The sequence below is a fragment of the Antechinus flavipes genome, chromosome 3, assembly GCF_016432865.1.
Source record: "Antechinus flavipes isolate AdamAnt ecotype Samford, QLD, Australia chromosome 3, AdamAnt_v2, whole genome shotgun sequence".
Lineage (NCBI taxonomy): Eukaryota > Metazoa > Chordata > Mammalia > Dasyuromorphia > Dasyuridae > Antechinus > Antechinus flavipes.
The window spans coordinates 269,791,055-269,863,143 of NC_067400.1; positions in this window are offsets into that span (position 1 = coordinate 269,791,055).

Genomic DNA, 72,089 nt, shown 5'->3' on the forward strand with positions numbered 1-72,089 from the left:
AAATGATGAATTAATAGAAGCGTTAATCTTGTAATATAAGATTGAATTATAAAGCAGAAATCATCTGAGTGGTAAAAGTTGAATTTTGAGAATAAAGTCAGTGACCTATGGAATCAGGTTTTGGGTTTTTGTTGTTGATAGTGTTATTGTTGTCATATTGTTCTTTTTGAGGCAAGGGATTGGTTGCCTTTTGTTTGTGTATTCTGATCTCATCACAGTACCCAACCCTTCATACTAATAACAAATACCACTAATATAGAACTTTAAAATTTACAAAGTCCTACTACTATTACTATACCATACACACACACACACACACACACACACACACACACACACACAAATACACAGAGATTTTACATATATATGTTCATGTACATATGTATACACACACACACACATGCACGAGTTTGCTTTTCTCAATGACCCTGTGAGAGAGATACAACAGTTACTCACATTTCACACATGAGGAAATGAAAGCTGAAAGAAATTAAAGGATTTACTCAGGGTTACTGAGTGTCTGAGATAACATCTGGGCTCAGACTTTGATTCCAAGTCTAGCATTCTATTAACTATGGTACCTTACTACCTAACCAAAATAAATAAATAAATAAATAACAACATAAGTGCTTATTAATTGGTTGCATGAATTGAGACATTCAAATATAATAAACACATTTTCACAGATGGATATTATTTTGTTTATGTCTTAGATATTGGCTTAGTCTATGTACTGAAAGAGGATTTAAGATTTTTATTTCTTGTTTTTCCTTGTTCTATACTCAACCTGCTTGCATTGTTCATATAGGTTATGAAACAAAGTTTTGCTTTAAAGTTGGCGTGAATTTCTGTAACCTTTCCTTTCTTTTAAATAAAGTCACTTTTCTTTCACCACATTGTATTTGTTAATATTTTATATTTTTGTATCTTTACTATAGTGACAATTTTATAATGCATTTAGAAGAAGTCTGTGGTCATAAAAGTTGAATTTATATAGTCGTTTTGCAGTTTAACAAGTATTGAATTGCATCTTATGAATCAAATACTCAACCTTTTCCTTTATGAAGGTATTATACAAATTATACACTCAACTTAGTAGGCCATGAGTTATATTCCCAATAGTTACAATTTATGCATGTGACTATATTTCTTTTTCCAAGATTGTTATTTACTCCAAGGTTTGAAAGACAAGAAATTTCTATGTTGATTGTCTGAAGGTCTATGACTATAGAACAGAGAGGTCATTGTGGTACAGACTGTTGATTCCACAATTTGATTTCACTAATATAATTACTCTTAAATATGATATAAATTTTAAAATTATTTTTGGAGAGGAAAATTATGTAAGTAATTATACATAACAAAAGATTTTTAATGGATATATTGTGGTTTAGTTTTATTTTTGGTTCTTTTCATAAATTCAAAAATAGTGGAAACTAAGTTTGAAACAAATTTAATTGGGATAGCAAAAAAGATCAAGTCACTTCAGGGAATGGAAAAGGAGGAAGGAGAGTAGAGCTCTTACTTGTCATTTGTGCTCAACTTATCCAAAACTGTGATTATAAAGGAGAGAGAAAAGGGATATATTGAAATGAAGTGATCTTCCCTCACTTATAATGAATTTCATTGACTGGAACAGAATCCCATTGGATTTCTACAGAATGATTGATTCACTTTTGAGTTGCTATCTGCCAATTCTAGATCTACCACTAAAAGCAATTTTAACACAGGATATTTTGTAGCTCAACTACATTGATCCCTCTTTACTTAACAGTTTTGTTTTCCTTATGGCTATGATGTCAAAGACTTTATATTAATAAATGAATTAACCTTGCATAATTAAACTTTTTATTGAATAAGCAGAAGCTGTATCTCTATTAAATCAATATGATTTAATGTATATCCCTATGAATAACATGTGCACACATAGAATCTCATTATGGATCACAGAAATCCATATCCCAACTGAATTAGGAGAACTGATTTTGTGTTTTGAATTTACTGGTTTTTTTTTAAAATTAGTAACATCATATTAAGTGATAGTTTTATTAGCCTTTATTTTTAGAAATTATAAATATAGTTCATCTGCTGCATCACAGTGGCAGGGAGGAAAACACATAAAATCTTCTAACACTATTTTAGGCAGTTTAGGAAACTAAAGTTTCAGTGTTCTAGTTTTCTCTTTGACTCTTTTTTTCTTTCTTTCTTTTTTTTCTTTTTTCTTTCTTTTTTTTTTTTTTTTTTTGCCATAGACAAAAATATCATGACCAGTATGGCAACCTGATACTGAAAAGCCTATCTTAACTTATTTGGATTTTTTCCCAGGAAGTAGATTTAATTTGTTTCTAGTCACACACAAAACATCAAAACATACTCAAATAAGGAAATATAAATTTGGAGGAATAAGCAGGTGATGTATGAAACAGCCTAAGATGAGACTGAATGCTACTCATTAGGGAGAAATTAGAACAACAGTTGAATAGGTAAACTGAAAGATGATGAGAAAAGACCTCAAATAATTCTTGGATAAAATTTTCAATCAGTTGCAAGCTTTACCTTTGATATGAAGTAGGTTTATCCTATATAATCCTTTTTGTATGTTGTTGTTTTATGATCTATCCATCATTCTTGTTTATGATTAGCTGAAGTTATCTTACCATCCTGATTTTTACACACAAAATTCCATCTCCTTTATTTAAGTTCCCCCCCCCCTGAGGCAATTGAGGTTAAGTGACTTGCCCAGGGTCACACAGCTAGGAAGTGTTAAGTGTCTAAGGTCAGATTTGAACTCAGGTCCCCCGACTTCAGGGCTGGTATTCTATTCACTGTGCTCACTGTCTTTATACTTTTTTAATGTCTGGTTCCACACTTGAAATATAATCCCTTTGCCTTATCCCTCCTGGAATCCCAATTTCTTTCAAGGTATAGCTTAAGCACAAACTTTTATATATTTCCTTCCCTAAGAACCCTAACTTAGCATTTAAATGTTGTGCATCTGACTGGCTCGTTTTCATTCCATGTCTATCTATATAAAAACAAATTGTCTCCACTAAAAGAATTCATGAAGAGCAAGATTTGTTATTGCTATTATTATTAATTATTATTATTATGGTTTTATATCCCCAAAAGCAAAGCACAGTATTTACCATATCCCACACAATTTTGCTTCAATAATGCTTATTGACTAATTTAATTTATGTATATTTTTAATATTTTATTATTCTCAATCACATGTAAAACTTTTTTTTTAATTTGTTTTTAATAATTTGAGTTCCAGATTCTCTTCCTTCCTCCCTCCTACCCCCCTCCCCATCAAGAAGGCACATGTGAAGTTGTATAAAGCATTTCCACAAAGTTATCTTGGAAACAAACAAGAGGAATAGCAACAAACATACATCTCACTCACCCTCTGCCCCACAAAAAAACCTTTAAGAAAAATAAAGGGTTTTTTTGTTTTTGTTTTTGTTTTCTTACACATGCTTTAATCTCTTTAGACCCAATCAGTTCTTTCTTTAAATTAGATATAATTTTTCTTTTTTTAAAAATGTATTTTTGGGGGCAGCTAGTTGGTGTAATGGATAGAGCACCAGCCCTGAAGTCAGGAGGACCTGAGTTCAAATATGACCTCAGACATTTAACACTCACTGGCTGTTGACTTAGGCAAGTGACTTAACCCCAATTGCCTCAGCCAAATATATACATTTAATACACATTGCCTAACGAATCATGTTGGGAGAGAAAAATAAGAGCAAAAAATATGGGTGAGAAAAAAAAAAAAAAGAAAGAAATTGGCATAGCATGTGGTGATTTGCGCTCAGTCTCCATAGTTCTTTCTCTGGATGCAGATGACATTTTCTGTCCAAAGTCTATTGGAATTGCTTTGGATCACTGAACCACTGAGAAGAACAAAGTCTTTCATAATTCATCACATTCTTGCTATTGTTGTCTACAATGGTTCTGCTTGTTTTGCTCTCATCAGTCCATGTCAATCCAGGTCTTTCTAAAATCAGTTTGTTCATCATTTTTTACAGAACAATAATATTTAATTATCTTCATATACCACAACTTTTTCATCCAGTCCCCAATTGGTGAACATCTACTCTTTTCTGATTGCTACCACAAAAAGAGCTGCTACAAACATTTTTGTATATATGAATTCTTTTCCCTTCTTTATGATTTCCTTGAGATACAGTCTCAGTAATGACACTAGTGGGTCAAAGGGTATGCACACTTTGATGGATCTTTGGGAATAGTTCAGGAATGGCTGAGTCATTTCAAAATTCCACCAACAATGCATTAGTGTCTCAGTTTTCCCACATCCCCTCCAACATTTATCATTATCTTTTCCTGTCATCTTGGCTAATCTGAGAGGTGTGAAGTGGTACTTCAAAGTTGTTTCAATTTTCATTTCTCTAATAAGTAATGATTTAGAACATTTTTTCACATGACCAAAGATGGCTTTAATTTTGTCATCTAAAAACTGTCTATTCATATCCTTGACCATTTATCAATTGGGGAATGACTTATATTATCATAAATTTGACACAGATCTTTATATATTTTAGAAATGAGATCTTTAACAAAAACTAGCTGTAAATATTTTTTCTCAGTTTTGTACTTTCTTTTAATCTTGTATTGGTTTTGTTTGTGCAAAAACTTTTTAATTTAATGAACTCAAAATTGTCCATTTTGTCTTTCATAATATTCTTTAGTTCTTTGGTCATGAATTTCTCCCTTCTCCAAGGATCTGATAGATAAATTATCCCTTGTTCTCCTAATTGGTTTATGATATCATCCTTAATACCCCAATCATGTACCCATTTTGATCTTATTTTAGTATGGATTAAGAGATATAGTTCTGTGCTGAATTTCTGACATAGTATTATCCACTTTTCTTAGCAATTTTTGTCAAATGATGAATTCTTATTCCAGAAGTTGGAATATGGGGGTTTATCATATACTAGATTGTTATAGCCTTGAGTATTGTCATATGTATCTAATTTATTTTGCTGATCCATCATTCTATTTCTTAGCCAGTACCAAATGATTTTGATAACTGCTACTTTATAATATAGTTTTAGGTGTGTGGGACAGTGTCAACTACACAAATAATCAGAGACTTTCAGACTAAGAAAAAGCAAAAAAAGAGGTTTATTATGTTCTCACAAAAAAAGGGCAACTCTCAACTGACAGGGTGTTTGTCAGTAAAGAAGTTCATGCAAGGCATAAATTGCAACATTCCAAATTAAATAGAATAGAACCAAACACATCCCCTGACCTTTTCTCCCATTGTTTGGAGACATCCAGGCTTATACCCTAAATCCAGAAATTTATCATAGAAACAAATGAATACAAGTCAATAATAATAAACCCTTAATTTAAGTTTAGGAGAGAACTGCTATACAAGTACATATCCTAGAATAAGAGAATTCAAAGCCATTATCATCTTTAAAAGAAATACTTAAATGTTAATTAAGAGTTGGTGGAAACAGGCATGGATAAATACCTGCAATTTTTTAGCTATAGCTTTGATTGTTATTATAAAAATCTCAAATAATAATTAAGGTATACTTTAAGGCTATATTCCCATGAGAGTGTCTTCACTCAATTAATTTCACACATAAGTTTGATACTGCTAAACTAATGTCCTTTGTATTTTTTCCCCCATTATTTCCCTTGATATTCTTAACCTTTTGTTCTTACACATGAATTTTATTATTTTTTTTTCTACTTCTATAAAATAATTTTTGGCAGTTTGATTAATATGAGATGAATAAGTAGACAAATTTAGGCAGAATTGTCATTTTTCTTAAAATACCTTGGCCTAACCATGAGTGATATTTTTCCAGTTATTTAGATCTCACTTTTTTGTGTGAGAAGTGTTTTGTAATTGTGTTCATATAGTTCTTGAGTTTATCTTGGCAGGTAGATCCCAAAATATTTTGTTTTGTCTTCAGTGATTTTACATGAAATTTCTCATTCTACCTCTTGCTGATGGGCTTTGTCAGTACTATATAGGAATGCTAAAGATGTGAATTGTTTCAAGTAGGTTGTACAATTTCTTTTGCGTTGTGACTTTTACTGCGTTATACAACTCTGCTTCTTGCTATCTGTTTAGCCTTAAACAAGTCATTTTGCCATTCTGGCCTTTAGTTTTCTACTCTGTTGAATAAGAGATTTGATGTGGGTAGAATTCTCTTCAGGATTATTTTCTGTGATAGATCCCTATGAAATTAATCAAAAGTAAACATTGTCCCAAATCATGATCTGCCACTCTAAGTAATGTTTCAGATTTATTTCCTGCCTAATTAGGTGTCTGGCAAACAAAAATGGAATATAGTATAGAGAAAAGTGTATGGGGGCTTGATAAATGAGCAATATTCTTTAACTGCTGTTTTCTCTTGTTAGGTATTCTTGATTTCCAGGGAATTCTTTCTGCAAAGCTAATACATTTTATGTGGTAAAATAGGTCATTTTCATGCTCTTACTCATTAAAGCTCCTTAGAATATTGCAAAAAAAAAATGCCTGATGTGTTCTGAAGAGATAGTCTTATCCTGAATACAAAACAAGTATAAGAATTGATAATTTACTCACCATCCTACAGTATTTTAGAAACTAGCTTTGAGTGGATGCATTCAAATAAATTATAATCATTAAATACATGATTAACTTAATTAAACTCATCCAGGAACACAGTTCTGGATCATCAAACTCCATGTGATGAATTAAAGATAGGCTACTAAAGTTATTTCTACTATCACATCATCTCTTGGGTTAAGCCATTTGAATTTCTATCTATACTTTTTTCTTTGTTATTTAAAATAAGTTTTTTTTTTCTGAGTATATATGGCTGAAGAGTTAATCTGAGAATATAATTCCATTGAGAGAAAATATCAATCTTATTTTTTTCTATAGCAAAATATTTAAAAATGTTAGCCATTTAAAAGCTATTGCTAATTTTATTATCCAAATTTAATCTTTGGATTTATTCATGCAAATAATAAGTTTTAGCGTATTATTTTGGAATATGATTGGGCTAAAGAGTATACTGGAAGTCAAATAGGAGATTCTATCAAAAGACTTAGAACCTTATGAGGGCCAGTTAATATGAAATAGAATAATTTCAGAGTTGTGATAGTAGTATCACATATTAAGTAGAGAAGGGGTTAGTTTTCCTTTATTAGGGCAGAGAGGTTGTTCTCATATTTGATTGGCTCCCCACGGGACTAAGGATTGAATCATTCCTTTAGATCCCTTGATCTCAGATATAAACTAGCCTAAGGGCAATTGATGCTAAGGTAATTTTAGTGGAGTACTTAATTAATACCTTCTATGAATGTATTTCTCAACTTTTTACTCATGCTGAATAAAAAGGAAGAGGGGAGTAGTATTTTATTTGAAATAGTATCTTTCTTTAATAGTAGAAATTGTTTCTTTTTTATATTTTATTAGTAATTTTATGAATTTTGTTTACATTTCTGATTATACTGTAATCTAGAACCTAACACACTAAACTGGTTGAAATTAATCATGACCTATAAAAAGGAAGAGAAGGAGGAGAAGGAGAAGGAAAAAGGGGAGGAGGCAGGAAAAGAGGAGGAGGAAAGAAGGAAGAAGAGGATGAGGAGGAAAAAATGAAGAGGAAAGGGAGAAAGAGGAGGAGGAAGAGAAGACTGTTTCATTTCACTTTCAATTATAAGTATGTGTAGATTCTTTGATAAACAAGTCTGGAAATATTAAACATCTTGGAAAAATTTAGGATGAAGTAAAAGCTTCTGATATTCTTACTTCTTTATATGCTTAATAATGTAAGAGGTAATTTTAGGGTTATAGCTTAATTAGATTTTGGAAAAAGTTTAAAATAATTAAAACAATAATAAGTACATATTTTATTTTCTATTTTAAGGATTTTTATTTGCATATATCCACTATTAAATTAAACTATTAAAATAACTATGAGACATGAATGATGTGAATCCTCCCCACCTCTATTTTTTGAGATTAAATCCTACATCCAAATGATAAAAACAGGTATCTCTGAAGCCAAAAATCAGGAAGTTAGATTTTTAGGTTTTCTATTCTATTCTGTTTGATTATTTGCTTTATTCTGCCCCTCTGATTACATTGCTAAAGGGTGCTCCCAATGTGTAACTTTCCACAAAAGCAATTTGTGCTCTAAAAGAGTTGCCTAAGCGTATCTTTATGTATCAGTTGCTTGACTTGGACACAGGTTATTTTAATTCTGGAATCATCAATCATTCTACTATGCCATGCTGCTTCTTGTTCAATTGTTTTTTTTTTTTTTTTTTTGTTGTTGTTGTTGTTGTTGTTGTTGTTGTTGTTGTTTTTTTTTTAATTCCATGATAAGAAAAATAACTCACAATAAAATTAAAAACCCATTACTAATATTGAATCCTCTGAAAATATTTCAAATAAAGAAAATATACCCATAAAAATAAATGATCATTCTTGGCAGAGAAGTTAAAAGTTGGTTGGAGTTAGCCAAATAAAGTCAAATATATTTTTAGTCTGTGTATGAGTCACTAAAAATAAAAAAATTACAAAAATCAAATGGATTTTTGTAACTAGCTCTCATGGAGATTCAAGCTTGGAGTATAAACAATAAGTACTTTCCTCATATCTTGGTTACTGTTTTCCTAAGTGAGGTTTTAACTTTCCATTCCTCCGGAATCACTAATGGTTGAATGAGCCATTTCCCCCCTTGTCCTGATAGAGCAGATTAAGTACCTAGCTTTTTTAAGCTTTCTGTTCTGTCTGGTGAAATATTGGAATTGCTGGCAAAATGTCTGAGAAGACAGGAAACAACTTTTTTCCCCCTTTGGTTAATGGTTTAAAAGCTAAACGTTCTTGCTTTTACAATGAGAGGAGGGAAATTGGAACTGCTGCTTTATTGATAGTAAATTGGTTTAAAGTTGAAGCATTGAGGATAGATGAAGGGAAGCATATATCAGATCTATACAAGGTTATGCTAGTATGAATTATAGTTAGACATCAAATTCTTCTCCTACTTGCCTTATTTTTGTGTTTTTTTTTTTTTAACATTGTATTCCTTTGGTGTCATCATGTAGAGTTGGGCATAAAAAGACTGCTAAAATTAAACATGGTCTTTGAATTTACTTACAGAATATTAGGTTTGAAAATAACTCTAGAATTATTTGTTTCAGCCTATTATGCAGTGAAAATAATGTCTAGAAGATAGTCATTCAGATAATGTTTGAAAAGATTTTGTGATGTAGAGTTTATTATCCCAAACACAGACCATTATTAGACAGTTACACTTGTTAAAAATAATAATAATCTATGTACCAAGATGAAATAGTTATATAATTTTCTGGTTTGGGAAAACTATAAGCAGTTATCATGTTTTGCCTAAATTCAGATGGTTTTAGGATACATATTCCTAGTTTCTTCAACCAGTCATTCTGTAATATGATCTCTAATCCCATCCTAATATATATATACATTTATATATATGCATTTTTAACTTAATATGTATGTATGAATATGGGTATATTTTTAATTGACCAACACAGATTATTATAAGATTGCTTTTTAATGATAAAATTAATACAATTCTATTAATGTATTCTGTGTTGTACTTTATCAAAAGCTTTTTCTGCTTTTGATATAAGCATGTGATTTTAAACTTTTATTATTGCTGTAATCAATTATATCAATAGGTTTCCTATTTTAACCACCCCTTCATTCCTGATATAAATTCCACTTGATCATAATGCATAATATTTCTAATATATTGTTGTGGTCTTTTGCCTAAAATTTACTTAAGATTGTTACATCCATATTCATTAATGAAATTGATATATAACTGTTTTTATTTACTATTCCTGTTTTAGGTATCAGGAATTTGTAATAAAAAGAGTGGAACTCAGTGGAAAATTTGATATAAAAGATCCTGAAGAAATATAAGGAAATAATAGAGATTCATGATAAAACACTGATTAAGATCAAATTGTTTGTTTATGACACATGAAAATATTAATAATTATTAGTTATGATTATTAGTAATGGCAATCTTAGAGCTGTAAAAAATGGTATTCTTAAAACTACTATGGTAGTTTGAAAAAGAGGTTGGGATTGAGTTGTATAAGATGAGGTAATTCTAAAAACAAAATTGGATAGGAAAATGTTAAAAGAAGTAAGTATCTCATAAAATGGTGCATGAAAGAACTAATAATGATGAAGCAGGTCAGAGTGAAGAATGGGTAACACTGGAACTTCACTTTTATCTGCATTGAAGAGGAAACAGCTTACACATATGAAGAAGGTTAGACATTTTCTGAACTTCTAGAGAATTAAGAAAAGTTTCTATTCTTTTCAAATATACAACAAAATTATCATGTAAATATTTTTTAAATTTTCTTTTAGAGATGGCTACCATTCAATGCAAATATTTACACATATGTAAAATTATTCTCTACATACTTCTATGTATCTCTTATTTCTTTACATGCATATAGCAGCATTCTTCATATATTCTTTATAATTAATTTGGTATTATAATAAAATGACTGCTCAAAATGATTCTTAATATTGCTATTACTATATATAATATTCTCTTCGTTCTGTTCATTTCACTCTTCATTTTTCTGTGAAAGTCTTTCCATGCTTTCCTAAATCATTGAGGTCATTATGTAATATTCTATCAAAAAGTATATACAAAAGCTGCAATATTACAAAGCAAATTAATTGTTGGTGGAATTGTAAAATGACGCAATCATTTGGGAGAGCAATCTGGAGTATGACCAAAGAGTTATTAAACTACCTATACATTTTGATCCATCAATAACACCATTTGTTCTCACTCCAAAAATGAATTAAGAAAAAAGAAAAGAAAATCTACATATTCCACTCTCTTTGTAGGGTAAAAGAACTGGAAATTGCAGGCATGCCCATCAATCAGGCTGAACAAGTTGTAGTATATGTGGGATATGATGGCAGCTTCAGACTGAAGAAATTTGTCCAGGCTTAGACAGTAAGCTTGGCCACAGCTGTTCAGGGAAAAATGCTGTTGAGAGCTGCACCCTAGGAGCACTAGTGTTATAAGTCTCTGAATTGTTAGTACCAAGCCAAAGAACTGAGGGACAAAGTGGGACAGGTTATCAAGATAGGACACTGAGCATGACAGTTGCTGTATGTTACTCCAACAAGCCTGAGGAGGGAGGAGGAGGGAAGAAAAAAAGTTTTCTTTCTGCCTTTAAATCCCAATTGAACAAACTAAGCCTTGTAATAAAAACCTGTCATGCTCTTTTCTTCCTTTATAAAGTATATTGGCACCTGTCTCCAGACTAGAATGTAGACCACTTTTGCTGGATTCCCTTCACAAAGACCTTTTAGATCTTTGCCCACAGCTTATAGTTTGGCAAGCATCCTGGGAAGAGCACACACAAACATTTTTTGAATGTATTCAAATGTGCAAAAGGGATGTTAAATACCTAAGATTATTTTTTTTTAAAAAGGTTGCTGAACTATAAATTGACCAATTCAAGAGGAAATTGAAACGCTTTTAAGATTCAGACCTTAAGAAAACTACAAGGGGAAAGAAATAAGTAAATGATAAGTAAAATGCACAATAAAACATATTTACTTTTCCCTTTAAAAACACTTCCATTGAAGATATGATAACTAGTTTTGTCACAATATAATCTATTTAATGAATCCTTACAGGAAAATGCAAAATATTTCAAAGGGAAAATCTTAGAGGCTTTCAAAAAAATTAAGTAAATTGAATAATACCTCTCATGTACAATGTCTTTCTAACATTCTTCAGAGATTTTAGTACATTGTTAGCTTTCAACATTAAATAATAATGAGTTCAATTCTAACATCTAACAATATTTTTTCCAACAAAAGTTAAACCTTGACTGAAAAAAAAAACTTTCATGTTCCTTTTATTCCACTTGAGTAAGATCTGAAAAATGTCCTTTTCTCTGATAAGCTTCATCATTTCCTATCAACAAATTATTAAAAAAAAAAAAACCTGGAGAAATCAATAGCTTTTATCCAACATATAAAACTTTCTGAAAATAATGGAAAGAGAAGAAATCACAAGTCATCAATAATGAATTAGTTTGTCTGCAGAAAAGTGACATCAAGCCAATCTAAGAGGTAACTAATTTTTGATCTGAGTCTTTAAATACAATGAAAAAGAAAATGAAATCTCAAGAATAGCACAATTTGAGTATATAATTGCATTTTTATGCAGCTCCTCTTTTTTCTTGTGTTTTACTGTCTTAATGTAGAAATTATTTTCATTAAGTTTTTAAGTTTCAAGCTTGTTTTTAAGTTTCTTTTTAAAAAAGGAACAAGACCATTCAAATCCAAATCAGTCCTTCTTTAAAATAAGGTTTTATTGATATTTTCTGTTTTTTATAGCATCATAGTATCCTATATATTTATCACTGCCCCAGAGAATAATCACATATGAAAAATAGTATTTTTGGGAGAGGGGGAAAAAAACAAATACAACTGATCACTACACTGAAACAGAAAAAAAGTGCAATATGTAATATTTTTGGACTTCCCAACTCCACAAATGGATGATTTTAGAATGTCTTTTCATATCTCTTCATTTGTGCTGAACTTGTTTCTTTATAATTTTATTTCATTTATTTTTGAGTGCCAGGTATCCTCTTATGGGTTTCAACACCCCCCTTCCCAGGACAAGTAGTTTTTTTTTTTTTTCAAGCACTATTATTTAATGTTGAAAGCTAACAATGTGCTAAAATCTCTGAAGAATATTAGAAAGGCATTGTACATGAGAGGTATTATTCAATTTACTTTTTTTTGAAAGCCTCTAAGATTTTCCCTTTGAGATATCTTTGCATTTTCCTGTAAGGATTCATTAAATAGATTACATTGTGACAAAACTAGCTATCATATCTTCATTGGAAGTGTTTTTAAGGGGAAAAGTAAATATGTTTTATTGTGCATTTTCATGTAATTGTTCAGTCTATCTTGATTGGATCTAACCTGTTTAATACTGAAAACATGTGCATTTAATTTCTGTGACTCTCCTGGGATGTCAACTTCATTTCTCTTATGTATTGTTCTCACCTGATTATATCTGTATATATATACAGACGCAAGCATAGGCACAGGCACACACATACATCATACATATGTACATTTATTTATTCATTCATTTATTTTTCTATCTATCATCTATCTATCTATCTATCTATCTATCTATCTATCCTATCTTTCTGTCTATCTATCTGTCTCTGGATATCAAGGAGGTTACTAAATTTATCTTCCCAGAGGGAATCTAAAAAAAAAAAAAATTCCTCAATTTCTTGATATGCTTCTATCCAGAAAAATGCTGCTAAGTAAATCAGTTTTTAAAATGTGATAAAAGAATCTTGAATACTGTGAGGAAAATTAATGTGCAGCACATCACATATTAACAAATGGGTTAGGCTACTAATATGCTGCTGATGTGGACTGGAGACATAATATTGCAGTTTGATGAGAAGATGGCAGAGCAGGCACACAGGACTCTCTAAGCTCCTCTCATTACCCTCATAACCAACTATTCAACCCAGCCTCAAAAATAACTCTTCACTGCTTAAATTCATGAAAATTAGAATCACTACAATTTACCAGAGGAAGTCAATTTGGAAGTTCGCCAAGAAAGTTTTGTCCTGAGGGGCCAGGAACAGACTAGCATAGACAGCGAGAGGCTAGAGTCCTGAGCAGACCAGGGGTGGGGGTGATCTCTGAAGTTGTAGGGACCACTCTGCTATAGGCTAACTACTCTGCCTTGACTACAAAACAGTAAACGGGCAGAGAAATTAAAGCCTAAAACAAAAGGTCCTCTAAAAAATGCCAAAACCTAACGAGATATGGCCATAACCCCTCAAACCCGGAAGTGACTCAGGCAGGCTTTAATGCAGCCCTGCAGCCACATCCTGCAGTTCAGGGCTTTTGTGGGGGCAGTTACTAATCTGCTGGGCAAGGGGGCACAGCCTGGGCAGCCTCTAATCAGCAGAGTGGGGGGTTCGGCCTGGGGCAATTGAACTTCCCCAGCAGATTGTGCTTCTGAGGCAGACACCTCCGGTTCCTGCAAATCCATGCACTGCTCAGCTGCTAATATCCACAGCCCCAGGGTGGGATTTGGCTTGGGAAGTGTCCAGCCCCAGGGCAGTCGTTATCTCACACAGTAGGGGTTCTTTGCAGGGCTTTTTCCCAGCTCCACCCTACAGGCCTGAGTTACTCGCTGGTGGGGAACTCTTTCCCAGAGCACTCCAGTACCTCACAACTTTTTTGTAGCCCACTGGCAGGACAGCTACCTGTCCATATACCTTTCACTGCTCTGCAGAGGAAGCTGGTAACTTCCTGGCTCTGAAGGCAGACCTTACAGGCTTTAAAAAAATGAGTAAAAAAATCAAAAGAACAATTGATATTTCTATACAGAAAGAGAACAGCTTTTCAACCCTGAAGAGACTAGTAGCAGATAGTCTCCAGACAATTGCTGATCTCCAATACAAAAGGCTCTCCTAGAAGAGACTATTAAAAACCTTAAAAGAGAACTAGAAGAAAAATGGGGAAAGGAAAGAGAAGCTATGCAAGAGAGTAACAACTTCCTAAAATGTGATTTGGAACAGATAAAACACTCCCAAGAAGTGCAGGGAAAAAGAAAATAACTCACTGAAAAAAATAGTGAAATGGAAAAAAATTCCATAGAGCAAAACAACTCAATTGGACATATACAAAAAGAAGTAAAAAAAGCTAATGAAGAAAATAACTCACTAAAAATCAGAACTGAACAAATAGAAATAACTGATTCATTGAGACATCAAGAATCAGTCAAGCAAAACCAAAAAAATGAAAGATTGGAAAAAAATGTCAAATATTTACTTGGAAAAACAACAGACCTGGAAAATAGATCTAGGAGAGATACCCTGAGGATCATCAGACTACCAGAAAATTATGATGAAAAAAAGAGCCTAGATACTATTTTACAGGAAATCATCAAAGAGGACTGCACAGAAGTAATAGAACCGGAAGGGAAAATAGGCATTGAAAGAATTCATTGAACACCTTCTGAAAAAGACCCTAAAATAAAAACTCAGAGGAATATTGTGGCCAAACTTCAGAATTTTCAGACTAAAGAAAAATTTTTACAAGCAGCCAGGAAAAAAAAAACAGTTCAAATACTGAGATGCCATAATAAGGATCACACAAGATCTGGCTGCCTTAACATTAAAGGATCGAAGGGCCTGGAATCAGATATTCCAAAAGGCAAAAGAGCTTGGAATGCAGCCAAGAATAAACAACCCAGCTAAGCTGAGTATTTTTTTTTCCCATGGAAGAAGATGGACATTTAATGAAACAGAGGAATTCCATCTGTTTCTAAGGAAAAAACCAGACTTAAAACAAAAAATTTGATCTCCAACAACAGGAATCAAGAGAAGTAGAAAAAGGTAAAAGGAACTCTTGAGAACTGTATTTCTGTTGTGGATATACATAAAAACCATATGTATAATTTGATTTTACTGATATAACATAAAAAAAGGGAAGTAGAAATGGAAAGGGGATAGTTCAGAAAAAGGGAAGAGGGGAGATAAAAAGAGGGAAACTACATGCGACGATGAGGCAAAGGAAACCTATCATATCTGAGGGAACTTAGAGAGGGGGAGGAACATTGTGTGAATCCTACTCTCATCAGAGTTGACTCAAAGAGGAAATAATTGACATATTTGTTCTACAGAGAATCTTCTCTCACCTCATTAAAAAGTAAGAGAGGAAAAGGGAAAAGGAAAAAGAGTAATAAGGGAAGGGTACAAGAAAGGGGAAGGGATTCAAAAGGAGGAGGGAAGGATCCTAAAGAGGGAGAACTGCGTGATGCAAGTGGGACCAATAAGTTTAATACTAGGGAAGAAGGGAAGGAGGGCAAGAAAAAGAAAAGTATCATTTAGGTATATTATGATGGCAGGAAATACAGAATTAGTAATTTTAACTGTAAATATGAATGGGATGGACTCTCCCATAAAGAAGAGGCGGATAGCAGACTGGATCAAAAGTCAAAACCCTACAATCTGTTGTTTACAGGAAACACATTTAAAACAGGGAGATACATACAGAGTAAAGGTAAAAGGCTGGAGTAGAATTTATTATGCTTCAGGTGAAGTCAAGAAAGCAGGGGTAGCCATCCTTATCTCAGATCAAACAAAAGCAAAGATTGATCTAATTAAAAGAGATAAGGAAGGAAACTATATCTTGCTAAAGGGTACTATAGACAATGAAGCAATATCAGTATTAAAGATATATGCACCAAGTGGTATAACATCTAACTTCCTTAAAGAGAAGTTAAGAGAGTTGCGAGAAGAAATAGACAGCAAAACTATAATAGTGGGAGATCTCAATCTTGCACTCTCAGATTTGGATAAATCAAATCACAAAACAAATAAGAAAGAAATGAAAGAGGTAAATAAAATATTAGAAAAATTAGGTATGATAGATCTCTGGAGAAAACTGAATGGTAACAGAAAGGAGTATACTTTGTTCTCAGCAGTTCATGGAACCTACACAAAAATTGACCACATATTAGGACATAACGACCTCAAAATTAAATGCAGGAAGGCAGAAATAATAAATGCTTTCTTTTCAGATCACAATGCAATAAAAACTACATTCAACAAAAAGTTAGGTGTAAATAGACCAAAAAGTAATTGGAAACTAAATAATATCATCTTAACGATTGATTTGGTGAAACAGCAAATTATAGCAAAATTAACAATTTCACTCAAGATAATGACAATGGTGAGACATCATATCAAAATTTATGGGATGTAGCCAAAGCAGTAATAAAGGGAAATTTTATATCCTTAGAGGCTTACTTGAATAAAATAGAAAAAGAGAAGATCAATGAATTGGGCCTGCAACTTAAAAAGCTAGAAAAAGATCAAATTAAAAACCCCCAATCAATTACTAAACTTGAAATTCTAAAATGAAAAGGAGAAATTAATAATACAGAAAGTAAAAAACAAAAACAAAAACAAAAACTATTGAACTAATAAATAAACCAACTAAGAGTTGGCTTTTTGAAAAAACCAATAAAATTGATAAACCTTTGGTAAATCTGATTAGAAAAAGGAGAGAGGGAAATCAAATTAAGTAATCTTAAAAATGAAAAGGGAGAACTTTCCACTGATGAAGAGGAAATTAAAGAAATAATAAGGGGTTACTTTGCCCATCTTTATGTCAATAAATTTGATAACCTAAGTGGAGTGGATGACTACCTCCAAAAATATAGGCTTCCCAGATTATCAGAGGAGGAAGTAAATTGCTTAAATAGTACCCTTTCAGAAAAAAAGAAATAGAACAAGCTATTAATCAACTCCCTAAAAAAGGAAAAAAAAATTTCTGGTACCAGATGGCTTTACATGTGAATTCTACTAAACATTCAAAGACCAATTAGCCCCAATGCTTTATAAACTGTTTGAAAAAATAGGGAATGAAGGAGTCCTACCAAATTCCTTTTATGACACAGACATGGTACTGATACCTAAACCAGGTAGGTTGAAAACAGAGAAAGAAAATTATAGACCCATCTCCCTAATGAATATTGATGCTAAAATCTTAAATAAGATATTAGCAAAAAGACTACAGAAAATCATCCCCAGGATAATACACCATGATCAAATAGGATTTATACCAGGAATGCAGGGCTGATTCAATATTAGGAAAACTATCAGTATAATTGGCCATATTAATAATCAAATTAACAAAAACCATATGATCACCTCAATAGATTTTCTATTTGATAAAATCCAACATCCATTCCTATTAAAAACTCTTGCGAGTATAGGAATAAATGAATTTTTCCTTAAAATAATCAGTAGCATCAATTTAAAACTAGCAGTAAGCATCATATGTAATGGGGACAAACTGCAACAATTCCCAATAAGATCAGGAATGAAACAAGGTTGCCCACTATCACCATTACTATTTAATATTGTATTAGAAATGCTAGCATTGGCAATAAGAGTTGAGAAAGAGATTAAAGGAGCAGTTTGATGAGAAAGAATTGAACAAAGACAATGTACAGAACTTTCAATTTTATCAGTTAGGATGTGCAAGTTTAATCTACTCTATTAATATAAGCTACTTTTTTAACATCACAGGAAAAACAAAAACAAGCAAGTAGTTGGAACAATAGAGCTTTACTATTTGGAGGTTTTGCTGAAATAAATTACTATATACATTAAATATATAATTGTTTTCAAAGTGAAATGCTAATTTTCATTTAGTGAAGTAGGGCATATGAGGAAGTAAAGAGATTAAGGGAATGAAATAATCATTTAGTAAATACATACTGTGTGCCATATATTGTGCTAAGAAGTTTGGAAATAAGTCTTTTGATCCTGATAGCAATCCCATGATGTAGGGGTTATCTTATTTTACAAGTGAGCAAACTAAGGAAGAGATTAACAGACTTGCCCAATGTCCTGTTGAAAGTGTCCAAGGCCAAATATAAATTCAAATCTTTGAGTCTTAATGCATATTGTTCTTATCACTGTGCTAACTAAAATATTTCTATATCAGGGAGAAAGGACCCAAGGCTCACAAAACTCAAAGTGACTGGCCCAAGATCACATGGTTACTCCATATCAGAGATTTTACTCAAGCTTTGATCTTGAGATACTAGCACACTTTCTCCTGTGTTCAGCTACTTCAAATCAAATATTTATTGATTGTTATTTCATCTATGCTGTTCTAAGTAATGAAGTATATTATATAAGCCTTGCTCTTAGTGCTTAGTTAGTAAGAAGGGACATATCATATGCTCTCTTAAATTGGTTTCATTTTGTTTATGTAAATTCTAAATGAGTTTAATGAAGGAATACATGACTGGGGACAAGAATGTTTAGGGAAAGCTTTACAGACAATATGTACTTAAATTAGATAAGATTGAAATAAACCAAAAGAATATAAAATATTTTTTGAGCTGAGGAAATGGTGAGAGTAAGGAATAAAGAGGAAAAATTACAAGGTTTATTCAGGACACAGACAATAGACCAATTGGAAGAGAATTCAAATTGGGCATTTTCCCCCTATAATGGAATGGAAATATTAACAAATTAGGGACAGATTTTGCATGGATTAAAAAAAAAATGATGGGCTGGATCCAAGATGGCAGAGACGACACCCAGTTCTCTCTGACCTTCTCTACAACCCTCACAATAATTATGAAATCCACCTTCTGAATTAGCTCTAGTCTGGCAGGATTCACAAATATTGGGAGTGCAACAAATGATCAGCAGAAAACAATTTTGAAGATCACCAGAAAAGATCTGTTTTAATTGGAAATGGGAGGGAGACAGCTTCACACAAACAGCTGACCACAAATGCCATCACAGACAGTACAGAGTCCTGGAGCATTGTTGACTCTGCTGGCATTGTGGAGCTGTGCAGAATCTGAGTGGCAGAGAATCTATGGGGAGGAATCTATAGGAATCTGCAGTGTAGGCCACTCTGTCCTACTAGCAAGCCAGTAGATCAGCAGATAAGTTATAAAACATCCAACACAAACACAAAACATCAATAATGAACTCCAAAACACCAGAATCTCATAGGTTCTGGCCATACCCAACCACACAGGAGTGAATCAGCATTGACACAGTTCAGCTGCAGCCACTTGGAAAACCTCCCCCACTCTAAAAACAGACTTTAACTTAAAAAAAAAATGAGTAAAAAAATAAAGAGGACTCTAACCATTGAGAACTTTTATGATGAAAGAGAATAACAGATTTCAAACCCTGAGAAGATTAAAGGCAGATTGTCTCCAGATGAAGCCCCAAAAGGCAATATAACCCCCATCATAGAAAGCTCTCCTAGAAGAAATTAAAAAGGATCTTAAAAGACAGAAGAAAAATGGGGAAAGGAAATAAAAAAAAAATTGCAAGAGAATTTGGAAAAGGCAACTATCTGAAGAAAATTCACTACAAAATAGACTTAGTGAAATGGAAAAAGCATATAACTCATTAAAAGATAAATTTGATAAAATGGAAAAAAGAAAGCAACTCCCAGAAAAACAGAATTGGTGAAACAGAAAAAGGAAATAACTCCTTAAAAAACAGAATTTGTGAAATGGAAAAAAAAGAGAACAAAACAACTCATTTAAAAATTTGATTGGACAAATGCAAAAAGAAGTAAATGAAAGAAATAACTCACTAAAATTCAGAATTGAACAAATGAAAAGGGATGACTCAATGAAACAATCAGTAAAGCAAAACAAAAAAAAAAATGAAAAAATAGAAAAAAATATATAAAATATCTAATTGGGAAAACAACTGACCTGGAAACGAGATCTAGCGGAGACAATCTAAGTATTATTGGACTCCCTGAAATACATGATGAAAAAAGAACCTGGACATTATCTTTCAGGAAATCATTTAAGAGAACTGCTTAGATATCATACAAACAAAAGGGGGAAATGGACCATTTGAATGACCATTGATAGAATTCACCGAACCCCTCCTGAAAGAGACCCCAAAATTAAAACCACAAGGAATATCGTGGCTAAATTTGAGGACTATCACACCAAGAAAAAAAATATTACAAGCAGTCAGAAAGAAAAAAATTCAAATACCTAGGAGCCACAATAAGGGTTACTTGAGATCTAGCAACTTCCACTTTAAAGGATCAAAGAGCCTGGAATCTGATATCCCAAAAGGCAAAGGAACTTGGAATGCAGCCATGAACAAATAACCCTGCAAAACTGAGCAGTTTCTTTCAGGGAAGAAGATTGACATTCAATGAATTCCATATATTTTTGAGGAGTTAAACAAAAAAATTGAATTCCAAATAGAGAACTCAAGAGAAGCATAAAAAGGTAAAAGAAAAAAAAAAAAAACTCTCGAGAATTGTATTTCTGGGTATACATTGAGAATACATGAATAATATGATTTTACTGTAATAAAAAAGAAACTAGAGATGGAAAGGCCATTATAACAGAAAAAAAAGGGTGGGGGGGGAAGTGGAGATAAAATGAGGGAAATTATATCTCAGGAAGAGGCAAAGAAAATGTAATTGAGGGAAAGAAGGCAGGATGATGAATACCATGTGAGTCTTATTCTCATCAGATTGGCCCAAAGAAAGAATATTGGATATATTTGGTTTCAGCAAGAAACATCTCTCATTTTATAGAAAAGTAGGAGGGGAGTGGGGAAAAGGGAAGGGGTAGGCTAAATAGAAGGGAAAAGAGAAATAGTAGGGGAAAGGTATAAGAAAGGGGAAGTACTGCTTGAGACAAGTAGTTCTCATAAGTAAAATACTGACGAGGAAGGAAAGGGGAAAAGGAAAGAGAAAAGTATAATTTGGGTTAATAAGGTTGCAGGAAATATAGAATTAGTAGTTTTAATTGTAAAAGTGAATGGGGTGAATCCTCCCATAAAACGTAAGCAGATAGCAGACTGTATTAAAAGAAAGAATCTTACAATATGTTGTTTATAAGGACCACATTTAAAGCAGAGTGATACATAACAGAGTAAAGGTAAAAGACTGGAGCAGAATCTATTAGACTTCAGGTAAAGTTAAAAAAAAAAAAAAAAAAAGCAGAGGTACCCATCCCCATCTCAGATCAAGCAAAAGCAAAAATTGATTTAATTAAAAGAGATAAGGAAGGAAACTGTATCTTGCTAAAGGGTACCATAGGTAATGAAGGAATATCAATATTAATATATATATGAACCAAGTGGCATAGCATCTAAATTCCTAATGGAGAAGTTAAAAGAGTTGCGATAAAAATACACAGCAGAATTATAATAGTGGGATATCTGAACCTTTCTCTCTCAGAACTAGATAAATCAAACTACAAAATAAATAAGAAAGAAGTTCTAGAGGTGTTGAGGTCCTCAGCTAGTGCAGACCTGCTGAGACTAGCTGGAGTCTGAGCACTTACCCACAATTATTGTCACCTCTATGACCTTGGGATGTCTCTAGATATGACAGAGCAGTCTGGCACCACTTATGCATTTAGAGAAGCTTTATTGTTTGGTTACATCATCTTGTCCCTTCCTGATTCCTCTCTCTCCCTCTGCTGTCCTGCACTTATACCCTTTTCATCTGTCCTTGCCAATGTGCCCCAGCAACAAGTATATGTATAGCTTGTGTAGCCAGTAGCCCAATTCCTGAGACAGTGAGGGCTATCTTGATTTGGTGCATGCTCGATGCCTGTTCTGATATGTCTACAGGGTGTGCACCCTGAACCTGTAATCAGTCATGCAGAACATGCACCTGAGACCACGACATCCATTCCCAAGAGTTTCTGACTGAGATCCAACCAGCCACAGACCACAAGGGTTAGGTTTGCACAAGACTTATTTTTGTACAGACTTGTTGCTTACGCAAATGGGGCATTGTGTGCAAAGTACATGATGAAGGGTCTCAAGATTAATGCAGACTCTTGTTATTCTGTTCCCTAGCATTCTTGTTGCTAAGTTCCCTAGCAAAGAGATAAATGGAATGCTAGAAAAACTAGATATGATAGGTCTTTGGAGAAAATTGAATGGAGACAGAAAGGAGTATACTTTCTTCTTGGCAATTCATAGAACCTATACAAAAATTGATCATATATTATGACACAAAGCCCTCAAAATAAAATGCAGAAAGGCAGAAGTAGTAAATGGATTTTTTCCACATCATAATGCAATAAAAATGACATTCAATAAAACACCAGGAGAAAATAGACCAAAAAAAAATTGGAAACTACATTATCTCATCCTAAAGAATGAATGGGTAAAACAGCAAATCATAGATACAATCAGTAATTTCATCTAAGAGAATGGCAATAATGAGACATCACACCAAAATTTGTGGGATGCATCCAAAGTGGTAATAAGGGGAAATTTTATATCTAATTTGAATCTCTTGATATTTGAGACTCACTTGAATAAAATAGAGAAAAAAGAAGAACAATGCATTGAGCTTGCAACTAAAAAAAGCTAGAAAAAGAGCAAATTAAAAACCCCCAATCAAATATCAAACTTGAAGTTCTAAAATTAAAAGGAGAGATAAATAAAATTGAAACTAAAAAAAAAAAAAAAACTATTGAATTAATAAATAACACAAAGAGTTGGTTTTATGACAAAAAAAAAAAAAACACCAAAAACAAAATGGATAAACATTTAGTTAATTTGATTAGAAAAAGAAAGAGGAAAATCAAATTGTTAGTCTCAAAAATGAAAAGGGAGAACTATCCACCAAATGAAGAGGAAACTAGAGCAATTATCAGGAGTTGCTTTACCCAACTTTATGCCAATAAATTTGACAACCTAAGTGAAATGGAGGAATACCTACAAAAATATAGATTACCCAGATTAACAGAAGATGAAATAAATTACTTAAATAGTCCCATTTTAGAAAAAGATGCAAAAATCTTAAACAAAATATTAGCAAAAAATTACCGATAATCGTCCCCGGGATAATACACCACAATCAAGTAGGATTTATACTACAAATGCAGGGCTAGTTCAATATTAGGAAAACTATTAGCATAATTGATTATATCAACAACCAAATTAACAAAAATCTTATCATTATCTCAATAAATGCAGAAAAAGTATTTGATAAATTCCAACACCCATTCCTATTAAAAACACTAGAGAGTATAGGAATAAATGGACATTTCCTTAAAATAGTCAGTAGCATCTATTTAAAACCATCAGCAAGCATCATTTGTAATGGGGATAAACTAGAGCCATTCCCAATAAGATCAGGGATAAAACAAGGTTGCCCTCTATCACCATTGCTATTCAATATTGTATTAGAAATGATAGCCTTGGCAATAGGAGAAGGAAAAGAGATTAAGGGAATTAGAGAGGATAATGAGGAAACCAAATTATTGCTCTTTGCAGATGATATGATGCTATACTTGAATAACCTCAGAGATTCAAGTAAAAAGCTACTCAAAATAATCCACAACTTTAGCAAAGTTGCTGGATACAAAATAAATCCACATAAATCATCAGAATTCTTATACATCACTAACAAAATCCAACAGCAGGAGATACAAATAGAAATTCCATTTAAAATAATTGTTGGTAATATAAACTACTTGGGAATTTATCTGCCAAGGGAAAGCCAGGAAGTATGTAAGCAAAATTACAAAACACTTTCCACATAAATAAAGTCAGATCTAAGGAACTGCAAAAATATCAAATGCTTGTGCATTGGTTGAATAAATATAATAAAGTTGACAATACTCCCTAAACTGATCTATTTATTTAGTTCTATACCAATTAAAATCTCAATAAACCATTTTACTGAACTAGAAAAAAATCACAACAAAATTCATCTGGGAAGAATTTCAAAGGAATTAATAAAGATAAAAGCAAATGAAGCTGGCCTAGCTGTAACAAATATAAAACTATATCATAAAGCAGTGGTCATCAAAACCATTTGGTACTGGCTAAGAAATAGAGAAGTTGATCAGTGGAATAGGTTAGATTTACAGAACAAAATAGCCAATGACTATAACAATGTAGTATTTGTTACACAAACACAAAGACCCCACTTTGGGGATAAGAATTCATTATTTGACAAAAACTGCTGGGGAAATTGGAAACTAGTGTGGCAGAAAGTAGGCATTGACCCACACTTAACATCATATTTCAATATAAGATCGAAATGGGTTCATGATTTAGACATAATGATACTATAAACAAATTAGAAGACCAAAATAGGATAGTTTACCTCTCAGATTGGTGGAGTAGGAAGGAATTTGTGACTAAAGAAGAACTAGATATCATTACTGATCATAAAATAGATCATTTTGATTATATTAACTTAAAAAGTTTTTGTACAAACAAAACTAATGCAGACAAGATTAGAGGAGAAGCAAAAAACTTAGAAAACATTTTTTACATCCAAATGATCTTATAAAGGCCTCATTTTTAAAATATATAGAGAATTGACTCAAATTTATAATAGTTCAAGCCATTCTCCAATTGATAAGTGGTCAAAGGATAAACAGAGAATTTTCAGATGAAGAAATTGAAACTAATTGTATCCACATGAAAAGGTACTCCAAATCACTACTGATCAAAGAAATATTAAGACAGCTCTGAGATACTACTACATATCTGTTAGATTCACTAAGAGGACAGGAAAAGATAATGATGAATGTTGGAAGGGATGTGGGAAAACTGGGACACTGATACATTGTTAGTAGAACTGTTAACGCTCCAACCATTTTGGAGAGCAGTTTGGAACTATACTCAGAAAGTTATAAAACTATGCATACCTTTGACCTAGCAGTGTTTCTACTGGTATTATATCCCAATGAGATCTTAAAGGAGGGAAAGAGACCCATATGTGCAAAAAATGTTTGTGGCAGCCTTTTTGTAGTGGCAAGAAACTGGAAACTGAATGGATGCCCTTCAATTGGTGAATGGCTAAATAAATTATGGCATATGAATATTATTGTCTTGTAAGAAATAACCAGCAGGATGATTTCAGGGAGGCCAAGAGATATCTATATGAACTGATGCTAAATGAAATGAGCAGAACCAGAAGTTCATTATACAAGGCAACAACAAGACTATATGGTGATCAATTGTGATAGATATGGCTCTCTTAAACAATGAGATAATTTAAGCCACTTCTAATTATTTAGTGATGAAGAAAGCGATATAATGTAATCTCCTTGCTAATATTAAATGTGATTTTAAATGTAAAAACCTCCATGCAGTTATGAGAACACATCACTAAAACATACTCAAGTCTTTTTTATTCTACTAGAAACATTTAGAAAAGAATAATTTATATGATAAGACAACACATATATGCATTATTTATATAAATGTAAATTTACTAATTTACTAATCATCCATATCTATCTAATCTTCCAGTTCTTATGGTCTAATCTTGTTCCTTTCTCAAAGTTGAGTATTGTATATTTTTTAAATTAAGTTTTACATCTTTGTCTTATCCCTCTCTCTTTTTAAAAATTGGTAGACATGGATATATACATCTATTTACCTGAATCTAGGAATACATATACATATACATAAATATGTATGTTTATATTTATGTCTATACCTCAATCCCTAAAGAAAGTCTAATTGCTTCCTCAAAGTTTAATATTCTATTAATTTGAAAATAAGATCCTTTATATTTTTTCTTATCCCTCTCTGAAAACATATAATGATATATACAGCTATCGATTTAGCTAATATAAAAAAAAGGAAAAACAAAGAGAAAGAACAGAAGCCACAAAACATGGTGCAACGAGAGCCAAAATATGAATTTGAAAGAATGAAGTTTTAAAAGTGTTACTTTGCAGCTGATGCATCCCTGGAGTTGAGTTCCAGAGCTGAGATACCCCTATTCAATTCTCAGTTGTATATGAGCCTTAATCAAGGAACACCCACTGATGCAGGAGGGTGGGGGATGATGGGAAATGACCTTGTTAGAGAAAAACAACAGGGAATTCCCAAACCTGTATGCTTGCCAGCCATTGTGGCCTACTCCCCACTGCCCACCAAGTGAATACCATACACCCATATTCCTGGCAGCAGATGTGTTTACAGGTAACTCTTCTCTAATCTTGGCTCCAAAGATCTTCTCCATCCCCATTGATCAGGATATCTCTTATGTTGTTTGACAATAAATCTTTTATATAGTGTTAAATGAAAACAATAATATGATCATAAAACAACAAGAAAAAAAACCAAACTAACTACTTCCCCTTCCCTCCTCAAAAAGCTAATTGGAAAATAAGCAGTGTAATCCCAAGGAACAAATGGGTCAAAGAACAAATCATAGAAATAATCATTGATTTCATAAAAGAGACTGACAACGATGCTACAATGTTAGCCAAAGCAGCACTTCAGGGGATTTTTACATATGAATACACATATCAATTAAAGAGAGAAATAGCAGACTAACGAATTGGACATGCAATGTAGAGAAAGAAAAAATTAAAAAATTTAAGAACCCTGAATTAAGTGACAAAGTGGAAATCTTGAAAATCAAAAGCAATATTAATAGAATTAAAATATCTGTGTACTATAAATAAAACTAAAAACTGCATTTATGAAAAAAATCCAATAAAATGGACAAACCATTGGTTGATTTGATTAAAAAGAAAAAACAAGCAAACAAACAAACAAACAAAAACCCAAATTGCCAGAATCAAAAATGAAAAAAAAAAGTGAATGCATTACCACTGAAGATGAAATTAAAGCAATTAAAAGTTTGTTTGTTTTTTCCAATTATATGCCAATAAAACTGACAATCTAAGTCAAATGCATGAATGTTTATTTTCCCAGGTATGGACATCTACTTGTAGTAGTTCTTAAACCCAAAATTCCTTTTGTTAATACATAAACTACTGGCTTAATGATATTTCATATAACTATATCTGCAATGGAACTCAGAATAACATCAAATTACAGTCTAAGGAGATTTCATGTTGATTAGCTCATTTCTGCCTTGGAGCTGTGACCAAGATTCTTCTTTTGTGGCCATGTCTTTTTGCCTTGAACTCTGCCTGAGAACTGGGTCTAGGCAATGCAATAGGGTTCTGGATCCAGAACCAGTCAAAGATCTCCTGTAATCTCTTTCTGACTAGTTGTCTGATCCTTTCCATCAGTATGTTAAGAGCTTCTCAAGTTGCTGCTGCTACTGCTGCTGCAGGTATCTTTGTGGCCTATTGTTGGCACTACTTAAGTGTGGCTACTCTACACTTCAGACCTGATCAATGCACCAGTGTGATACCCAGAATTTTGTTGGTTTTGCCTCTCCAAAATTTCAATTTAAGTAGTTATTTTAAAGTTGTTTGGAGAGACATTTGGGGAAGTTCAGTTAAATTTCTACTTTACTTGCTTGCCTCTGCTTTGCCACTAATTGTTTCTGTGATGTTAATAATTGAGCTTTATATTCTGTATCTTCAGATAAGCTAATGAAGCCTATTGCATCCCCTTTTTTCTATTTCTTTTTTCTTTACTTTCTTGATAAAACTCTTTTGTCTGATATTTCATTATCTTATCTTGGTTTTGAAGATTGCTTTTTAAAAATTTTACTTTTATTTATTTCATTAATTATTTCTCATGTATGTGTAAATTATTTAGAAAAATCATAAAGTTTGATTTCAAATTTTTTTCTCCTTGACAATTTTCCCTCCTCTTTGAGAAGGCAAGCAATTTGATTTTAAACATACCTGTGAATTCATGCAAATCAAAATTTTATATTAGCCATGTTGTGAAAGAAAATGAAAATAAAACCATAAAAACATAGTAATAATAATAATAATATGGGAAGAGGTATAATCACTGCTTTTCTGGTCTGTACTCTAGTCTTTACAAAGAAAGGATTCCTGATCCCAAGGGATCACAATTGATACTGCTCCTAATGCCACCATTTCCTTGAGACCAGAAACTTTACTGTTTCTCAGAATCTCTGATCCCTTGGAACAAGAAGTGATAATAGTCCTTAGGGCTTCCTCTCAGTCCTGTCTAAAATTGCTCTTCTCTGCCCTTAAACTATGACTTAGAAATAGGCATAGGGTCTGAAGTTACAAAACAGCTTTTGGCTCTTTCCAGTAGTAGCAAGATTTTTTTTCTGATCAGTTGACAGGCTTTTATTTTCTCTGAATTGAGAACTTTTCTAAAATGCAACTGCTTCTGTTGCCACCATCTCATTCAAACATTAGTGTTGCATCCATATATGCTCTCTTTCTAATCACTTATGTTTTCATGGGCAAGAAGAATTTCTCACTCTGACTTTTTTGTAGGCTCTACTATTCTAGATTTTATTTGAGAAATTATTTTCAAGAAGTTTAGAGAGGGCTGTTGGAAGAGCTCACCTGGACACTTTCTCTCCTCTACCATATTGGCTCCCAAAGTTACCTTTTAAAATGAAATTAATTTAGAAAATAATGCTTTTTTATTTTTGTATGAAAGAGATGAGGGGGAGGAGAGATAAGAGAAATATGAAATTAAAGTGAATTAGATATAATTGGTATCTTGAGATTCCTGTAATTCTTTTCTAGAAATTCATGCATTAGGCAGTTACCAATAATAACCAAGAAACTTAGCTACTTTTATTAAAAACAATTAATTTTACAGTGGATTTTATACACACACACACACATATATATCTATATCTATATCTATATCTATATATATATCATTAAATTTGACTGAACATGTTTAAAGTATAAAAGCAGAATTAGTTGAGGGTTTGCATTTTGTTTAATTTGGTAAAATTTCTAAAGTGAACACCAAAAAAAAAATTGTAATATTTGGAATTACTGTAACATGAGGAAGTTTTGTTTTTCCCCCCCTCTTTCCTACCTTGTTTTTATTGGGGGGAAGAGGAGAAGCATAGGACAGGAGGGGAAGGAGTGCTTAATTGGTTTTTTTATTGCATTGAGTAAACTGATATAATTCATAGATCTCTTATTCAACAGGTTTGTTTGTTTGTTGGTTGGTTGTTTTTTTTATTTTTGTTGTGTTTTTTTTTTTGTTGTTGTTGTTTATTTGTTTTATTGTTTTATTGTTTTTATTGTTTATCAATGCCCGATCTGGAGGTTTATCACAGGTAACTGGAATCTAAGAATGAAATGTTTCTACTTGGAACTACCTGTTAAATTGGTTACATGGTTAACAATAGTTAAATGGAACATGCAAAAATAGTTTATCAGCCTCTAGAGGTGGAAAGAGATATATTTGAAATCTATCAAGCAAGTAATTAGTGAAGAAAAAGCTCCATGCTGAATAATAGAGAATTTAATGACTTGTTTCTTAAAATAAGATTATTTATGTTATTGCTTAAGCACTCCAAATTAAAGGCTCAATTCATTGAAAATTATATAAGATGCTAACTTCAGACATACATTTGCGTAGAAGATCTAATTTGGCAGAGGTGGGATATTATATTTTAATCACATGCTTTGTTGTAATAGATGTTTTTCACCTGCTGAAGGAAATTCATAACAGAATAGTGGCCCAGTTAATTCTCCCAAGTAACTGCATGGGATTTTAAGGCAGAAAGTATAACTGAAAGGAAAGCATTGGTTTCTTGTTTGTTTTTTGCTTTTTTTTTTTTCCAGTAAAAGAGATGTGACTAGGATAGGGCTCGCTTACAAGCTAATTACTGTTCATTATCTTGTTGAATTATCCAAATATCAGCTGTATTAGAAAGCCACAATGGCATTGCCTAGGGCTTTTTTCTTTAGTAATACCTTAGTAATAGTGCAGTAAAATTGTTCTTGTGGATGCAATTTTTGAAATACACAGTGTAAAGTCAAGGATTCTAAATGTATCTACTTAGGGTCACTTAAGTTAAAGTGATAATAATAATTGGATCCTATGATCTAGTATGTGGGTTGCAAAAGTAGTTTGGAGGAAAACATTGAATAATGATAAAGACATACCAAGAAGAATAATACTAGTATAAAAAAGTTTTTTAGCTATTAAGTCTTATATAGTTTATTTTGCTTTCTCACACTATGGTGGAATGAGGAAGTGAAATGAATGGCAGATGTGGAGTCAGGAGAAACCTGGCCAATCAGAACCTCTGAAACTTACTAGCGGTGTGACCATGGATTAGTCATTTAACCTCTGAACTTTTTTCCTTATCCATAAAATGTGGTCAATAACACTTAATTCCCAGTGTTATGAGGGTCAAATGATAGAATATATTATAATTTAAAAACCTTCTGTTAGGCAATATTATTTGAATGCCAAAAATAATGCTTTATTGCTTTCATAACATGTTACTTAATCTAGGTTTAGTTTAAAATTAAGTTTAACAGATAGTACACATAGAAAATAGATCATGGAGATATACTTTGATGGTTCTTTAAAATGGCACTATATCTAGGTAGTAGAGGTTAGGATTGATTGTTGAAGTCAGAATGACCTAATTTTAAATAAGGTGTTAGACATGTAGCAGTTTAATCAACCTGCACCAATCACTTAACCTCCTTTTGTGCCTCAATTTCTTTATCTTATAAATGATGATAATAATAGTTCCTACCTCTAATAGCAGGTTGTGATGAAGATTCAATGAATTAACATATAAAGTACTTTGTAAACCTTAAATGTTATTTATGAACTTATTTTTGTTATGGTTATGATTATTATTGCAATTACTTATGTAATTGCTTGCCCTAAAAGATTTTATATTCTTTGAGAAAAAAGTTTTGCCCTTTCACACAGCAACCATATATGTATGTTTGTGATACCCCTAATGTTTGCTAGCTGCTGTGCTAAGGATACATAAAAGGTAAATGACAATCAATTTTCTCCAGGAACACATAGTCATATGATGTATATTCTCATGCATGTGTACACATGGATATGCAGTACATATATATGTATGTACCAACATTTATACATGTATACACAAATATTTATGTGAACATACATGTACTTAAACACATTCTTGTGTATATATACTTATATACATAAACACAAACACACTTGCTTCAATTTCATCAGTATCATAAACTCCTTACCAGTGGAGAGCAACATTTATTAGAAAATTATCTTAGTAATTTTCAGGACCAAATAACCAGTATATAACATCAAGTTGCTTTTGCAAATCCTACTTCATTTCTTTCAAAAAATACATCTAGCTTTATACCTTGCTACTTAAAAAAAAATCATCAAATAAATATGAATTAAGAGCTGCTTTTTTAAAACTAATTTTGATAGTCTCCCTATGACAAAGATTTCCTTAGTTTTAAATACTAAAATGATTCACAACATATGAAGCTGAATTAAACTGAGCTCCATAGACATGTTTCACTTTAACTTTCCTGATGAAGGTACCAAAAAATCCTTCTCAGAACTCTATCTTTAGGTAATTAATATGGCTGGGGACAGAGCTCTGGGTCTGGAGTCAGGAGGATTTGAGTTCAAAACCTGCCCAACACTCTGGCCATGTGACTACAAAAAAAAAAAAAAAAACTTTGTTCCCTAAGTTTCTTCAACTTAAAAATGGGCATAATAATATACCCAATCCCAGGGTTGTCATGAGTCTCAAATGTGATAACCCAGGTAAATCACCCAAGTACCTGAACGTGCTATATGTTATATATGCTATTTAGTGAGCCTATCTGGTATAATCCAGATCATGCCAACAGACTCAATAATGCAGAAGCAATGGTCTAATATTCAATTTTAAGTTCTGCCTATGAAACTTTATAAAATTAGTTTAAACTATATAAATAAATAAGTACAGATGGTAAAGTCTCCATATGGCTAGTGATGTTAATTGGAAAAGTAATTATAAGAAAGTTGAATGCTATGAAGTTAAAAATCACATTTCTGTGTGGACCACAGATATTTTATGTGAAGAGAAACTATAATAATAAAGTGAATTTAAACCATAATATAGAAACAAATATTAAACTCCTATCTAATAACAGAGCATATGGAGAAGCCAAGGAAAGTTGAAGACAGAGGAAGTTTAGTTTAAGTCAACTCAGAAATACTGACTATGTTAGGATTTGTACTAAGCACTGAGATACAAGATAAAAGACAGTTCTTTTCCTCAAGAAATATATTCTAATGGAGGAAGACAACAGATAAAAGAAATTGAAAAGGAGTAGAAGATAGAGAGTAATGTTGCAGTGCCATTGTAAGATGGAGAAATCTTGAAAGAACCAGAAGTGGAATCTAGAGTTGTATAAACATATGACTTACAATTATAGACATATACATGTTTTGGCACTTGCCTTAAAATGGAGATTTTCAGAGGAACTGGTCAGTTTCTTCTCAGTTTCTCACACTAGAAGTATATCCTATCTAGTGGAGACTGAGATATAGAGTGAAGTTCCAGGTTGTTTTGGCTTCTGGTTATTCATATGGTTCTCTCAGTTCCTTTATAGCATTGAGTCAACCACCTTTCTCCCAAATTAGGTATTTCCTAATGACCTGGAACTCAACCAACAACTTGGACAATTTCTTTTTTCAGAACATCATTTCTATCTTATGATATGGGGAAGAGAAGCTACATTTGTCTCTAGCTGTTTAGCATTCTAGCAATCTCATGCTGTTTCAACTGCAAGTCTCCCTTTACTCATTCTAATATAATCCCACCTTCTTCAATATGAAACATGAAGTTTCTGTCACCTTCATAAGAGCTAAGAAATCAGTATTCTTAAATATGCTAGAGCTACAATTAGAATTGTAGAGTACTTATCAGCAGTCATAGTAAAAGACCACAGGTCCTGGAATAATATATACCAGTAATCAAAAGAATTTTGGCCTGTGGTCAAAAATATCATCCACAAAATTATCCATAATATTGAATGAAAAAAATGAACATTCAAAAAACTTACAAATTTTCAGGACATTGTATCAAACAAACCTTAACTTTATGGAAATTTGACATGTAAGAGCCAATATCAAAGATTAATTTCAAGAAACTCAACATAGACAGATAATCATGCATGAAAATGTATACTATGTATTTAAGATTGATATCAGTAATTGGGTAGCTCAAAAAAAAGAATGAGGCAGAATCGAGTTTGATCTTATTCTAAAAATACAATACTATAAAGAAAAAGGTAAAAATAGTAATAATGATATACAAATTGGATGCAGAGAAAGAATTAATATAGAGGCTTTGGAGGAGGGAGGAGGTTTTTAGAACCTGCTCACATCAGCAATGGGTTAAATAGAGAACTATATATATATGTGTATATTTCATGTATATATATACATAAACACATCTATATCTATAAATACACACATCATATATTCCATGAAGAATATAGCACTCTCTAAAATATATAAAGAAATAATGGGGGGAGGAAATAGAATAAGGGGTATAGAAGAATATATAGATTTATGTCAGTGGAACAAGTTATGTAGATTAATGGAAAATGAATAAAGAGGAGGTGAAAGAGTAACTGGATAAGATGGATTACAGAAGGGTGTTTAGATAAATGGGAGTGGGATAAGATACATTGATTAATGGGAATGGAATTAAGAGGGAAGGAAAGAAAATGATAGGGGAGAAGATAAGGAAGGGAAGTGGGGGAGATTATTAGCAAGGCAAATTAAGGAACAAAATTAAAGAAGAGTTAGCAGGTATAATAAGGATCAGGAGTAGAATTTATTAGGAAAAAAGTAGGGCTGGTAATCATTGATCTCAGACAAAGTCAAACTGAAAAAAATTCAATCAAGAGAGAAATCTACATTATTTGTTAGCCATATTAATGTTTTAGATGCATGTTTGTATATGGGAAAATATATTTGTACACACACATATGTATATATGTCATATCATATATATCATCTATCTATCTATGTACCTGGATATATGTGGCTATGTATGTATGTAGGTCTATGTAGTATGTGTATGTGTGTGTGTGTATACACACACATATATATATATGTGTGTGTGTGTGTATACATATATATATATCTACATCTATCTTATCTATCTATCTATATACATGTGTGTATGTATATCTATCTATGTATAGATGTATCTATATGTCTATGTATAGCCTTGCTTGAGGACCTGGGGTAGGGGGTGTGTGGAAAGGGGTAAAAAAGGTTAAAGTAAAAAATGCACAGTAGAGAACAAAAGAATAAACTACAAGAAAGCAAAGGTAGACATTCATAAATATAATATTCTCTGTTATATAGGTTTTCTTTAAATGGAAATTTATTGCTATATTTTTTGCATCCTCCCTAATATTGTGCTGGGCATATGTGAATGTTTTGTTTTGTTTTGTTTATGGTTTTTTTCTTATTTTGTATTTAGGCTACAGTGGATAGCCAAGTGATCAGTGCTATAAACAAGATGATTTGAGTTCAAATGTGACCTTACTAGATATGTGAATTTGTGTAAATAAGTAAGTTTGTTTCAAATTCCTCCTCTATCAAATGGGGATAATAATAGCACCAGGGTTGTTTTGAAGATGAAATGAGATAATAATTATAAAACTGTGTGTACCTGAAATATAATGATTGCTATGTAAATGTTAGTTATTATCAGTTATTAATGTTATATAATTATAATTGTGGAATAACAATTATTTTTACAGATACATTTTAAAAATGCAGTACATAAATTTTTTTTAAAATCAGCTTCTTTATTTCTCTAATCATACCTTTATTTAATTATTTTTAATTTAATTTAATAAATTGGTAAGATGTTCTGTAAAGGCTCAAACTTAGTTTTTGCATTCAGAGGTTTCAAACATAAAATTTGAATGCTTGTTCTGTAGCAGAACTAAATCAAAATGTAATTAGGAAAAATTTAACAAAATAAATAGAAAGAAAAACAAAGACCATGTTAATATTTAGTTTCCTGAGTCAATACTGATCAGCAAGAATCCTTATGTATGGTATAGTGTTTGTGTTTTATGGCATAGAACTATCCCATGCTCCTTCTTGGGTGTTTTACCTAATCTATAAAATGAAAAAATTAAACTGGATGATCTTTAATAATCCCTATTTTTCTCTATATTCTTCTCATAGTAGAGTCTTCTTTGATCTAAAGAAAACCAAAGCAGTTTTATATTAGGCTTTGACCACAGCCACTTTCCAGGAAACAGGAAAACCTGGCATATGTAGTAAGGTAGCTAAAGAGAAGAAAATAGTTTCTATTTATTCATATGTAGTTCATATTCAACACTCTCTGTGTTGAGAGACATAACTATCTACCTACACACAGGGTGAAACCATTTGACAGAGAATTTATGTAACAAGAAATCTCATAAACAGAGAGAGGTTTGTTTTCTTGGTTAAGTTCCCTTCAGACTACATGGGGATTCATATGAAATCATAAATCTGCCCAGTAAGTTTTTACAATTTAGAAATACATTTTTTATTCTATGACAGCATTTTTAAGCACAGACTATTGCTACAATTGGGTTTTTGGATTCCCTGTTGGATACACAACCGTTAAACTTGATAACAAGTAGGAATAGAGCTTGATCTGTTACATAGCCATATACATGAGGGATGTATTTGTGGGCTGACGTTTTACATATTACAGATTGCTGATTCACAGTTATTCAAGGAGTAATGAACTTTGTTACAGGTTACTTACAGTTTTAAATTTTAGTTCACTTTCACTCTTTATCTCAACAGTTATCAAGTATCTTTCTCTTCTGCTATATGGTTAGGGAATGCAAACTGATTTGAGTATTGATGAAATTAAAGTGGAATCATAAAGGACTCTCATATACAGAAAAGAAATCTCTTCATCAAACTCTTGACTGATCACCTTTAACACAAAAGAAACTGTTCTAAATTATCCATTTTATGGACAATTTTTTTAGAACAAATAATAAAACAAATGACATTTTTATATCACTTTAGATTTTGTGAAATTCTTTATATCTGTTAAAATTCCCTTTGGATTCTTGTCATAGCAGTCCTATGAGTATTACATGAACTATTATGCCCATTTTTAGATGAAAAACCTAAAAATTAATGAATCTATCTACTATGACAGAGGAGATATTGTGTCATTATTGTTGTATTATAGGGACTCATTAGAACTGACTCAGGGAAGACTTCCTCTAATACCTTAGTTTTATTAAGGTGACTTATTCTTTTGGCAGGTGAGTTAGTGTTTATAACTCTGATGTGGGCTAATGATAAACAGATTTCTATACACAGACACATATACACACACAGAGCCTTGTATCTTTGAGAAAATGTTTGAAACATAAATAAAACGTGCAATATTTAATGATGCATTATGTGAATTTGGCAAGTATAAAATACATAAAAAATTGTTTAATACCAATAGTGATAAATGTGTTTATGTGCTACATCCTAATATATATATATATATTATATATATATATATAATTTTGCTTTTGCTTGAAATAAAAAAAGTTTGATTTATAATAATCTTATCCTCAATATAAAACTGTATTATCTCTAAAATAATGTGTAATGATTCCTGGATAAAATGGTTATGTGAGGTTGAGCAAGTTGCTTAATTAACTCCAAGTATCAGGATACTGATCTATAAAATGGAAAAAAAAATGCTTGTATTGCAACATCACTGAATTATTGTAAGGGTCAAATGAGAAAATCTATTAAATTCATTGTAAAAGTATAAGATGCTAAAATATATATACTCTATATAGTGTTAAGTATAATTATATAGTTATACTATGTTACTTATAGTGTGTGTAAGATGTATAACATATAGTATCATGATTGTAATTATTTGGACTTTATAAACAACTTTTTAGAATTCAAAGAAGAGGTTCTTTCTAAAAATTTTTGAAAAAGCTTTTTTTTAAAAATAAATATTTTGACTTTAACTTTAGAATGTTATGATTAAAATTATCCTTGCTCTTTTGAACCTATTAGAATTTCCAAGTTTATCTAGTTGCTAAATATTTCATTTTAGTAAACTGAGACCCCATTTTGAATGAAAAGTAAAGTGTTAGTAAGGCAGAGTTGTTTATAAATAGATGAAACCTTTTAAACTGGTTCTAATGTCTGTGTTAATGAGCAAACAGTAGATTTTGATTTCCTTACTTGTTACCAAATTTTTGAAGATGGAAAATATTTGTTAATAGAAATCTATTAGCAGTCATGACAATTTCTATTTCTTATGCTGGAAAACATATCATGAAGAAAAAAAATATATATTTAGCATTTCTTGCTTATAAATGCCTACTGATTAATGGAAAGTATTTAACATAAAGAAACCACTGCAATAAACTATCTAGTTCTGATAAATCAATTTGTGGATTTCAAAGTGAATTTTCAGTTCATAGCAGGGATATATGATGATGAAACTACTTTGAACTCCATATGAAAGCAACAAGAGCATTAAAAATTATAGATATGCAAGACAGGAAGATGGAATTATTTGATTCATTGAAAGCTTTCTGTCCAAAGGTTTAATAAGAAGACTTTATGTAAGTTTCTAAATCTAATGTGTAATAAGCACAAATTGCCCTTAGTTGTCAGAATCCCAGCCTAGAAAATATTGTTTGGAAAAGAATACCTTTAGGAAAAAAAAAAAAAAAAGATGAGAAAAGTAAGTGAAAATGATATGTCACTCTTGAGGAAAATGGAATGAAAAATATTCTTTAAAATATTATACATCTTGGGGGGAGCGGAGCCAAGATGGCAGAGAGGATATGTTCATCTTTCTAAACTCTCATTTCCCCTCAATCTATTTTAATGATATTCAGCCTCAGAATTAGTGGTTGACTGTCACAACTCACAGAATTAGTGGTTGACTGTCAGAACTCACAAATATTGGGAGTACAACACATTACCAACAGAAGATAATCTCAAAATTTGCCAGCTGAATATCGTTAAATTTTAAAATTAATTTTTAATTGTGCTTGTGCATGGGAACAGAATGGGGTTAGGTCAGGCACAGACTCAGGAAGGCAGTGAGAGCTCAGTCACGTTAAGCAGATCAGAGAGGGGTGATGTGCAATCTCAGACAGTGGAAAATCTGCAGGGGAGACCTTTTGATCTTTTGAGCTACTTTGCCCTGACAACAAGTCAGTAGATCAGCAAAGAAGCTATAAACACAGGGGATAAAGGTTATAACCCTGAAATGCTACAGGCTCTCAGGACCTGGCCACACCTACCCAGCACCCCACAGTTGTTGGTCCCAGGGAAGCCCAAGTAGCTGCCTTTCCACTGCTCCTGATTTCAGGGTCCAGCACAGACAGTGAATGCTGTCCCAGTGCCCCTTAACTGCCACTTCCTGTCTTCTGTAGAAGCAGCTTGGAAATACCCACTATCCCTGATAAACAAACCATAGATTTTAGTTTGTTTGTTTTTCAAAATGAGCAAAAAGGCAAAGCGTGGACTAACTATTGATAGCTTCTATATGGAAAGATAGCAAATGTCAAACCCTGAGGAGACTAAAAACAGTCTGTCTCTAGATCCAAAGGTAGATATTATCTGGTCCCCATTACACAAGTCTCATAGAAGAAATTAAAAATGATCTTAAAAGAGAACTAGAAGAAAAATGGGGAAAGGAAAAGAAATCTTTGCAAGAGGGTTAGGATAATTCATTAAAAGATAGAGCATATAAAGAGATCAGCTCCCTGAAAAACAGAATTTGCAACTTGGAAAAGATAAACAGCTCCCAGGAAAACAGAATTTGTGAATTGGAAAAGGTAAATAATTCCAAGGAAAACAGAAATTGTGGATTGGAAAAAGAAAATAATTTTTTTAAAAAATTAGCAAAATGGAAAAAAAAAACATAGAACAAAACAACACAGTTAAAAAAATCAATCGGACAAATACAAAAAGAAATACAAAATAGTAAATGTAAAAAATAATTCATTAAAAATCAGACTTGAAGTGAATGACTTCAGGAGACACCAAGAATCAGTCAAGCAAAATCACAAAAATGAAAAAAAAATAGGAAAAAATGTTAAATACCTACTTGAGAAAACAACAAACCTGGAAAATAGATTTAGGAAAGATAATCTAAGGATTATTGGATTCCCTGAAAATGAAGATGAAAAAAATATTTTTCAGGAAATCATCAAAGAAAATTGCCCAGATGTTATAGAAAGAGAAGGCAAAATAGACATTGAAAGAATTCATCAATCTCCTACTGAAAGAGATGCCAAAATCAAAACTCCAAGAAATATTGTGGCTAAATTCTAGAACTATCAGACCAAGGAAAAAATACTACAAGCAGCCAGAAAAAAATAATAATTCAAATTCCGAGGAGCCATCATAAGGATTACTCAGGATCTAGCAGTATCCACATTAAAGGATCAAAGGGCCTAGAATCTGATATTCTGAAAGGCAAAAGAACTTTATATGCAGCCAAAAATAACTTACCCAGCCAAAATGAGCATGATTTTCCAGGGAAGAAGATGGACATTCAATGAAATAGATGAATTCCATTTATTCCTGAACAACAACAATAACAACAACAACAACAACAACAACAAAAACAGAGTTTATACAAAAAGTTTGACCTCCAAATATCAGACTCAAGAGAAGGATAAAAAGGTTAAAAGAATTCTTGAGAACTGTATTTTTGTTATGGCTATACATAAAGCATATATGTATAATTCAGTTTTGTTGTTCTACAAAAGGAACTAGAGGTGAAAAGAAAATTGTACAAGAAAAAGGGAAAAGTGGAGGTAAAAAGAGGGAAACTACATCTCACTAAGAGGCAAAGGAAACCTATTATATCTGAGGGAATGAAGGGAAAGGGGTGACCATAGTGTGAATCTTAACTCTCATCAGATTTGGCTTAAAGAGAAAATATTAGACATTGGGTTTACATAGAAACTTCTTCCATCTCATTGAAAAGTGGGAGAGGAAAAATGAAAAGGGAAGAATTAGGGTAAATAGAGAGGAATACAGAAGTAGTAAGGAAAAGGTTTAAAAAAAAGTGGAGGAATTTCAAAGAGGAAGGCATTCTAAAGAACAAGTGTAAAGTTGCAGCATGAGGCAAGTGGTGCTCATAAGTCTAATATTGGGGAGGGGGTTAAGGGGAAAAGGAAAGAGAACAGCATAATTTGGGGATAATAAGATGGCAGGACATACAGAATTAGTAGTTTTAACCATAAATGTGAATGGGGGAAACTCCCCCATAAAGCAGAGGTGGATAGCAGACTGGATTAAAAGCCAGAATCCTACAATATGTTGTTTACAGGAAACACACTTGAAGTAGGTGATATATACAGAATAAAGGTAAAAGGCTGAAGCAAAATCTACTGTGCTTCAGGTGAAGCCAAAAAAGCAGGGGTAGCCAACCTGATTTCAGATCAAGCAAAAGCCAAAATTGATCCAATTAAAAGAGATAAAGAAGGGCACTATATCTTGCTAAAGGGTAGCATAGATAATGAAGCAATATCAACTAAACATATATGCACCAAGTGGTATAGCATCTAAATTCCTAAAGGAGAAGTTAAGAGAGCTGCAAGAAGAAATAGACAGCAAAACTATAATAGTGGGAGATCTCAATCTTGCACTCTCAGAACTAGATAAATCAAACCACAAAATAAATAAGAAAGAAGTTAAAGAGGTAATTAGAACACTAGAAAAGTTAGGTGGAGACAGAAAGGAGTACACTTTCCTCTGAGCAGTTCATGGAACCTATACTTAAATTGACCATATATTAGGACATAAAGACCTCAAATTCAAATGCAGAAAGGCAGAAATAGTAAATGCATCCTTCTCAGATCACAATGCAATAAAAATTACATTCAATAAAACACCAGGTGAAAATAGGCCAAAAAGAAATAGGAAACTAAATAATCTCATCCAAAGGAACGAATAAGTAAAACAACAAATCATAGAAAAAATCAATAATTTCATCTAAGAGAATTACAATAATGAGACATACCAAAATTTGTGGGATGCATCCAAAGCAGTAAGGGGAAATTTTATATCTCTAGAGGTTTAATTGCATAAAATAGAGAAAGAAAAAAAAAATCAATGAATTAGGCTTACAACTAAAAAAGCTAGAGAAAGAGCAAATTAAAAAACCCCAATCAAATACCAAACTTGAAATTATAAAATTAAAAGGGAAGATAAATAAACTTGAAACAAACAACAAAAAAAACTAATGAATTAATAAATAAAACTAAGAGTTGGTTTTATGAAAAAAAAAAAAAAAACAATAAAATAGATAAACCCTAGGTAAATTTAATTAGAAAAAGGAAAGAGGAAAATCAAATTGTTAGTCTTAAGAATGAAAAGGGAGAAATTTCCTCTAATGATGAGGAAATTAGAGCAATAATTAGGACTTACTTTGCTCAACTTTATGACAACAAATTTGATAACTTAAATGAAATGGATGAATACTTTCAAAAATTTAGGTTGCCCAGATTAACAGAGGAAGAAGTAAATTGGTTAAACAATCCCATTTTAGAAAAAGAAATAGAACAAGCTATTAATCAACTCCCTAAAAAAAAAAAAAAAACAAGACCAGATGTATTTACATGCAAATTCTACCAAACATTTAAAGAAGAATTAACCGCAAACTATTTGAATAATAGGGAATGAAGGAGACCTATTAAATTCCTTTTATGACACACACATGGTACTGATATCTAAACCAGGTAGGATGAAAACAGAGAAAGAAATTTATAGACCAATCTCCCTAATGAACATTGATGCAAAAATCTTTTTTTTAAATAACTTTTTATTGACAGAACCCATGCCAGGGTAATTTTTTTTTTTACAACATTATCCCTTGCACTCACTTCTGTTCCAATTTTTCCCCTCCCTCCCTCCACCCCCTCCCCCAGATGGCAAGCAGTCCTATATATGTTAAATATGTCACAGTATATCTTAGATTCGATATATGTGTGCAAAACCAAACAGTTTTCTTGTTGCACAAGGAGAATTGGATTCAGAAGGCAAAAATAACCCGGGAAGAAAAACAAAAATGCAGATAGTTCACATTTGTTCTTTCTGTGGGTGTAGCTGCTTCTGTCCATCATTGATCAATTGAAACTGATTTAGGTCTCTTTGTCAAAGAAATCCACTTCCATCAGAATACATCTTCATATAGTATCATTGTTGAAGTATATAATGATCTCCTGGTACTGCTCATTTCACTCAGTATCAGTTCATGTAAGTCTCTCCAAACCTCTGTGTATTCATCCTGCTGGTCATTTCTTACAGAACAATAATATTCCATAACATTCATATACCACAATTTACCCAACCATTTTCCAATTGATGGGCATCCATTCATTTTCCAGTTTCTAGCCACTACAAACAGGGCTGCGACAAACATTTTGGCACATACAGGTTCCTTTCCTTTCTTTAATATCTCTTTGAGGTATAAGCCCAGTAGTAGTACTTCTGGATTGAAGGGTATGCACAGTTTGATAACTTTTTGGGCATAATTCCAGATTGCTCTCCACAATGTTTGGATTTGTTCACAACTCCACCAACAATGTATCAGAGTCTCAGTTTTCCCACATCCCCTCCAACATGCAACATTATTTTTTTTCCTGTCATCTTAGCCAATCTGACAGGTGTGTAGTGGTATCTCAGAGTTGTCTTAATTTGATGAAAAAATCTTAAATAAAATCTTAGCAAAAAGACTACAGAAAATCATCTCTAGGATAATACACCATGACCAAGTAGGATTTATACCAGGAATGCAGGGCTAGTTCAATATTAGGAAAACTATTAGCATAATTGACTATATCAATGACCAAATTAACAAAAACTACATGATATCTCAATACATGCAGAAAGAGCATTTGATAAAACCCAACACTCATTCCTATTAAAAACATTAGAGAGTATAGGAATAAATTGACTTTTTCCAAAAAATAGTCAATAGCATCTATTTAAGACCATCAGTAAGAATCATATATAATGATCATAAACCGGAACTATTCCCATTAATATCAGGAGTGGAACAAGGTTTATCACTATTAATATTCAATATTGTATTAGAAATGCTAGCTTCGGCAATGAAAAAGAAATTAAAGGAATTAGAGTAGATAATGAGGAAACCAAATTATCACTCTTTGCAGATGATATGATGGTATGCTTAGAGAATCCCAGAAATTCTCCTAAAAAGCTATTAGAAATAATCCACAATTTTAGCAAAGTTGCAGGATACAAAATAAACTCATATAAATCTTCAACATTTTTACACATCACCAAAAAAACCCAACAGCAAGAGATACAAAGAGCAATTCCATTTAAAATAACTGTCAATAGTACAAAATATTTAGGAATCTATCTGTCAAGGGAAAGTAAGGAACTATATGAGCAAAACTACAAAACACTTTCCACACAAATAAAGTCAGAACTAAACAATTGGAACAATATCAAGTGTTTGTGGATCGGTTGAGCAAATATAATAAAGATGGCAATACAACCTAAACTCATCTATTTATTTAGTGCTATACCAATCAGAAGAAGTTGCTGTTATTTTAAGAAGAATCTATTTTAATAACCTAGAAAAAATAATAACAAAATTCATTTGGAAGAACAAGAGGTCAAGAATTTCAAGAGAACTAATGAAAACAAAATCAAATGAAGGTGGCCTGATCTAAAAAGTACCTGATCTAAAACTATGTTATAAAGCAGCAATCACCAAAACCATTTGGTATTGGCTAAGAAATAGACTAGTTGATCAGTGGAATAGGTTAGGTTCATAGACAAAATAGTCAATAACTATAGCATTCTAGTGTTTGACCAACCCAAAGACCCCAGCCTTTGGGATAAGAATTCATTAGAAACTAGGCATTGACCCACACTTAATACCATACGCCAAAATAAGCTCAAAATGAGTTCATGACCTAGGCATAAAGAATGAGATTATAAATAAATTGGAAGAGTATAGGGTAGTTTACCTCTCAGACCTGTGGAAGAGGTAGGAATTTATGACCAAAGAAGAACTAGAGATCATTATTGATCACAAAATAGAAAATTTCAATTATACAATTTTGTATAAATAAAACTAATGTGGACAGGATTAGAAGAGAAGCAAGAAACTGGGAAAATATTTTTACAGCTAAAGGTTATAACAAAGGCCTCATTTGCAAAATATATAGAGAATTGATTCTAATTTATAACAAATCAAGTCATTCTCCAGTGGATAAATGGTCAAAGAATATGAACAGACAATTTTCAGATGAAGAATTTAAAACTATTTCTAGTCATATGAAAAAGTGTTCCAAATCATTGTTGATCAGAGCAATGTAAATTAAGACAATTCTGAGGTACCACTACATATCTGTCAGATTGGCTAAGATGACAGGAAAAGATAATGAACAATGTTGGAGGAGATGTGAGAAAACTGGGACACTGGTGCATTGTTGGTCAAGTTTTGAATGGATCCAACCATTCTGGAGAGCAATTTGGAACTGTAGTCAAAAAGTTATCAAATTGTGCATAATCTTTGATCCATCAGTGCTATTACTGGGCTTATATCTCAAAAAGATATTAAAGAAGGGAAAGGGACCCATATATGCAAAAAAAAAATGTTTGTGGCAGCCCTTTTTGTAGTGGCTAGAAACTGGAAATTGATGGGATGCCCATCAATTGGAGAATGATTGAATAAATTGTGATATATGAGTATTATGGAATATTATTGTTCTATAAAAAATGACCAGCAGGATGAATACAGAGAGGCTTGGACAAATTGTTGAGGCAGAGAGACTTACACAAATTGTTACTAAGTGAAATGAGCAGAACCAGGAGATCATTATACACTTCAACAACAATACTATGATATCAATTCTGATAGACATGGCTCTCTTCAAGAACGAGAGAATCCAAATCAGTTCCAATTGATCTGTAATGAACAGAACCAGCCACACTTAGAGAAAGAACACTGAGAAATGAGTATGGATCACAACATAACTCTTTTCACTCTTTCTATTAATGTTTGCTTGCATTTTTTTTCTTCTCAGGTTATTTTTACCTTATTTGTAAATCTGATCTTTCCTGTGCAACAAGATAACTGTATAAATATGTATACATATATTATTTATTTATTTATTATTTATTTAACATATAGGACTACCTGCCATCTAAGGGGGGGGGCGTGTGGGGAAGGAGGGGAAAAGTTAGAACAGAAGTTTTTGCAAGGGGCAATGTTGAAAAATTACCCATGCATATGTTTTGTACATAAAAAGCTAAAATAAAATAATATATATATATATAATATAAATATAAATATAATAAAAGAAAATATAATAAAAAGAAAATTTAAAAAATTATACATCTTCATGTATTAAATCTTATACTTCTGGATATTACTTGGCTAAAAAAAAGGAACACTGCCAATACTCAGTGTTTGCTAACTAATACCAGAATTGAAGAAAGTAACCTGGTTAATAAAAGAACAGGTATAACAATCATTACTAAGTTATACAAAAAACAAACAAACAAACAAAAAAAACTTTATTAGTGAAAAAGACACCCAGGATATTTAATATTTATTAACTTACTACATTGTCTCTATTTTCCCCATTTTCTTTTATTGAAACATATCTCAATGTTCTATATCATGGATTTTTTGATCATTGATAGTTACTTTTAATTTATTTTTTATATCCTCTTCATCCCTAAAAATAAATTTACAATAAATATCAAACTGTAGTACAAATCCATAAAATTAGGGTCCATTTAGTATTCACTATTCAATAAAAAATTGTGGACAATAGTGAAAGGTACTCTGGCAGAAAATAGATGTAAAACAATATTTCTCACCATATGCCAAGGTAATGTTTAAATGTGTAAAATAATTTAAATAGAAAAGGTGATATTGTTGCTGTTCCATTGTTTCTGTCATATCTGACTCTGACTCCATTTTGTGGCTTTCTCAGCAAAAATACTGGAGTGATTTGCCATTGCTTTCTCCAGCTCATTTTTTCAGATGAAGAAATGAGGCAAAAAAAAAAAATTAAGTGCCTTGCTCAAGATCACATAGCTAGTAATTGGCAAAAACAGATTTGTACTCATGAAGATGAGCTGATGTCTCTATCCCATAAAAATGATATTCTAAATTAATTAGGGATGGATAAAATTACCTGTCAGCTTTATAGATAGTGAATTGGACAGCATGAACAAATGAGACAAAAGATTCAGAGGTGGTAAAATAGGCAATTTTGTGTGAATACATCCATCCATTCTGGAGAGCAATTTGGAACTATGCTCAAAAAGCTATCAAACTGTGCATACCCTTTGACCCAGCAGTTTTACTACTGGGCTTATATCCCAAAGAGATTTTTAAAAAGGGAAAGGGACCTGTATGTGCACCCTCTTTATAGTGGCCAGAAATTGGAAACTGAGTGGATGCCTATCAATTGGAGAATGGCTGAATAAATTGTGATATATGGATATTATGGAATATTATTGTCCTGTATGAAATGATCAACAAGATGATTTCAGAAAGGCCTGGAGAGACTAATGTGAACTAATGCTAATTAAAATGAGCAGGACCAGAAGATCATTATTTACTTCAACAACAATACTATATGATGATCAATTCTGATGGACTTGGCCCACTTCAGCAATGAGATGAACCAAATCAGTTCCAATAGAGCAGTAATGAATTGAACCAGCTACCAGGGAAATAACTCTGGGAAATGACTTTAACCACTACATAGAATCCCCAAACTCTCTGTTTTGTCTGCCTGCATTTTTGATTTCCTTCACAGGCTAATTGTATACTACTTCAAAGTCTGACTTTTTATACAGCAAAATAATTGTTTGGACATGTATGCATATATTATATTTAATGTATACTTTAACATATTTAACATGTATTGGTCAACCTGACATCTGGGATAAGGAGTGGAGAAAAGGAGGGAAAAAGTTGGAACAAAAGGATTTGCAATTATCAATGCTGAAAAATTACCTATACATATTTTTATAAATAAAAGCTATTAAAATAGGCAATTTTGATTACAAAAATATTTTAAAAGCTTTTTGCAGAAATAAAAGCAATACAACTAAAATTTGAAAGGATGTAAGAAACAGAGAAAAAATAATTTTCAGCAAGTTTGTCTGATGAATCTCATTTCTAATACATTAGGAATAATGATTCAATTTTATAGGAATAAATCCATTTGCCAATTGATAGATGGTTAAAAGATATGAATAAATTATCTTTAAAAAAACTGAGTCAATAAATGGTCAGATAAGGAAATTCTCTATATTATGAATAATTACTAAAATCCACATTAAAAAGAACTGGGATTCTATCTCAAACCCATCTATTTGTCTAGTTGGCAATTTCTAAAGTTTACAAATGCTGTAGGGACAGTAAGGGTTAAAAAAAAAGAATCCCAACAAACATATTAGTGTATTTTGGGTTGAACAGAGAACTTGCTAGCTTTTCTGGATGACAATTTGGAAATTATGCTTAAGAAACTTTAAAATTATACATTCTTTTCTATTCAATCTATGCTTTGAGAGAAAAAAGAAACATTTTGGTAATGACTGACTTGGTTTTGGTATGAGTGTGATAAAATATTATTGTGTGCTAAGAAATTATAAAACAGAATGTTGCATACCTGAAAATACTTATATGAATGGAAACAAAGTGAAGTGAGGAGAATTAGTACAATAAATTGTACAGTAACAGCAATTTTGTTTGTCTTTCTTTCTCAAAGGAATCAACAATATTGTAGTGATTAATAATTTTCAGAGATTTAGGAATTCTGATCAAGACAAAAACCAACCACTGTGCTACAGGACTCATGATAAAATATGCTACCCACTTGAATGTAAAGAGGTATTAGTTTTAGTGTGCTGATTGAGATATTTTCCTTTTTTGTAGGGGATATGGGTAACATGACTAATGACTTTTTTCCATATTTGAATAGGTTCTTTTGTTTTTTTTGTTTTTCTTTTTTAATTTCCTCAATAGTAGGGGAAACTGATGAGTGACATCAGAGATAAATAAAATTTTTGCAAATAATTTTGGAAATGTATCCATCATAACCAAAAAAGTATGATTTTCTTGGCCATCTTTAATTTGAGAAAAATGTGTTAAATTAAAAGAGCATGGAATTTTGATTCAAAGTACTTGTCTTCATATATTACCTTTTCACAATCCTTTTCCACAGTTTTTGAGCAAATCACTTTACCTCTTTGACTCACTGCTTTTTCATCTATAAAATGATGTTTTTGATAGAAAATCCCAAAGGTACTTTTAAAGTCAAAATTCATACATGTTATAATAGTAGTATTGTGAAAATAACAAGAACTTGCTATAATAATAGAGATGGTGTTGCTGCTGCTGTTGATGATGATGACGGTGAAAAAAAGAGAAAGAGGAAAAAAGAGATGAAGAAGGGGAAGAGAAGAAGAAATAAAAGGAAAAGTGAGAAGAAGAAAAGGAGGAGAAGGAGGAAGACGAATGAGAGGAGGAAAAAGAGCAAGAGCAGCAGGAGGAGGATGTTTAAGGTAGACATATTACAGATAGAAAATATTAGTACTAATAGAACTTCAGTTACTTTTTGGCCAGTTAGGTTCACAAATCTGCTTAAACTCCTTGGATAGTGGCACTTTTGCAGAATCCAAAAGAGAAGATAAGTAGGCCTTAAAAATATTAAATAGAATGATGCTGGCTCACCATGCTTTTGAACAAATGCATTGTTTCAAAGGAATATGATTCTCATAGCAAATGTATCTGAATCTACATAATCTTGACCTATGTAATGTCAGATTCTAACTGAATCAGAAGCTTGAATGTTACCAATAGTTTGGAAGAAAACTAAATATATCATTTTAAGTGTTACCTATATTCTTTTTTAAAAGTTTTTTTTTTTTATTTTCAAAACATATATGTAGATAGTTTTAAACATTCACTCTTGTAAAACCTTGTGTTCCAATTTTTTTCACTCTCCCCTTCCCCCAGCCCCTCCCCTAGATGATAATCTAATATATAGTAAACATATGCAATTCTTCTATACATATTTCCATAGTTATCATGTTGCACAAGAAAAATCAGATCAAAAAAGGAAAAATAATGCAAGTAAACAACAATAAAAAAGTGAAAATATTATGATGATGATCCACGCTCAGTCCCCACAATCCTCTCTGGGTGCAGATGGCTCTTTCTATCACAGGACGTTGGAATCATCTTGCTGTTGAAAAGAGCCATGACCATGAGAATTGATCATTGTATAATCTTATTGTTGCTGTGTATAGTTGGTTCTATTCACTTAGCATCAGTTTACATAAGTCTCTCCAGGCCTTTCTGAAATCATCCTGCTAATCATTTCTTATAGAATAATAATATTCCATAATATTCATATATCATAACTTATTCAGCCATTCTCCAACTGATGGGCATCCACTCAGGTTCCAGTTTCTTACCACACAAAACGGGCTGCCACAAATATTTTTGCACATATGGATTCTTTTCCCTTTTTTATGGTCTCTTTGCGATACAGGCCCAGTAGAGATACTGCTGGACTAAAGAGTATGCACAGTTTGATAGCCCTTTAGGCATAGTTTCATATTGCCCTCCATAACGGTTGGATCAATTCACAATTCCACTCACAATGCATTAGTGTCCCAATTTTCCCACATCCCCTCCAACATTCATCATTATCTTTTCCTGTCATATTAGCTTATCTGAGAGGAATGTAATGATACCCAGAGCTGGCCTAATTTGCTTTTCTCTAAACAATAATGATTTAGAGCATTTTTTTTCAGATGACTAGAAATGATTTGTTAACTATATTCTTAAAGTATTTTTGAGAGGGAAAATATCTGAGACCATCATTTGAGAGTATTTTTTTAAATTAAAATTACTGGGGAAGTGATTTGTACAAATTCAATCATGGTGAGAATTACTTTAGAAAGATCACTAGAATGTAGTATAAATGAACTGATATGCAAAGAAACTTGTTGTAGCCAGTAGACCCAGAAGACTATTATAATAGTCCAAATGTGAAATGATCAGGTCTTGCACCAGAGTGATGGCAGTGCCAAAAGAGAGAAGGGGACACATGGGAAATGTTATGAAAATAAAATGAATAAGCAATAGATTAAATATGGGTAGAATGAGAGAGAGTGAAGATGATATCTAGACTGCGAGCTTGGGAACCTGCATGGTGGCTCTAACATAATAAGTAAGTTTTGAAGGGAGGAAGATTTAGAGAAAAAAATAATGAGTTCACTTTTGGATATTTGAGTTTAAGACATCTCCCACACATGGAATTCAATATGTTGATTCAACAGCTGGAGATCAAGGCTCAAGGTCATTAGAGCAGTTAAAGCTGGATAAGTAGATTGGAGAATCAGCAGCATAGAGATGATAATTTGATCTATAATAGGAGCTGATGAAGGAACCAGGGGAAAATAATATAAAGAAAAAAGATGAGAGTCCACTATAGAGCCCTATGAAACACCCAGAGTAGTAGGCATGACCTGAGTGAAAATCTAAGAAAGAAGACTGAGGAGAATGCATATAGGTAGTAGTAAGTGTGTAGGTAAAAGTAGTATCTTGAAACTCAGAGAGATACTGTCTTGAAAACAAGAAGAAAGTGATTAACAGTACCAAAGTCTGTAGGAAGATCAAGAAGGATGAAATTTGAGAAAAGACTGTTAGATTTGTTATTTAAGAAATTACTAAGGACTTTGGAAAGTGTAGTTTTAGTTAAATGATGAAGTTTGTAGTTGCACTATAGAGATGACAGGAGAAGTGGGGACATCATATATACTATGTGTGTGTGTGTGTGTGTGTGTGTGTGTGTGTGTACACCCAGGTTGATTAGAAATGGTTTTTGGTTTTGGAGGGGGGAGAGATTAATTTTTTTGTTTGTTTGCTTAAAAGAAGAAGACATGGAAATTTTTGTAGACAGCAGGATAGCAGCCAATAGACAGAGATTAACAATAAACAAGAGAGTTAGTATGACAAAGGAGGGCATCTCTTGAGGAAGATGACATGAAATGAATTCTACTTGTGCATATAAATGAGGGTAGTCCTAGCAATCAATAGAACACCTCTTCACATGTATCTCATGTGAGGCAGTTAAAGAATGAAATTGTGGCAGAAGGCATCTGTGTGATGTGAAACGAGGAGAGTAAAGGAAACTTTGTGTAAATTGTCTTAATTAAAAGGCAAGTTTCTCAGCTCTGTGGCAAGAAGAAGGAAGGAATGGCCATGGGAGATTTGAGAAGGAATGAAAAGTTCAAAGATGTGTTGTAGTAAGTAGAGTAGTAAGTTAATTAGAGAGGTGTAAAATAATGAAATGAGTGAACTGTCCTTAACAAAGTCTCACATTATTTAGATTTAATTTGTACCTTGGGTCTTAGAAAACATGAAAAGTTTCATAAGAAAAGAAAAGTATACAAAGATTTTTAACCTTGACATTTGGTTAGGCAAAATATCTAAAGAAGAAAGGGGAAAACCATTTTATTACTAGGAAATGCAAAAGGAAAACAAAGTCATTTGAATAATGTTTGATATATTGATGTATTGATTTATATAAGATGTAATTGAAATTGATATAGTTGATATAGTGATCTAAGATATAATTAATATAGTGATTAATATATATGAATAGATCTTATATAGACAAACTTTCTTTGACAATCACAAAATTAATTTTGCTTCAATCACGGATTCTGAATATTCTCAAATGCACAAATAGCATTATATTGTCATAGATTATTTGTTGTTCCTCTCAAGCCAAAAAACAAAAACAAAAACAAAGCACACAGTCATTTGTAAACATAGCACAACATTTTTCTGAGTGGGATAATGTTCACTCTTTCTCTTTTTGTGAAAAAAATACAAGTTTATATTGGAGAGAAACCAATTACCTATTTTATTTGAACCATTACAAACAATAGTACAATATTTTTTTTTTGAAAAAAATACATTAGAAATAAAAAGCTTGGATGCAATGAAACAACATTTAGAATTCTATTGAATTTAGCTAAGAGTTTAGGAGAATTTTTAAGTGTTTGTACAAAATTGCCTAGATAATCCAAAGATCTATTATGGTGTAAAGGAAGATGATAGTGAGAAAATAATTGTATTATTATAAAAATATTAATATTTATCATTAAATTATCTGAAATGGTCATAAGAGAGTTTTGGGAGTCATGTAAATGGAAGGTCAATTTTTATAAGGAAATTTTAAGTTCAAATCCTATTTCCCTCTGATACTAAATAGACACTTTTATCTCCCATAGCCCCAGCAACTTACTATGACTGTTACCAGTGTATGTGTTGAGAGAAGAGATATCTTCACTGTCTTTTCCATATTAATGAAATCATACAGCTGATACAAAGCAGTGTGTGTTTTACAAGAAATGGCAAGTACCGGAGAAAAGACTGGGAAATATCATATATAGTAATTTTAGTATTTTTGATCAAAATTTACAAGTGAAGTTGTGTGACTATAGAACACCATAGTGTATTAATATACTAATTCTAATAATTCATTATATTTATATAACAGTTTTAAATGATATATTCTGAGTTTAAAGAAAGACAATAAAAATGAAGGAATAGAAAAATGAAAAGGTTTTATGGACTGCTCCACTAGAATAGACTTCAAAAAAAATTAGGGATCCTAGAGTCTGGAAATCAATAAGTAGGAAGTATTTATTACCACTTACTATGCACCACTAACTCTGTTAGACATGCTGGTAGAAATAAAGAAATTATATAGTACCTATCTACATGGACTTTGCGTTTTATACACAAAACTAAAGACAAATTATATATTAAATAATTGGGAGGGATGCTAGATAAACCTATAAAAGTATAACTAAATATATATATATATATAATATATATATATATATATTATATATATATATATATATATATATATATATATATATGCCAAGTAATTGGGGAATCAGAAATCATGAAAGGTATAGATGAAATAACATCATAGAATCTTAAAAGCTTATTTTTCAACATATGGAAAAAAATATATAGGTTTGCTAGAGATGAGCATGTACGGTTTCAAGCTAATCAGGGTCATTTAAATCAGTATATGTTTTCTTCAAATAACATCTAAACTTAGGTTTTCTTCTGTACTTTTGAGTCCAAAATATTGCCCATGTATCGAACCTTTCCCACATCTTTGTACATTAACTTAATGTTTGAAAGGTCGAATTTGGAGTTAAAGTAACTGATTCAAATCTGATTTTGATGCTTACCAGCTTATTGTACTTGAGCAAGTAACATAATCTCTTTGAGATTCAGTTTCTTCATTTATAAAAAGAGGTTTGAATTAGATAGCTGATGACTTACTCTTCAATCTTAAGACCTATTATTCTGTGATTTGTAAAATGTGTTTTTCTACTGTGAATGGAGTGGCTTTTTAACTTTGATGCAATATTTGTATAAATTATAAAAGTTTGCAGATGGTATGGCTTCATTTTATAGACTATGGGATCTTTCCATCTGATTGTAGCTAAAATTGCTGTATGTGTTGACCTCCACATCCCATATGTGTTCTCTGTAATAGTATGGACATCAAATTTACATCTGCAATTCTTAGCACAAGGCTTTGCTTACAGTCAAGATGAAAAAAAAAATTTTAAAGAAAAATCATTCATTCTTTCTCATAGTGCAAAATTTCTGAGTAGTTAAATGGTCCTCTATTGCTGTCTATATAATATAGTTAAGAGAACATGAATACATTATCTGCAACAAGTAATTTTGTCTCTCTTTATAACATTCATAAAAGTATATTGGTATGTATATTATATGTACTTATATTGGTTTATATATATGCAATGGTTTATATACATGTATATATTTGTGTATATATATATATATATATATATATGCCATAATGCTATATTGGATTCACTTCTCAAGAAAGGTATTAGGTCAGCCTCTATATTTCACTTGATCTGTAGTCAATATTCAGAAACAATGATTCAAGAAAGATGGCAATTAGAATATTGTACGTATAAAGTATTATCATTGATTGCAGAAGATTTCATTTTCTTTTTTTTATGGGGTCCTAACATTTTTCAAGATTAAAATTTTTCTAATATTTGTACAAAAAGTAAAAACAACTATGCGGCCAGAAATATATAATTTTAAAATCGGACATCATATGTCTGCTACAATTAAATATGATTTATTTTTTTCTTTGCCACATAAAATATCAGTTGAGGTAGTTAAATGTATAGTGACAGAGGGCTACTGTCTCCCTTAATTTAGTATCATTTTTTGGCTTCCTTTGTTTAAGGCATTTCTTTACATGAATCTATTTAAAGCATTTGAAATTCATTCACAATTGATGCACATGTGTAACATCGCTATTAATGACAATCAAGACAAGAATATTCCCTCTTGTTAAATCCTTAAAGCACTACTAAATTGCTCTGACAGCATAAGAGAGACCAGCTGTAAACTTTCTATTTGCAGGATGGCACAAAAAAAGGCAGATATAGTGAAAGGGGACCAATTTCCGTTCACTTGAAGAAAATTGCTGAATATTTAATATGTACACATGTAGCTGAGAGACTGATAAAATTCCACAGTTCTAAGTTAATATTCTTTAACCAAAATCCTTTAACAACATTTAAAATATGTTCTCTTTTGTGCATTTTTTGACCGTGTACTTATTTCATAAAAAGAGTTCTTGCATTTATAACTTACAAGTGATTAAACAATAGTCTCCTTCAGTACCTCTGCACATTTAAAATACCCTTGTGTTAACATAGCTTCGGGCTAGGCTACATACAGATGGTGCTGTCCAAAGTACAGTATTTGTTTAAGAAAGAACATGCCATTTTGTTATACCTTTAGGCTTTGGAAGAGTTTTGTTTTCAAAATAAATAAACTTCATCTCAAGTGCTAAGAATTTTCTAGTCACCACACTTCACAGTCATTGAAGTCTTTTTGCACTGTTGTACAGCAACTCTTGTCCAATATAAGCTGAGAATAAAACCTGAAGATGATTTTATATGGTAACCTGAAGAAAAACACTTGTCGAAAATGTCCAAAGCATAAGCATTTCAAGGACTTGTTTGAGCACAATATGATATAAAAATGAATGATGAGTGAATAATAGCTATTGGGCAAAGTAATTATAGAGTAAAAAAAAAAAACAACAACCAAAAAACATATTCATAAGGACAGGGCAGAAGGTCTTTGATGTAAGAAGTCAATGATATTTTCATTAGTAGATTCAAAAACACATAGAGATAAGATAGATTGGACTGAAAATTTTCCTTCCAAAGCTAATTTTCCTTTATATCCCCAAATTAAGAATCTTTTCATACACACACACACACACACACACACACACACACACACACACACAATGTTTGTTTTCATTGTCATTCGTTTAATTCTGTGACTCTGAGATTAGATTGCTACCACTTTGGGAGAATATCCAGGCAATCTCTTGATCAGTGAGTCACTTCCCATTTATGTTTCATCATGAAATGCCTGAACTAGAAAACCACATGGTTAGTGAATATTGTTTTGTAAAGCAAAATGTTTCACTAATCAAAATTTTATTCAATCATGCAATATGTAATTTTTGATCAAAAATGGTATCATGGCAAAAAATGCAATATAAAGATTGGGTATGGCATTAGAAAGTCCTGTATTCACTTCTTGTTTTTGATACATGATTGCTCTCTTAACATGAATAAATTATTTTCACTTAACCTCTTATTTTCTCATGTGACTTAATCTTTAAGTCACATGGAAAATATGCTTATTTGCAAAAATAGAGGAAGTTTGCACATTGGGAATTCCTTTATACCTATGACAAAATCACAAATATGAGCTAAGAGATTAGATGCTCATTGAAACTCTATTCCATGTTATATTATATGAACATCCATAATGTGTGTGTGTGTGTGTGTGTGTGTGTGTGTGTGTTTGTGTTTATGTGATGGGCTGAAACTGAGCAGATGCACTGAGGTTCGGATAAGCAAGCACTTAAGGCTAATTACCAATTGAACAATACTCTATTAGAATTTGCTTGGAAAATGGCCCACTCCACCATTCTGTGTGGGCTCAATCTGTTGGTATATAAAGATATTGGGAGGAGGGATTCGAGGGTGGAATGAGAAAACCAGAGTGACTCCTGGATGGATTTCTGTCGCCATTCCTCTCATGTCCACAAAGAATAAAGATCAAGGATTTTTGCTTACCCTGACTCTGCCTGATTCTAAAGTATCCAGGGTGCTAACGTGGTCATCACATTTGGTGCCCAATGTGGAACCAAGGACCCTACTTTCACTGAAGAAGTCTCTGGTGATCAGGATATTGTGTGAATGTTTTAATAGACAAATAGGGAACTTACTTTGTTAATGACTAAACTAGTAACCTTTTCAAGCTGAAATGGGGCAGATATTGGGAAAAGATTCTCCCCCAACCCCACTCCAAAGGAGATCTGCAGGAAGCATACTCAGACTGATAAAGAGACAGAGTTTATTTATGACTTGGGAGCGGATTGATGGATTGCTGGATACATTCAAACATACATCCCCTTGGTTCTTCAATGAAGAAGAGATAGGGCTAGATAATTGGAAACTTGTAGGAGATCAACTATGTGAATATTATAATGATAATGGTTCCAAGTCAATTTCCAAAGAAACATTATGTGTGTGTGTGTATATATATATACATATACATAGGTATGTGTATATATATATACACAAGATAATATAATTGGCCTTAAAAAATCCTGCATGTTATAGAAAAAAGAAAAATTTTCAAAACAGCCAGATGAGGAAGTGTGAGGGAAAAGAGGAAGAAAAAGAACAGTTTAATGACCATATCCCTACAGGGCATGGAGATTTAAGTGAGGTTCAAGGGTGTGGTGATTTTCCATCTTGCCAGGCAGCTTCAACCCTGCCTATGGAGCAGATAATTGACACAAACCCACAAGCTCCACCTTCCAAGATGGCGGGAGGAGGAGTAGTGGGAGAGGCAGTAATGCCACCAGCACCTCCCCACTACCCCCCAGCAACCACTCCCTCCCATGAGTAGATTGCAAAAGGCAGTACTTAAGACCAAAGAGGAAGGGAAGGATATAGCTGAATTAAAACGACAAATATATCCTGTGATTCAAGAGTTTAACTCTTCAGGTCAAGAAAGAGGAAGATACGCTCCTTTTGAATTAGAACTCCTCAAAGACCTGAAAAAGGCATAAAGAGTTTTATGGGGCTACATCAGCTTATATTAAGATGTTATTACAAAATTTGGCTTATGAAATCTTTTTTTTTTTTTTTTGGCTTTCTGCATCTGAATAAATATATATATATATATTAAATAGCTTTTTATTAACAAATTATATGTATGGGTGATTTTACAGCATTGACAATTGCCAAACCTTTTGTTCCAGTTTTTCCCCTCCTTCCTCCCACCCCCTCCCCTAGATGGCAGAATGACCAGTAGATGTTAAATATATTAAAGTATAAATTAGATACGCCATAAGTATACATGACCAAGCTGTTATTTTGCTGTACAAAAAGAATAAGACTCTGAAATATTGTACAATTAGCTTGTGAAGGAAATTCAAAATGCAGGCTGGCAAAAATATAGGGATTGGGAATTCAATGTAATGGTTCTTAGTCATCTCCCAGAGTTCTTTCACTGGGCGTAGCTGGTTCAGTTCATTACTGCTCCATTGGGAGTGATTTGGTTCATCTCATTGCTGAAGATGGCAGGTCCCATCAGAATTGATCATCATATAGTATTGTTGTTGAAGTATATAATGATCTCCTGCCTCTGCTTGTTTCACTCAGCATCAGTTCATGTAAGTCTCTCCAGGCCTTTCTGAAATCATCCTGTTGGTCATTTCTTACAGAATAATAATATTCCATAATATTCACATACCACAATTTATTCAGCTATTCTCCAATTGATGGGCATCTACTCAATTTCCAGTTTCTGGCCACTACAAAGAGGGTTGCCACAAACATTCGTGCACATACAGATCCCTTTTCCTTCTTTATGATCTCTTTGGGATATAAGCAGTGTAGCAACACTGCTGGATCAAAGGATATGCACAGTTTGATAACTTTTTGAGCATAGTCCCATATGGCTCTCCAGAATAGTTGGATGTTTTCACAATTCCACCAACAATCTATTAGTGTCCCTGTTTCCCCACATCCCCTCCAACATTCTGCATTATCTTTCCCTGTCATTCTAGCCAGTCTGACAGGTGTGTAGTGGTATCTCAGAGTTGTCTTAATTTGCATTCCTCTAATTAATAATGACTTGGAGCATCTTTTCATGTGGCTAGAAATAGTTTCAATTTCTTCATCTGAGAATTGTCTGTTCATATCCTTTTACCATTTATCAATTGGAGAATGGCTTGATTTCTTATAAATTAGGGTCAGTTCTTTATATATATTTGGAAATGAGTCCTTTATCAGAACCTTTGACTGTAAAAATATTTTTCCAGTTTATTGCTTCCCTTCTAATTTTGTCTGCAATAATTTTGTTTGTACAAAAACTTTTCAGTTTGATATAATCAAAATTTTCTATTTTGTGATCAGTAATGATCTCTAGTTCTTCTTTAGTCATAAATTCCTTCCTCTTCCACAGGTCAGAGAGGTAAACTATCCTGTGTTCCTCTAATTTATTTATAATCTCATTCTTTATGTTTAGGTCATGAACCCATTTTGACCTTTTCTTGGTGTGTGGGTCAATGTCTAGTTTCTGCCATACTGGTTTCCAATTTTTCCATCAATTTTTTGTCAAACAGCAAGTTCTTATCCCAAAAGCTGGGGTCTCTGGGTTTGTCCAACACTAAATTGCTATAGTTATTGACTGTTTTGTCCTTTGGACCTAACCTATTCCACTGATCAACTAATCTATTCCTTAGCCAATACCAAATGGTTTTGGTAACTTCTGCTCTATAATATACTTTTAGATCTAGTACAGTTAAGCTACCTTCATTTGATCTTTTTTTTTTTCCATTAATTCCCTTGAAATTCTTGACCTTTTGTTTTTCCATGTGAACTTTGTTGTTATTTTTTCTAGGTCATTAAAATAGATTTTTGGGAGTCTGATTGGTATAGAGCTAAACAAATAAATTAGTTTAGGTAGTATTGTCATCTTTATTATATTTGCTTGCCCAATCCAAGAGTATTTAATATTTTTCCAATTGGTTAGATCTGACTTTATTTATGTGGAAAGTGTTTTGTAGTTTTGCTCATATAGTTTCTGATTTTCCCTTGGCAGATAGATTCCTAAGTATTTTATACTATAAGTAGTTACTTTAAATGGAATTTCTCTTTGTAACTCTGACTGCTGGATTTTTTTTAGTGATATATAAGAATGCTGATGATTTATTTGGGTTTATTTTTTATCCTGCAACTTTGCTAAAGTTGTGGATTATTTCTAATAATTTTTTAGTAGAATCTCTGGGGTTCTCTAACTATACCATCATATTATCAGCAAAGAATGATAATTTGGTTTCCTCATTGCCTACTCTAATTCCTTTAATCTCTTTCTCAACTCTTATTGCCAAACTTGGCCTATGAAATCTTAATGCCTAGTGGCTGGAAATCTATAGCAAGGGTACGCTTAGAACCTGGACAAAACTTGTTGTGGTTTTCTGAATATAGTGAGCACTGTAGGATACAAGCTCAACAAAATAGTCCAAGTGGAGTTAATACTTAAATCACCTGTGACCAACTAACAGGTGTAGGTTCTTATGCAGACATTGCAGTACTGATTAATTACTCCAGAGCAGCATATGAGCAAATTGCTGCTGCTGCTATCAAAGCATGGGCTTCTCTTTATAATAAAAATGACAAAGGGGAAGCCTTCAAAAAAATAACACAAGGATCAAATGAACCCTTTGCTAATTTTGTGGGATGTTTGCAGGCATCTATTCTATGAATTAATGGTGAAAATACAGCAACAGACATTTTGATAAGGCAACTTTGCTAAAGAAAATACTAATAAGGTTTGTACAAAAATTATACTAGTACTATGCAAGGATGCTCCTTTAGATGAGATCAAAAGATGCTGTGCTACAGTGGGCACAAATGACTTTTATAGCCAGGCTATGATGCAGACTTCCCAAGATCCGAACATGAGAAGACAGGGTCCCTTCTGGCAAGGGATTTCCAGAAATACTCATTAATGCTTTCAATGTGGTAAAATAAGGCATCTGAAAGCACAATGTTGGCATAAAGACAGAATAAGAAAACACGGTGGGAGAACAAGACCCAATACCCCATGTCCAAAATGCAACAGAGGCTACCATTGGGCCTCAGAATGTAGACTGATTCAGAGAAACGAGATGAGAGGCCCAGCTCCAGGGCCCCAGGCAAAAAACACTTGGGGCATGATGGCAGCCAATGATACACACAGAGAGTGCCTAGAAGTGCAGTAACCAGATATGACCAATCAGCCAGGAAGAAACCTGATAGGAGAAAAGGATTACAATCAGGGAGAATAAGTTGTATGCAGGTGGGATAACTGAGATACCGCCTGGAGAAGTGAAATCTGTTCCTCTCCAGCCTATAGATCTCTTGCCTCCAGGCACAGTAGGCTTGACCATTTCACCTCCTAAGAGTTTGTACAAAACAGTATCCATACATACATACAGTGATATGGGAAACTGGGGAATGTGTAGATAACATCCCAGCCACTAATAGAGGTAGACAATGCATGACTTATCAACCAGGAGAAGTAGTAGCATCAGGTTTACTAATACAGACTCCTAATAAGCAATCTGGTGATAGTTGCCCAGATTCTGACTCCAGGCACAAAATCCAGGAATATACTAAACAGCAGCTGTGACAGCTGACCAACCTATGTTCACTATCTATATAAATGGCATACCATTGGAAGGACTGGTAGACACTGGTACAAATCGTACAGTGATTAGAGGTGCCAACTGGCTTAGTCACTGGCCAAAGATTAAGGCAGATACCTACATGTCTAGTATAGGAGGATCAATAGCAGCCGAAGTTAGTGCTGCCCCTATGAGATGGATTTTTGAGGGCAAAACAGAAGTTTTTACTCCTTTTATAGTTGAAAAAATCCCCATCAATCTGTCGGGAAGAGACATTTTACAACAATTTTGGTTAAAAATGAGTACTTTGGTTTTTTAGGCAGGGCTGCTATTGAAGGCCTGCCAACACTTTCACCTGTTGCTATCCAATGGAAAATTGATACACCAGTGTGGATAGAACAGTGACTCTTAGGTAGTGATAATATTCAGGCCTTATTAGATATAATACAGGAGCAACTTGACCAAGGACACTTAGAACCTTCTCTAAGTCCTTGGAATTCCCAGTATTTGTTATAAGAAAGAAATCTGGAAAATGGAGGATGTTGACTGATTTAAGAAAGGTTAATGAACAGATGGAAACTATGGGAATTCTTCAGCCTGGATTTCTATCTCCTACTCAATTGCCTAGAGAATGGCCTCTTTGGGTCATAGATATTAAGGATTGTTTCTATTCTATCCCTCTAGATAAGGAAGATATGAAAAGATTTGCCTTTTCAGTGCCCAGCATTAACTTAGCTGAGCTTTATAAAAGATATGAATGGACAGGTTCACCACAGGGAGTGAAAAACAGTCCTACTATGTGTCAAATGTATGTTGCTGCTGCTCTTACTCCAGTAGGAAAAGCATTTGCAAAAACAATGTTATTACATTACATGGATAATATATTGGGATGTGCACCCGAGGAACAAATGTTAGAAGCATGTCTACAAAAGACCCTAGAAACTCTAAGGAACTACAAATTGTATATAGCTCCAGAAAAATTTCAAAGACATTTCCTTTTCAATATTTAGGATATGAAGTATACCCTAAGGTGCTTACAGTACAAAAATTGTCCTTAAGAGCAGAGAAGTTAAACACCTTAAATGACTTTCAGAAATTGATAGGAGATATCCAATGGATGTATCCAGTGTTAGGCTTGACTACCTATCTATTGCAACCAATATATGCTATTTTAAGGGGAGACAGTGCTTTAAACTCACCACACCAGCTTACAAAAGAAGTTTAAGAGGCTTTGAGAGAAGTTGAACTGGCTTTATCCAATGTGGTTGAAAGATTCACTCAAAAATCCTTGGAAATATCAGTTTTTGCTACACAAGAGGCACCCACAGCAGTCCTTCATCAAAAAGATAGTGTGATAGAGTGGGTGAACCTCCTGGCACAACCAGAACAAAGCCTCACTCCTTACCCACTGTTTGTAGCTAGAATTTTATTTAAGGCCATTAAGTTAGCAGTACAGTGATCTGGGATAAGACCTGACAAGATACCTTTTATACTAATACACAAATTAATGTGTGCTGTGAAACCATCCCAGAGTGGTAAATTTTGTTAGCCATGGCTCCAAATTTTACACATGGGTCTCTATTAAAGATAACCAGACCATTACATAATTGTCGATGGATTCTTGAGAAAAGGTTTCTAAAGTTCCTCTTAAAGGACCAACTATCTTTACAGATTCATCAAAATATAATATTTGTGCTGTATACTCTCATGACTTAATTATAAAGAGAGTAGTCAGAACTCCTTTTCATTCCACTCAGCAGAATGAATTGTATGCAATCTTTCTAGCTCTTACTTATTATCCAGGAGATATAAATATAATATCTGATTCGGCCTATTCAGTAGGTATGTTACAAAGAATTGCCATAGCCCAAATAAAATGTGTAGCCTCTAATATATATATCAGTTCTTTAAGGAACTTCAAGAGCAAGTGAGAAAGCATCCAGGTAAGATTTATATCTTGCATGTCCACTCTCATAGTGGACTTCCAGGTCCCATTTTTGATGGTAATTCAAAGGCAGATAGCCTTCTAACTATATTGGTCAATACTCCTTTATTTCAAGAAGCCCAGGAATCTCATTCTAAATATCATCAAGCTGCTTGAACTTTACGTTTACAATTTGGAATAACAAAAGAGGAAGCTAGGAGCATAGTAAAAGCCTGCACAGCTTGCCTTCCTTTCCATGCTCCTGCACTGCCTCCAGGGAAGAACCCCCATGGTTTGAAACCAAATGAAATTTGGCAAATGGATGTGACCCATTATAAATCTTTTGGTGGCCTGTCCTTTATCCATGTTGTGGTAGACACCTTTTCGGGATTCACTTTTGCAATACCAGCAGCAAAAGAGACAGCCCGAGTGGTCACTGAATTCCCCTCACAAGCATTTGCAATTATGGGTGTGCCACAAGAAATAAAAACAGACAATGGACCTGCATATACTTCTAAACATTTTGCACACTTTTGTGCACAGAATAAGATTTTACACACCACTGGCATACCCTTTAATCTTCAAGGACAGGCAACAATAGAGAGCAGAAACAGAGACATTAAGATACTCCTCCAAAAACAAAAGAAAGGGGGAGCCACAGGTAACCCTAGAGGACTTCTAAATCTAGCCATTCATACTATTAACTTCTTGATTTTTGACAAAGTTGCACTGGCTCCGGCAGACAAGTTTTATAACCCATAAGAAAGGCAGTACCAATGCAAGCAGCTCCACTATCTTTAGATAATCGCCAGGTGATGTAGAGAGACCCAGAAAGTGATGAATGGAAGGGACAAGATAGGTTAATCGCTTGGGAGAGTGGCTTTGCTTGTATCTCTACAGGTGGAGAAAGAATCAGATGGGTGCCAATGAGCCGTATTCACCTTGTCCATCAGAGAGAGACTGAGCAGACCCTTGAAATGAAGAAGAAGACCCAAGAAATCTCAGGCGGTTCCATTGCTGACGGTGCCCACCACTGAATGAACATGGCAGTTATGGCATTTGACTCATGGACATCAAAAATTGTTGGACTTATATAAAGGACTGCTTGCCATCTAGGGGAGGGGGTGGAGGGAGGGAGGGGAAAAAAAATCGGAACAGAAATGAGTGTCAATATAATGTAATTATTAAATAAAAAATTAAAAAAAAAATTGTTGGACTTCAAAACACTCAGCAATCATTGGATTCTCTGAGACATGATAAGATTGTTGTAGGATTTGAAAACCCTCAGGAATCACTGGATTCTCCAAGACATGATAAGACTGATGTAGGACTTGAAAGCCCCCAGGAATCAGTGGATTTTCTGAGAAATGATAAGACTTTTGCAGGTCTTCAGAATCTGCTGGAATCATTGAATTCCCTAACACATAAAAAGACAGTTGCAGGACATCAAAAACTTGTGGGGATCATTGGATTCCCTGGCATGTGAAGCAATGGACAATATATTGGTTTTGGACTATCTCTTGGCTGCTGAAGAAGGCATATGTGTGACTGTTGATTACATACCCTCTTTCTAGGACTTCTGAAAATCTTTTACAACACCATTTTGATTCATATTGTTTGTTATATCACTACTTGCATGTACAATTCATGTTTGTTACACCACATCAAGCCTGCACTGACTATGGGGAAGAGTTATCATGAATAGCCTGTGCGTTATTGCTATGTGCTTGTGTATTACCTTCCATGCTGATGGGTTTGTGCATACCTGTTTCTAATAAGACCCTTCAGCTGGGAAACCCACTAGCAATCCCCACTTCCCTTTGGTATTTTTCATCTCCCTTCCTGAGATGTCAGGGAGGGCGTGATCATCTCCTTTTTAGGGCTTTCATCTCCTTTCCTGAGAAGTCAGGGAGGGCATGATCACCTCCCCTTGGGGGCTCTCACTTCCCTGAGAGATCAGGGATGGTGTGACCATCTGTGTTCTAAAACAAAAGAAAGCAGAAGATGTAATGGGCTGAAACTGAGCAGATGCAGTGAGGTTCAGAGAAGCAAGCACTTAAGGCTAATTACCAGTTGGACAATACTCTATTAGCTTTTGCTTGGAAAATGGCCTGTCCCCTCATTCTGTGCAGGCTTAATCTGTTGGTGTCTGAAGAGATTGGGAAGAGGGATTCAAGGGTGGAGTAAGAAAGCCAGAATGACTCCTGGCTGGATTCATGCCGCCATTCCTTTCACATCCACAAAGAATAAAGATAAAGGACTTTTGCTTATCCTGATTCCAGCTGATTCTAAAGTATCCAGCGTACTAACGTGGTCATCACATGTGTGTGCAGAGAAAAAGGCAGTTCTTAGGCCAGAATTAAGAAAAAAAATTATCAGATGCTTACTATTTACCCAAAACCATTGTAGATAGTGGCAATATAAATGAAAATCATTAATTTCTACTTTCAAATTGGAGACAATATAAAATAAAGATTAATTTAAGGGTATGTGTAATGTCAGAAAAACTGAGACAGGATAGAGATTAGAGAACAATTTGATTATTAATTTATTGGAGAGTAAATCAATTGACTGGATTGGACTCTTGTCTCAAAGTATTTAGCCATGAATATCAGATACAAGACTCTTTTACAGGATAACAAGAACAATGACATAATGGAGGAGGTACCTGGATGGGGATGACGTAATGGGGGGAGGCACTTATGATCATAATGGAGGGAGGTACTGGAGAAGTTCTTGATATTCTAATGATGTCTAATATGGATAAACCTTTATCCTGTCAAACATTAAGACAGAATGATATAGCCTAATACTATAAGACCTTTATCTCTTCAAACATTAAGAGGGAATGGTTATAACTTGAGGCAGAGTAACTGAATAGGACAATTAGGGAAACTGGGTCAGGACATTAAAAGGGAACTTTGGCACAGCATTCCACACTCTGTCTCTTCTACTTATTCAAATCATTGAATTACCTTCCTCTAGAAGGTCTTAAGTAAATAAAACAAATAAAAATAAAGCTAGAACAATTCAAGGACTTATGGCAAGGACAAGTCTCTCCCTGATAACCCCAGAGTTAATCAGCAATACACAAAGCTCCTTATTGCAATCATGTAAAATTCTCTGCAGTTGGTGAGCATTTGGACAGTTCACTGTGATTTAGGTCTGTGGTCATTTGTGCATTTCACTCAGCCTCTGCTTACAGAACAGCAGAGCTTAAGACAGTCTTGCTGCCCATTCAAAGGGGCAACCCACTCCAGGGGAGAAGGGTGAGGCTTTGAGTAGCTCCACCTGTCCCTGTCCAGAACAACAGACAGGGCTGCAGAAAGGATCAGATTTCTGAGCAGATTGTGCAGTTAGCCCAAGGCAGGCAAAACCCAAACTTTTAGAGGCCTGATACCAAAATGCAAAGTCCTTTTAAGTATGCTGAGATACTAATTAAGGACCTGGGGTAACAGGAGTAGAGAAACAGATCAGAGATACTGCCAGTCCTAGGACAGGTTGTTTCTAAAAAAATAATCTCCAAAACTGAGTCTGCCAGGGCAATTCCAATAGAATAAGGAGTTCCAAGGTTAAAGCATAACCAGCAAATAGTCCAGTAAATTTAAGCAAGAAGTAAAAAATGAAAAGAACTGTTTAAAGGACTTCCAATTAAATCTGAACTAGTAACATAGGGGGTGGGACAAAAGTTCCTAAGAAAATACAGTTTCCCCAATTTCCTAACCAGTTTCTTCCTCCCTTTTTTTCTCACAGAAAGGAATTATCAAATCACCATTCCACATATAAATTCCAAGAGTGAATCAAAATTCCTGTTCATATACATATCTATAACAGACTAAAAATCCCTCAAATGTAACAGCAATAGTTACAGAAGTTTAACATTTTCCATCCCAAGTCTTAAACATAGTAATACAGTTAAAATTTTAACCATTCAAGCACTTTCCCACCCACCCCATATCAGTCCAAATGACATCAGGAGCAGGGGCAATGGTTTTCTCAAAAATTGCTTCCTGCTGAAGATGGGCAGAGATGCTTAGTCCAGGGAGGAGGATGAGTGTCGTGTAGCATGCTGACAATCAAAGCTGGTCTAGGTCTCGGAAGCAAGTCAATATATCTGTAATTTGACCAAATCTAGAAACAAAAACAAATCTAAAAAAAGAAAAGTTAGAACAGTCTGAGATAGAAAGACTGGTCCACAAGGACTGCTACAAAATGTGGACTCTCATTAGTTATAAACCTTTAAAAAAAAAAAAAAAAAACTTGATTATCTAGACACAATATCTAGTAACAGATAACTGACCAGACTAAATACTTATTTGCTCAAGTATTTAGGGTATAATGATTACAGATAACGGGATTGGAAACAGCAAGGTATGATATAATTGAATGCATTAACAGTTTATATTGATCATTGCTCTGATCATAGAAATCAGTTACAGGAGGACATAACTATAACATAATATAAGAAATCAAAACTGATCCCTAAGCTCATACAGGATAAATAGCCACTTTAACGCAATTTACTGCAATTAATTGTCCCAAAAGAGCTTTAAAACTTGCAGATAGTATTAACTACAAGCCCAAGAAATTTTATCTTCAACAACAAATCCCATTAACCAAAGTTTCGGATAAATCCTAAACAGATATTTATCATAACTAATATTTATTTATTTTTAAAAATAACTTTTTATTGACAGAACCCATGCCAGGGTAATTTTTTTACAGCATTAACCCTTGCACTCACTTCTGTTCCGATTGTACCCTCCCTCCCTCCACCCCTCTCCCCCAGATGGCAAGCAGTCCTTTACATATAACCTAATATTTATACAAATCAGTTTGCTCCTTTTAGCCAAGAACCAGGTGGCTACAATTTAATAGAAAACAGCTGGAACACAGTTTGGGGGGGGAGAGGAGGAAAAGATTCCATGTGGCCACCCTTCCCCCCACTCCATCTCCAAAGAGGCATTGGGGGAGGGAAGTCAAACTAAACTTCACTCTAGATTAACTAGATGCTCCATCCTAAAGCTGTGGAAAACAGAGCAAGGAGGAGGAGAACTAAGGAAAATCCATGATAGCACCACACTCTGGAGAAACAGCAAAAGGGGAGGTGGGGAAGGGCTTATACAGACAAATTAGGGCAATCACAAACAATATCAAAATATAAGAATTAATCTTCCCAGGATTCCCCCCCCCCCAATGTCTTTAGGGGAAATCAAGGACCAGAGGAATGGATCAGTTTCAGTTTCAGGGGTTCGTCACTGATCTCTGCTTTCCACTCAGTGGTGTCAGCTGGCTTCACTCTGCTATAGTGAAAGCAGGTGGGGATCAACTCAACCTTTACAGCAGTGGGCATGGGGCATGGTGAGGATCATAGTATGTGGTCCTTTCCACCTGGGCTCTAGTCCGGAGGTAGACAATTTCTTTATCAGAATTGCATCACCAGACTGGAATGGATGAGCAGGCTCAGTGACAGGGACAGGAAGGGCCTCTTGGATGAGGTGTGAGATGCCTTTCTGGGTTTTCTGCAGGGCCTGTAGCAACTTGATAAGGGAGGAGTTAGGGACTTTAGCAATTATGTCTTCCCTGATCAAGGGTAGGATTGGTGGTGGTCTCCCAAACATAATTTCAAAGGAGATTAAATCTAATCTGTTGGGGTGCATCTACTCCTCAGTAGCGCTAATGGCAGGAGGGATACCCAGGAACTCTGGGTCTCTAAGACAAGCTTTGAAAGGCACTCCTTAAATGTTCTATTCATTCTTTCCACTTGCCCAGAGCTCTGTGGTCTGTCTGTATGCACAATCAAGTTTCCACCCTATTCCCAGTGCCTTGATAATGCCTTGTGATATTTTGGCAACAAAGGCAGGGCCATTATCAGACTCTATGGCTACTAGAAGACCAAATTGAGGTATTAATTCATTTAATATATATTTTGGCCACTATGAGAGCCATTTCATTCCATGTGGGAAAGGCTTCTGTCCATCCTGAGAAGTCGTCTACAAAAAACTAACAGGTGTTTATTTGTACCCAGTTATTGTTGGCTGTATCTCAGTATAATCTACCTCCCATCTCTCCCCTGGGATATGTCCCTTAAGCCTGATTCCCATGCAGGCCTCTTTAATTATTTTTATATTTACTCTAGCACAAGTGTTACATCTGTTCAATAACTGATGCATTTTCTTTTCACCCAAATGAGTGAAATAATGCAGGTACTTCACCAGCATTCTACTTAATGCTTATGGAATAAAAATTTTGTCCTCTATGTACCACCAAGGTCCCTCTCTCTGTCCTCCCTTCTGAGACACAAAAGAATCTTCTGAAGGGGAGTATGTAGGTACAGGGGAACTGCCAGAGGCAAGGAAGAAGGAGGGGAGGCCTTGGCTTGGTGAGCCGCTGCATCCGCAGCCCTATTCCCCATTGTCTCAACAGATTGGTGATCTGAACAGTGGATAATAGCAACAGAGAAGGGTAACAAATAGAGTCTAGTAAGGAAAGTGTCTCTGCCTTATTCTTAATTTTCCTCCCAGCAAATGTCAGCAGGCCCCTTTCTTTATTTTCCAGCAGGGTATCAGAAAGGTCAGGCCTTGATGACTGAGACTTCCCAAGGAATTGAAAGCAATCATGTACAAGAACCAGGTCAGAACTAGGATCTGGGAGCAAAGTGGCAGGGTTGTGGGGGTGATGATTTGGAGAAAGTGAGGTGGGAATGCTTGAGAAGTAGGGCCTGACAGTGGGTGATGTGAGCGTTAGAGAGCCACTGGTCAGGGGTGGACTTAAGCAGAGCCTCCACAGAATGAGGGGCTGAGATAGATAGAACTTGACTCAAGGAAAGCTTGTCAGCTTCCTTTACCAGCAGGGCGGTTGCGGCTACGGCCCTAAGACAGGGGGCCACCCAGCAGCTACAGAATTTAAGCGTTTAGAGAGATAAGCAACAGGCCGACGCCAGGGGCCAAGCATTTGGGTCAGAACAACCTTTGCAATACCTCTAGCTTCTGCCACAAAAAGATGAAAGGGCTTTGTGATATCAGGAAGAGCTAGGACAGGGGCCTTGTTAAGGGCGGTCCTGAAACAATCCAAGGCAGCTTGTTCAGGAGAGCCCCATACAAGGGGACCTTGCCCAGCTGTAGCAGAATAAAGGGGTTTTGCTACCTCAGTAAAAGAGGGAATCCACAATCTACAGTATCCAGCTGTCCCCAATAATTCCTAAACCTGCTTTTTAGTAGTGAGGACCAGAATAGATAAGATAGTCTAGATACATTAGGAAGACAGGGAGCTGTGGCCAGATTTGAGAACATAGCCCAGATAAGAGATTTCGAGAAGGCAGAGCTAGCCTTTTTAGCAGAACCCCTGTAACCTAAGGATTGAAGGAGTTGCAAAAGGGCACGATTTGCCCACAAGCAGAGGGACTCATCAGGGGCAGCAAGGAGATCATCTATATACTGGACCAGAGAGTAATAAGAATGTTCCTTGTGAAAAGCTTGAAGGTCCAGATGGAGAGCTTCACCAAACAGAGTGGGGGAGTTTTTAAAGCCCTGTGGCAGCCTAGACCAAGTGAGCTGCCCTAAGAATTCCCCTTAGGGATCTATCCATTAGAAAGCAAAGAGAGGTTGACTGGCTGGTGTAAGGGGTGTTAAAAAGAAAGCATATCTTTTAAGTCCAGAACAGTATATACAGCATGAGTAGGAGGCAGTAAGCTGAGTAAGATATACAGATTTAGAACAGTAGCATGGATCGTTTCAACCCTTTTGTTAACTTCCCGAAGATCCTGAACAGGCCGAGAGTCTGGAGATCCAGGCTTCCTGACTGGAAGCAAAGGGGTGTTCCAAGGGGATTTGCAGGTCACTAAGATATCAGCATTTCTTAATCGGTTAATGTGAAGAGAAATATCTAGAAGGGCTTCCTGTGACATAGGGTACTTTGTGACAGATACAGGAGAGGCAGTGACCAGAAGAAGCTACAAAACCACTGATGCATGATGAGCAGCCAGACTTGGAGGGTTATTTTTTGCCCACACCTGAGGGAAATCTGCTTGCAGCTGAGAGAGAAGAGGGGAGGGAGCAGGAGAGGATGACATAGGGGTGATCGAAGCTTGTGGTTTCTCAGAGAAAGGGGGATTATGACTTTTCCAGTTATAAATATCATTCATGGAAAAGGGGACATAGACTAAGAAGGGAACTCCTTCTGAGCCCACCATTTTCCTTAGAAGGAGAACAGGTTTTGGGAGAACTGGATGCATTTGTTTTGTGATTTTAGGGAAAAGTTCAGATTCGCTCCTATAAATGATGCTCTCAGATTCAATCAAAATGAAAGTAAAATTTTAATTATACAATACATGGGACAGATTGCTTACAATGACATCTAATACAGCAAATAATACAAAGCAAACAGAGAATAATAAGTATAATAATTAAAGCAGCAAAGAAAAATGAAGAAAACATCACCAATTTGGGGAAGCACCAACTCTAAATTGTCTTGGCTGGGGAATCCCGGTTCAGCAACCTCTGAGTCCCGAATGGGAAAGTCCCAGGCAGATCATCATCTCCATGGGTGAGATTCCAAACAGGCTCAGGAGTGACTGAACTTTATAGTGGGAGAACAAAGAAGGCTTTAAAATTATCAATAATTGACATCAAGAGGGGCGCCAACCCTCACTGAGCCACATGTGCTCCAAGGAGTGGCTAGTTCCTTGAACTCTTAGGAAAGTGGCCAAAGCACAGATGGTATGTTTCAAGGACTAAGTTCATTAGGAGAACATTGCACACTCCTGGGCTAGGGGCAGGGAATGGTCACGTTCTCATACAGGCTGGAATGAACTTACCTAAGTTTTATATAAGAATTTCAAATTTCTTATTCAGCATTGTATGACACTCCGCCTCTGGTGCAGGAAGGAGAGACAGAGGAGATGAAGGGAAAGGCATGGCAGGGAACAGCACGGGAGCAACAGAGGAGGCAGAAGGTAATGGGACAGGGGCCAG